Below are 70,837 nucleotides of genomic sequence, written 5' to 3'. Positions count from 1 at the left end.
AGGTCCTGGGGAGTGCGGCACAGGAGTCAGCAGCTGCCCTCTGTCAAATGTCTCTGTGTGGTCGCTTGGCTGGCTGGTTGGCAGCTGTGTTGGGACAGCAGAGGCCTGGGAGGGACAGTCCCAGGATGGGCAGGGGTCCGCTGTGCTCCTGTTGTCGGAGCCCGATCCCCCACCGCGGGGCTGGAACCAGAAGGAGAGGAGCCAGGCCAGCCCATGCAGGTACAGGGGGCCCTGGGTGTGGGTACGTGGGCTTGCTGGCCCACAGAGGGGCCCGAAGGTGGACCCTAGGATTACAGTAGAGTGCTTGGTGTGGGTGAGGGTCCCAGGGCAAGAGGAATGGGCATGGAGTGTGTCAGAGGTGGGTATGGAGAAGGCGGTTGAGGACATGGCCACAAGTAGCAGGAGAACCAGAAAGGCCATCTCTGCTATGACTCACCTTGGCAGCGGCGCTGGCTTTTATAACCGCCCATGGTCCATCATAATGCCTCCCTGTGACCCCTGCGGCCTCTCCGGCCAATCACCAGGCTGCTCTCAGCAGGCCACGCCTCCAGCCAATCCCCAGGAGGCTGTCACCATGTCCCTCTGTAATGGAAAAGAACAAATCGGACTCCGTGTTGGCTCTGCTCCTGTGGCTTTCACCACTGTGCCTTGTTTTCCAGGCTTAGTCTTGCTAGCTCTGCACCTTTTGTAAAACAGTGTTGCATTTAGCCTGCAATGCACAGGAGAGCTTGTTCTAGGATGTTAGCACTTGTACACTGATGCAGAGATGGCAGGTTGCAAAACAGAAAATAGCCTTTGTTTGTTGGAGGTTTACAGGGACACCAAGGCCTGACTCACATGGACAGCTGCAGGAACAAAGGCTTCCTGTGGCAAGAAGTTTGCAACAACCATCCACACCGCCTCGCATTTTCCTGTATAAAAGGAGACTGTTCTGACTGGAGTAGGATGGTTCTCCAAGACATTAGTCTGCCATCCTGTCAGTCAGCCAGCTTTCCGAATAAAGTCACTATCCTTGCCCAGCACCTCATCTCCCATTTTATTGGCCTGTTGTGCAGTGAGCAGAATGAGTTTGGACTCAGTAACAAGTGGGATTTCCCATCACCTAAGATGGGCACCACGGGAGGGGCAGGCTTTAGGGGCCGGAAAGCAAGGGCGAGCTTTACCTCGGGTGAGCGAGTTTTGAGGTGCTATGACACATCCAAACAGAGCTGTCAAATGCACAGTTGGGAGATACAGGTCTGAAGTTCAAGAAAGAACTTAAAAGGACAGAGATGGTAACTTGGAGGCTCCTGAATGTCCCTTCTACCACAGAGGCACTGAGCATATGGCTATTCATGGAGCAGTTGCCTCTGAGAGAAACCCACAGCCTGGCTGAGTGATTCCTACACATAGGGAAACAAAACACCCACATCAGAAGGGGTAGGAAAGGCACATCCCCACCATAAACCCCACCCCCAGCGCAGTGCTCTGCAATTGACTGGGCCCCCAACTCCCAGCTTCTCCCTTTGGAGTGAGGGGTCTAAACTGAACAACTCACACCCCCCCACCTTAACTAAGGCTTCCATCCAAGGGACAAGCTCCCACGTCACTGCGCTCTGAAAGTCAGCAGGGCCTGTGTCCACCAGTCCCACAGGAGTGTGGCAAATGGAACCAGTGGGAGCACCAGCACCTGCTGGGCTCCTCCCAGAGGCCCCAGCTCAGAGCTTGCAGGTAGAAATGTGATCTTCCTGCTTCCACTTGCCTGGAAGGGGTTTGGCTGCAGATTTTGCAAAGGGCCGCCTGGGGCCCTGCATCTAATTAGCACACACCCAGGTGCCAGCTGTGACCCTCCCCAGAGCCCTGCCTTCTCCCTCTGGCTCACTCCAACAGTAAAACCAAGCATCTCCCTGGAAGGAGTTTGCCCACACATCTAGTGCCCCAGCTTTTATAGCTGCCATTCGAGAGATGGGCCCCCAGTAACCCAGGTTTGGTAGCCTGTAGGACTTCCACTCCTGAGTCCCACAGGACTAAAAGAAAGGTGCGCTTTTTAAATGGACACAGGAATACCCCCCTCAGTTATACCCCACAGCTCAGCATGGGGTGAGCAAGTAAAACACTCATCTCCAAGTTTCTCTATAGAAAGGGCCGTATTACACACTTTCTCAGTCCTGTCTGAGGGTCCAGCTTCCAATCAACCCACATTTAGGCGCTGCGTGAGAGTTTCCCCTTTGGAAAACTGATGGGTCTAGGGAGCCGCTAAAAGAAAGATAGCAGTTTGGACAATCGCAGAGGTTAATGAAGATACAACCAGGAGCTCAGGGCTGGCTGACTGCCAGGGTTCAACTCCTCCAGGAGACCATTCCACCCAGACTGGGAGAGGTGGTGGTTTTATCTAATGTGCAGAAACCAACAGAGAGGGTCAAGGAAAATGAAGAAACAGAGGAATAGATTCCAAACAAAAGAACAAGCTAAATCTTCAGAAACTTACCATAATAAAATAGAAATGATTTATTCTGAGAGAGAGTTTAAAATAACTGTCATAAAAATGCTCAGTGATTCAGGAGAGCAATGCATGAACAAAGTGAAAACTTCAACAAGAGACAGAAAATATTGAAAAGTACAGAACAGCAATCATAGAACTGAAAAATAGAATAAAAATAATTGAACTGAAAAGTTCACCTGGGAAGTTCAATAGTAGACTAGACTGATCAACAGGAATGATCAACAAACTTGAAAGCAGGGCAGTAGAATTTATTCAAGCAGAGAGCAAGAAGGAAAAAGAATGAAGAGTGAAGATACTTAGGGGACTTTCAGGAACCTCCAAGCAGGCGAACATGTAGATTAAAGACATTCCAGAGAAGAGAGAGGAAAAGAGGCAGAACGCCTATTCAAGGAAATAATAGCTGAAAACTTCGCTAAACTGGGAAGAGAAACAGATGTCCTGACTCAGGAAGTCTCTCAGGATGATATATATTCAAAATGCTGAAAGAAGAAGCCATCAACCAACAGTCCTCTACCTGGCAAAGCTGTCCTTCAGAATTAAATGAGAGAGAAAGAGTTTTACAGACAAACAAAAGCTGAAGAAGTTCATCACCACTAACATTGCCTCACGAGAGATGCTAAAGGGAGTCCTTCAAGAGGAAATGAAGTGATGCAAATTAGTAACAGGAAAACATAGTAAAGCATAAAACTCACTGGTAAAATTAAAAATAGTTCCATTCAGAATACTCCCCTATTTTAATGCTGATGGTGGTGAAATCACTTATAAATCTAGTATGAAGGTTAAATAACAAACATTGAAGTAACTATAATTATGATGATTTGTTGATGGATACACAGGTAAAAATAGATAAATTGTGATATTAAAGACATAAAATGTGGGGGGGGGGTAAAAATGGAGAACTTTAATATGTGTGCAAAGTTACCAGCTTAAAACAGACTTATGTTTTCTGTAAGCCTCATGGTAAACTCAAAGCAAAAATATACAGTAGATACACAAAAGAAGAAGAGAAAGGAATTTAAGAATAGCACTACATAAAATTATCAAATCACAAGGACAGAGAGGAAGAGAGGAAGACAGGAACAGAGGAATTACAAAACAGCCAAGAAATAATCAACTAAATGGCAATAGTAAGTCCTTATCTATCAATTATTAGTTCAAGTGTAAATAGACTAAATTTTCTAATCAAAAGACACAGAGTAGCTAAATGGATTAAAAAAAATAAGACCCAACTATATGCTACCTACAAAAGATTCATCAGCTTTAAAGACACATGCAGACTGAAAGTGAAGGGATGGAAAAAGATACTCCACGCAAATCAAAAACAAAAGAAAGCAGAGGTAGCTGTACTTACATCAGAAAAAATAGACTTTAATCAAAATACTGTAATAAGAGACAGAGAAGGTCATTATATAACAATAAAGGGGTCAATTCAACAAGAGGCTATAACATTTGCAAATATTTCTGTGCCAAATATGGGAGCAGCTAAATATATGAAGCAAATACTAATAGGCCTAAAGGAGAATAGCAATACAAAATTATGGGAGGGGGGACTTTGATACCCAACTTTCATCAATGGATAGATCACCCAGACAGAAAATCAGTAAGGAAACACTGGCCTTAAAGAACACGTCAGAACATTTCATCCAATAGCAGCAGAATACACATTCTTCGCAAGTGAACATGGAACATTCTCCAGGATAGAGTCTATGTTAGGCACAAAATAGGTCTTAAGGAATTTAAGAAGACTGAAATCATATCAAGCATTTTTTTTTTTTGGCCACAATGGTATAAAACTAGAAATCAATTGTAAGAAGAAAACTGGAAAGTTCACAAATATGTGGAGATTAAACACCATGCTCATGTTTGACCAGCCCACAGCTAACATCATACTCTACAGTGACAATCTGAAAGCTTTCCCTCCAGGATCAGGAACAATCAGGACATCCATCCTCACCAGTTCTATTCAGCATTATACTGGAAGCCGTGGCCAGAGCAATTAGGCAAGAAAAAGATATAAAAGGCATTCAAACTGGAAAGGAGGAAGTAAGATTATCTCTGTTTACAGCTGACATGTTATTATATACAGAAAACCCTAAATGTTCATCAACAGATGAATGGATAAGGAAAAAATGATACATATATATATATAAACAAAGGAAGAAAATCTTGAAATTTGCAACAACATGGATGAAACTTGAGGGGATTATGTTAAATGAAATAAATCAGACAAAGACAAATAAATACTGTATGATCTCAAATGGGATACAAAAGAGCCAAACTCATAGAAAGAGACCAGATTGGTGTCGACCAGGGGTTGGGAGGTGGGTGAAATTAAGAGATGTTGATCAAAGGGTACAAACTTTCAGTTTGTAAGAGGAGTATGTTCTGGGGATCTAATGTACAGTGTGGTGACTACAATTATAATGTTGCATTCTATGACTGAAATTTGCTAGAGAGTAGAACTTAAGGGTTCTCATCAAATAAAAAAGTATGTGAGATTTTGGATGTGTTCATTAACTCAGTAGGAATCCTTTCACAACGTCCATGTAATTCAAATCACAGACACTTTAAAATTTTACAATTTTATTTATCAACTTTATGTTAATAAAACTGAAAAAAAGAATTTCGCTGTACAATCACGGAGGTGAGTTTTAACCTGCAGACCAAACACAGACCTCTGGTTACTTTACGAAACACGAACAGCATTTAAAAACATTTATTTAAGGACAACAGAACCATGTCAACATAAATTTATTCTACTGCTACAAATGAACATAACCTCACAAAGAAAAAAGTTAATAGATGTCATCTTCTTTTAATAATGGTTGAATTTGTTTGTGATAGCATGTTACATATGTGTACAAGAAACATATATATGTAATTTTTAAAGGTATAGAAATAATTTTAAGAATTAATATGCTAGTTAGTACCTACAACTCTAATTATTACTTAATACCAAGTTAGAATTCATGCCCCCATCCTTAAGCTTCCCAAATTAAAGCCATTACATACAAAAAGCCAAATCAAATGTTTACGGATGTTCGAAAATGAACACAAAAGAAATGTGACCATATAAATTGGAAGACATTAACTCTTAAATAGTATATGTAATAAAATTAGTGGAAAGTATTTAAAGATATGTAAGGTAAATATTTATATATAGAAGAACAAAATGTTTAACATACAGGGTAAAAGTTTATGGAATAAACAGAAGAGATTTTGAGCTTGTATTAAACATTGTTTAACTGGATAGAAAATCCTGTGAGTGTAGAAATAATTTTCTTGTAATTCTCAAAGAAGGAAATAATATAAACTTTAATTCATGGTAACAGAGTTGGCTGGAAAAAATGCCAGTTTGACCTCGGAGCTTTCCTTCCCACCGATCAAAATGTGAGTCTCTTTTTGATAAAACTGTGATTCCGTCTCCAGCTTGAAAATTCAAGTCCCCCGGCTGTTGTCCTTCAGAAGAATACAGTGCTGTCACTTCTGTAGGCTGGTTTCAATTGCCTAAAATAAGAAAAAGTATTTAAATTATTCACATTTTTATGAGGAAACTGGAAGCATGTGTCAGCAGGATATCCATTAACAACTCGGGGCTTGGTGTGTGGACGCCTTGGAAACACGTGGGCTGTGTGAGTTCACCACACTGAAGAGCACACGTTTGGTAATAACATTCCCTAAATCCACACGCGTCAAACTGCATTTGATTATGTACTTAAACATGTGTTTAGCAAACATTTGTGGTTATGAGTTTAAATTTTGAATAATCTATAACATTTCTCAGTTTTTCCTGTTTTAATAGAATAGTCAGGATAGTTTCCATGAACTATAGTTATCTGATGAAAGTCGAGCCTTGTGCTCCTGATTGGATCATTACAGCCTTAACGTGAACACCGAGCTGTGCAGTCACTGGCTTTGAGGACTCCGGCCCTGGTGCCCATGCCATTGCAGCTGCAGACACTTACCTCCCCCAGGCTTTTATGGCTGTTCTCCTGCTGTGCTTACTGGATCCCTTCTCTCAAAACAGACGAAATTCAAGTTTGCGCATCAAGAAGCACGTCTACATGTGTTTAACAGGAACTTCTACACTGCGTCTAGAATTGTGGATGTTGTAATGGGAAGAAATACCTGAGAATTGAGTGGGTAATGAGTAAAAGACATCAAATACCATAAGCTGTGTAGCATCACAAGAATTCTACAGAAACACACTTTCTGTGTCCTCAGCTACATGGAATCCAGCATTTCCAAGTTCTGCACAATTTTGTGCATACATTAGGCCGTTGGGTGCTTGCATCTAAGAGCAAACATACAGAAAATATAAATAACCAAATTCTAAAGCCAGTTACTTATTTGAGCCTATAATACTATAATAATAAAAATAAACTGAACTTGGCCTGTCAGTAAGAAATAAAAATAGTCATCACTTTAATTAAACTACCTTGACTGAAGCACTGAATTTGTATCTCACACAAGATGGTGCTATAGCTCTTTCTATAAAGCACGTGTCTTGTAGTTGAGTTCTCCCAGAGAAATAACCTTGATAATAACTAATCCCACTAGCAATATTACCAGAATAGTCCTTCCATAAAATGAAGTTCTTTATATTTTTATATTTTATACTGTATTTATTCTTAATCTATTAATTTTAAGACATAAAGCTAAAAGTATGTCACTAAAAGAATAAAACTTGACAGAGCCTGGATCAAATCAAAACCAGTTGAATGACTACCAATATACTGATAAACAGTCATTGCTGAGCACCAGGGAAAGTAGCTGTCACACTACGTTGAGACCAGTCCTCATGCCACGCCACATTGTCACCAGATCAGAAGAATGCAAGTTGATGTTGAAGAAAAATCATTCTGAACATTATTTTCTTATCAATAATTATACTCATGACCTCCCTATGGCGCTCAATCTCAAGTAACCGAACTTAACTAGTGAAAGCCCTCAAGTCACTCCTCCTCCCTCTTGTCCCCCAGACACGATGGACAACAGGAAGCAGCAAGTGAAAGGTGCTTGTGAGCATCGGGGAATATTCTGAAAGCCACAGCCGTCTTAGCTGCCGCACACATACCCTGTTTGGAGCACTAACTGCAAAATTAAAGATGCGTAGGAATGCTGCTGGCAGGGTAACAGGTGTCCCTCCCTGTGTGCGCGGTCAGTCTCTCCTGTCCACTGAGCCGGGCACTGTGGTGGGTGCTGCACATGCTCACGTGTCCCCACTGCACAGAATACGAACCGAGACTTGCCAACGTTAAGTGGTCTGTCCCAGGGGTGGGAGCTGACTCTGGGAGGTCTGTCTCCAGCGCTCTTAACCACTATAGAGATTACACCCCAGGGTCCTCAGCAACCACACACATCTTAAATTGCATTCAACAGACACAGCCGAGATTCAGCAGAGCATTTTGCTTCAGTGGAGCAAAATTTCAAGGGGAATTAGTCTATTCTCCTGCATCCCTGTGCTATCAAGACCGTGCGAATAGTAACAGCTGATGCTGATGCTCCTTGGTAATCACTGACACCTGGAGTGGTGCCTAGTGGCTGTAGGAATATATTTTATGCTGAATAATTAGAGGAAGAAAAGATATTAGGAACTGAAGAAGAGAAAAGGCAGAGGGGATCACAGACTTGATTGACTCCCTGCCCTCTAATTTGCTCTAACTGTCGTCTCCAGATGAGACAAGGGTAAAGCAGTAAAGAGATGGACGGGTGTGAGGAGGGGGCAGCGCTGCTGGGATGCAGGAGGCCCCTCTTTCCATCCAGGCTGGAGCCAAGCCGAGGCTGACGCGGGGGCTCATGCTGGCAGAGCTGGGGAGGGACGTGGCTAAGACAGGCAGACGTGGGTGTGCCAGATGCCTCACCCAGCTGACTCGTCAGGCAAAACCCCCATCTCCCAGGGGACGAGTCTAGGAGTCAGGAGTTTAGTCTGTTGGGAAAGTTCATCCACCTGGAAACAAAGCAGGGAGCCTGGCCTGAGTGAAGGCAGGTGCTCCCAGAAGGGGACAGCTCATGAGCCACTAGGTGCCAGGCCTGCTGCTAGCTTTGTCTTCAGTGAGCTGGGATGCTGTAAAGCTCCTCTTTACTGTGAATATTAGGGATAACTTCCATAGGAGATGTTTAACGTCCACAAAATGATTCATTAAGAACTGATGAGCCAAGGAGACATGTTCTTCCAGGAAGGGAGGCCACCCTGGAGGCCACGGAAGCCCAGCCCACAGGGTCACTGAGCAGCCCTCACGCACAGGTGCCTGCCCTCCTGAATGATGCGTGTTACTTCAAGTTTTGCATTCTTGCACTTAAAAAACCAAATCTGGGGATCTTTAAAGCAATTGATCATTTTTGTCATAATATTCAAGTTTAATTCAAATAGAGGTTATTTTTCTCTCCCAAATCAGGGCCACACTTAACAGGAGGCAGATCATAATCAGCCTCAGTGACTGGCAGCTACTTTAAGGCTTGCAACTAGGAAGGCTGGGTCCATGGGACTCCACTGCCTTTTTACTTCTTGGTGAAGCCTGCATAGTGTAACCCACATGCAGCCAACACATCTGGCCCCAGACTCAGAAGAAGGATCTCAGCCTTTCGAAGTTGCCCTTCAAGAAGCAGCCAGAAGTAAGAGAACACAGCTTTGGGGCTCTTTCACATTTACTGCAGTGATGAGCTGGGTAGGCAACTTGATCCCGGCACCAAGGTTCCACCCAGGCCACATGGGGCCACATCCTCTGTAGGACCATGAGTGTCATGTTTAGCGAGCCAGACAGGACACCTGGGGAGGCCACCAGATGTGGGGTTCTCAAAAGGCAAAGTCCGGGCCATTTGTGGTTGTCACAGCTGGGGAGGGGGCACTACTGGCTCCAGGTGGACTTAGTCCACAGGTGCTGCTCAGCCCCACACAGCCAGGACAGCCCCCAACACGGAGCTGCCGTGTTCCCACGGACGGTCACAGGGCAGGTGAGAGGCCGGGGCGGATGCTGACGGAGGAGGCACAGGCCCAGGTACCAAGCCCAGAGACCAGGGCTGCCAGCGCTTGCTGTGTCCCTCTGGGAGACCCGAGGACATGGTTCGAGCTTCCAAAAGTGCAAAGCAAATGTGTGCACATCTGGAGAATGATGGTCACACAACCTGTCTGCGGGCTCGGGGCAGGCTGGGGAGCTGGCCTGTGGGGGGCTGGGCATCCTGCACTGGGGGGTTTTCCCCTTGGGCCTCAGGCCCGTGGCTTGTGACTTCTCTCCACAAGGATGATGGAACAGGGTGTAAGGACATCCCTGGTAAGAGTTTTAACTGCTTTCACAGCTGCTTTTTTTTTTTTTTTAACACGGTAATGGAAAGTAAGATTTATCTTTTAAATAGACTTTAAATCTTCCCTTTAATTTTCTTCAAAATCCTTTGTATTTTGAGAAAGGACTAAAATTAATTAATATTAATATTAACCTCGTACCTACTGTTTGTACAACTTGTCCTAACCCTTCAAATATAGAAATAAAACCCAACCAACCGACCAACCATGGGAGGAAACATTATCCTCAGTGAGTGGAAGTACAGGGTGTGAGTGTGAGCCTCTGTCTCCAGAGCCCACTTAGGGTTTTGTTTCTTATTACTAAACATTTTCCCTGTTTGCCTTTAAAGAAATATTTCTAATATGTTTGAGACACCTGGACTGCAGGTGCAGACTTCAGACAAGTCTGAAGAAAGGAACTCCAGTTCCCAGGCCTTTGCAGGGGGTTCACAGCCTCTGCACACTGTGGCCAATGTCCCTGGGCCCTTGGGGCAGCGGGCACCTCCTAGCAAGTTCAGCCTGTCGACTCCTCAAGTTCAGCATCTAACTGCATAGCATGTTTTAAATGAAGTGCTTCTCAAAACAAGGTGGCTAGTCTATAAATCAAGCAAGGGGTGCTGAACAGTTGCCCAGATATTTCCACAACCTGCCAGATTAAGTAGGAATTTTGTGATTAGAAGATGGTTATGAATCATTTTCAAAACAGAGATATTCTTATTTACCGACTCTTTCATGACAGCTGGGAAGTTCAGGACAGAGCTTATTTTCGTTTCTGTTACCTGCAAAAATGAAACAGATAAGTATAAGGGGGAACATTTAGAAAACTTATTAGTATAGTATACAAAACACCCCAGAATGCCAAATCTTGTCTTGCTGAGCAAATATTTTAAGTTACTGTAACTGATAGAAATATCATTCATCACCTTTAAATCAAGAGGAGTACCTGAATAAACACAGGAAATAGACCAAACATAAGGCAGATAGTGAATGTCTGGTCTGCTGTCTGTGTGACCAGATGCATATAAATGGCAGCTCAGGGCCTTGCAGTTACATGTTTATGAAAAACATGCACATCTTTTTCCAGAAGTGATTATAAAATACCCAAATAAAAAACCCTGCAATCCCCAAGCCAGTGATTTTCAAACATCCTTTCTTGCTTAACACCTAAAATAATTTTTAAACAGCAAGTATTCACTAGTATATTTTTAATTGGTATCTAAAATTGTTGAATATAAGCTTAAGTGTATAATGTTCATCATATTTCACTATCAATTACTTAATCATATTTCTCCTTTTATGAATAAAAGGATCTTAAAGTGATAGTGATTTGAACTCACCATCATTCATTAAAGAAAATCAGTGAGATTTTTTTTTAATAGTCAGAGATTACATACGGTTCATTTTTAACCTTCAAATCATATATTCATTCCATTTGTCCCCAAAGTTTTACTCATGTATTAATATTATATTTTATGTAAGTTTCTACAACAAAAATGTGTACATAAATTTATTTTTAAATTTTAAGTAACACAATCCTCTATTAAATAATTTCTTAGATTGAGTTTCATTTTGGTACACATTGATCAAAATGTGAAATATATGATGAATTTGTTAATTTACTCAGTGTGAAAGTAAAATTTTATTTGAAATACATCCTAATATAGGGGCAAGACTTTTAAGAATTCACACACAGGATGACTATTTCTTGTTTCTGGAATGACGTAGTTCAACATCAAATTGTATTTCAGTGTTCCTTTTTAAAGATATAGGTGCTAAGAGAGCTGATTTTTATAAAAACTAGAGAGGGCAAGAAAGAGCTATTTTATAGCAATGTAACAGAACTCTTCTATATCCCCTCCAAGACAGGGGTGAAAAAAATCACACAGAGACCTATCGTCAAAAAAAAAACAACAATAATAAAGTATTATTTGTAAAGTAATAAACTATTACTATTATAACTTTTTATTTTGGTGATAGCTATGTGATTTTAAAAATAATTAATATATAATGATAATATTAATTACTACTCTTATTGTTAATTCAGATAACAATGTCATTAGGTCCGCCTTAAATTTTGCTGAAAGCAAAAAAATGGAAATCACCTAATCTACAGAAGTGTTTACTGCTCATCAGACTGACTACACCAATATCAACATCCATAATTCACATTGGATCATTATCCTTGCATTGTGGGGACAGCGTAATGCAGATGAAGATTTGGTGGTGCTTTTAATCGAGTGTGAAAAAGCTCCCATGAAAGGCTAGCAGACAGAGGACAGCCTCATGTCACGGGTGTGCTTTGAGGAGTAACACGTGGGAAATGGAGATCTGGAAATCTGTCTCCCATATTACCTGTGCCCACGTGCCCTGCGTAGTCTCTGTGTACCCCGAGGTGTGCTCCAACTTGAAGGCCACTGGCCTAAGAACTTTATGCGTAAGAAAATACAGAATTAAGCATTGAGGGGGCTGTGATGGGGAGGAGGGGAGGCAAGCACAGGGAGTGGGACTAAGGGGTGTGGTCTGGCCCGGGGTGGGTGGTGGTTCTAGTTGGGTACTGGGACAGGTCAGTGGCGGGGTGGGGCCGTTTTGGGGATGGGGACCCGGCTGGCCTGGGCCGGCGGTGGGTGGGCGGGGTGGGTCGGCCCCACCGCCCGGCCCCTCCCGGCCCCAGTGGCCAAGTCCGGTACAGCAGGAGCGCCAGCCCGAGGGTCCGCGCTACGGGCGGGAGGAGGAGGGGCGCGCACGCGCGGACGCCGGAACCGGCCCAGAGCGCATGGAGGCTGGGCCGGAGCCGGGTGCTCCTCGACCAGCTCCCGAGGAGGAACACGGCCTGGGGTCTGGGCCGCCGCTTGGCGTCGCTGAAGCTGCCGCCGCCAGGTAAGTAAGGAGGCGCTGATGGGGGCGCCCAGGTCGGGGAGCCGGGAGTGAGGCCTGGGCTGCGCAGGTGGGGAGGCGCACAGACAGGGAGGGGTGCGTAGGTGAGGCCCGGGCCTGGCGGCCTGTTAGGACCCTGAGGCTTGTCGGGGGTCCGCGATCCTAGTTCGTGGTGCCCCCCCCAACATTAGTAGTGACTGAACCCCGCATCTTCGCCGCCACTCATAAGCGGGTTTGGGAAAGCGGGTGCAGCCCCGGAAGGTGGGAGGGCGCAGGACGGGCCCTGGAGCACCACCTGCTGGCCCTTAGGCCATGGCCTTCCTGTGTAGGTGGGCCTGCCTGGCGAGTGAAGGCCGCCTGGGACCCTCCTGGGCACAGGCGACCTGGGGCGGAATAAGAGGCGAGGCCCAGGCCTTTGGGAGTTTGTTGGCCCTGGCCCGCCCCCCCATCAAAAGTTTTTGGCAAGTCTGTTTTTAGTCTTTTGAGGAGTCTCCCTACTGTTTTACACAGTGGCTGCACCAAACTGCATTCCCACCAACAGTGTAGAAGGGTTCCCTTTTCTCCACAGCCTCTCCAGCATTTATTTGTGGACTTTTGAATGATGGCCATTCTGACTGGTGTGAGGTGATACCTCAATGGAGTTTTGATTTGCATTTCTCTGATAATTAGTGATATTCAGCATTTTTTCATGTGCCTATTGGCTGTTTGTATGTCTTTACTGGAGAAATGCTTGTTGAGGTCTTCTGCCAATTTTTGAATTGGGTTGTTTGTTTTTTGGTCATTCAGTTGTATGAGCTGTTTATATATTCTGGAAATGAAGTCTTTGTCAGTCGAAACATTTGCAAATATTTTCTCCCATTTCGTAGGTTGTCTTTGTTTTGCTTATGGTTTCCTTTGCTGTGCAAAAGCTTTTAAGTTCAATTAGGTCTCATTTATTTACTTTTGCTTTTATTTCTGTTGCTTGGGTAGACTGCCCTAGGGGAACATTGCTGAGTTGTGTGTCAGATCATGTTTTGCCTATGTTTTCTTCTAAGAGGTCTCTGGTATCTTGTCTTATGTTTAAGTCTTCAAGCCATTTTCAATTTATTTTTGTGTATGGTGCGAAGGAGTAGTCTAACTTCATTGATTTACGCGCAGCAGTCCGGTTTTCCCTATACCATTTACTGAAGAGACTGTCTTTACTCCATTGTATGTTCTTGCCTCCTTTGTCAAAGATTAATTGACCAAAGGTTTGTGGGTTTATTTCTGGGCTCTCTGTTCTGTTCCATTGATCCATATGTCTGTTTTTGCACCAATACCATGGATGACTGTAGCTCTGTAGTATTGTCTGAAGTCTGGGAGGGTTATTCTTCCAGCTTTGGTCTTTTCTTCAGTAATGCTTTGGTAATTTCTGGGTCTTCTGTGATTCCATATAAATTTTAGGATGATTTCTTGCAATTTGTGAAAAATGCCCTGGGTGATATGATAGGATTTGCATTAAATCTGCAGACTGCTCTGGGCAGGACGACCATTTTGACAACATTAATTCTTCCAGTGCAAGAACCTGGGATATCTTTCCATTCTTTAAGTCCTCTTTAATTTCCTTAGTCAGTGTTTTGTAGTTCTCTGCATGTAAGTCTTTCACGTTCTTGGTCAGATTTATTCCTAAGTATTTTATTTTCTTGGATGCAATTTTAAAAGTGTTTATTACTTTCATGTGAAGCAAGGCCCCTGACATCTGTGTGTGGATGTTGTGTGCTGCTGCCTTGCCGGGTAGTAGCTCTAGTAGTTTTTGTGTACAGCCTTCAGGGTTTTCTCTATATAGTATCATGTCACCCACGTATAATGACACTTTTACATTTACTTTTCCAGTCTGGACCCTTTTGTTTCTTTTTCTCATTTAATTGCTGTGGCTAGGAACTCCAATACAATATTGAATAGAAGTGGTGACAGTGGGTATCCTTGCTTTGTTCCAGATTTTAGCAGAAAGGCTTTCCGCTCTCTTGGTAGGGTATTGTGACTGTAGGTTTGTCATAATAGCTTTTATTTTGTTGAGACATGTTCCCTCTATACCGACTTTAGAAAGACCACGGGCGCAGTGCGGCCAGGGGGCTAGGAAGATGGCAGAGGCCGTAGCCCTGGTGGTGGCGGTGTGGGGAGGGGGGCTGCCCTGTGGGAGCCAGTCATTTGCCCCCATCTCCCCCGTGGCCTGGTGGGGTGCGGTCTCTGCTGCCCCAGGTTTGTCTTTAGGTCAGACTGCGCCCTAGAGGCCTGTGTGGCCCAGTCAGGGAGCAGCGGGGACGATGGCAGGTGTGGCAGCTGTGGAGGTGGAATAAGGGGGGGCTGCCTTGTGAGAGCCAGGGGATTTGTTCCCACCTTCCCCGTGGCCTGGCCTGGGGGCGGTCTCTGCTGCCCCAGGTTCACTGGAGGCATATCCCCAGGTGGGCCAGCTCCTTGGGAGCCTTGTGCGGTGTGGTGGGTGGGCAATGGTGGCTGTGGCTGGAGGGGATGCTGCCCGGTGTGAATCCCTGGATTTGTCTCCATCTCCCCCGAGGCCTGGCTTAGGGGCAGCATCTGCTTCCCCAGGTTCGCAGGATGCATGTCTCCTGGTTAGCTTGCTCCCGGGAGGTCTGTGCAGTGAGCTCAGAGGTCTCGGGGAGCGGTGACCAAGGTGGGTGTCCGGGGCCTGCCCCGGATGCTCCGCTCCGGTCATCTTGCTCCCATCTCCCCCGCGGCCTGGCCTGGTGGTGGCCTCTACTGCCCCAGGTTCATGGGATGTAGGATACAGGGCAGCGTGCTGCTAGGAGGCAGGCGCGGTGCAGTCAGTGTTGTGGGTTGGCAGCAGTGAAAGCCGGAAGTGGGAGCAAATCCCAGGGCTTGCACCACCCGGCCAAATTCCTTGCCTCTGGGTGATCATTGCAGAGAGGAAGCACTTTAGGCACTTCCAGCGGCCTCCTAGGGAGCTTTGCTAATTTGGCTGGCTATGTGTGGTGAACGTGCAGTTCCCTCTCTGTCCTTTTGTGGTCAGGGAATGCAAACTCACTTAAGTCTTAACGTGAAGAATAAGCGCTGCTGGCCAAGGAAAAGGTAGATTATGTAACACCTTTCTGAACTACAGAGAGATGCCCTGAGATTAACCCCAACAAGAAGCAGTGATGAACGTTACAAATATTCACAATCTCTCTTGGTGCACGGTGCACTGACATGCTGGGTGACATCGGGCAAGTTGCTTACCCACTCTGGATTTTGGTTTTCTCCTAGTAAAATTAGGGGATTGGATTAAATCAGTGACTGTAAGCCATGGCTAAACATTAGAATCATTGGGGGAAGTTTTAAAAGAAATTCCTCGGCCTCAGACTAATTAATTAATTAAGCCTGTTTAGGTATTTAAAAAAAAGTTGTTCAGGTGATTCTAATGTGCACCTAAGGTGAGAATCACGGGGCTGAACCACATCTAAGGCCATTTCCAACTTTGGCATGCTCTCACTTGGTGATTCAGTGACATAGTTGAAAAGTGACTTCATTACATCTGCTTGTGGGGACTGGGGAAGAAATGGATACTGACTGAGTTAGAATAAAACATTCTTCATGAATTTCCTGAGTCCCAGTTGGAGATTAAGTCATTCAGCTCTTTGCAGAGTAGCACCTTAAGTCCTGGGAGATAAGCAGCTGTCAAAAGATTAGTGAGTGAAATGGTTAAGTGGGAACATAAAGCAGAACATTAAGTGCCAAAATAAAACTTCTGAATGAAAGTGTTGGATACCGTGTGTATGTGTCTGCGCTTAAATGTGTACTTTCTCCCCAACATTTCCTGAGTACCTACTGTGTGTCAAGCACTTTACATGTATTAATTCATTTAATCCCTAGAACAATCGTGTGAAGTGTAATAGTCGCCCCCAGTTTGCAGGGAAGCATCTGCGGTACAGGGCAGTGTAGTAATGAAGTAGAGCCAGGACACAGACGCAGGCCGTCTGATGCCAGATCCCCAGGGTAACCACTGCGCTGCTCTGCAGACTCCATGAGAGGGGCCCCAGGAGGGGGAGCCCAGAAGCACTTTTAGGGAGGGCTCGCTGTCTCCTGCCACTGTGCCCCTCTGTACTTGTGGGGCATCAGTTGAAGGGAATCCTGGCAGAGGAGGAGTGTTTGGGAAGAGGCTCTGCTCCAGAAAGTGGCTGGTCAATAGAAGCGGGAAGAGTGAGAGCATCGCAGGGCAGCCTGGCCCGGTCCTCGCCCCCTCTGGCTCTAGCTTCCAACTGCAGTAAGCAAGCAAAACAGAGGCAGATTGGAAAATGCCCAGTGCCTCACTCCCAAAGCTGGGAGAGACAGGCTGGGGTTGGAAGGGGTGCCAGAGAACGGTGACAAGGAGAATGTGAAACAGGGGGCAGGAGCTAATGAGGGGGTTGGTGTTGGGGGTTTTGGCTGAGAGTCTGTGACTTTTGGGAAGAGGATGACTCATGGAGAGTGCCAGGCCCATGCTGTATCCTCACCCACCTTGGCACAGCCTCCTGACATTTTCATAGTCAGTGTTGAGAGTGCCAGGACTCTGCAGACATCAGCCCCGCCCTCCTCTCCCATGCGCTGGCTGTTCCTTTGCCCTAGATCTGGGCAGAGGACATGGGTACCTGCATCTGGGGACCCCAGCTGATATCATCCTCCATCTGCTCTTGTTCTAGACCCTTGTTGCTCACTGTCTAACCTCAGTGTCCACCTGCCTTTGGTAGAGACAGACACTAGCTGCATACATAACCGGAGAATGACTCTTGAACTTTGAAATCTTTTTCTGCCCACCTCTGCTTACAATTTCCCACCCAGATTACTTTCTCTTAGAATGGGTGAACGCAACTCTGTAATTCTTTTCTCCACTCATTTCCCTGTTCTTTGGAGGTCTCCTTCAGAGTTAGCTTTAATTAGCGATCTCCAAGCTGACTGGCTGGGCTAAGCATTAGGGCCGGAAGCTGCTGAGTTGTTAGGGTTGGGTGAGGACTGAGGGAGGACATGGTGTGAGCGGAGAAGGCTTCTCATACTGGGAGATCTGGCTGGGCTTCAAGAGGGGGCCGTTGGTGGTGTGGCCAAGTTCCAAATGTTGGCATGAAGCCCACACTCAAAGAAAAAGGGCCCTCAAGACAGTCTGAATGGCTCCCTGTGGGAAGTGACCTCCCAGTCCTTCTCCCCAAGGCGCAAGGGGTTTTCCCTTGGATCCTCCAAGACCACAGTGGTCAAGCCACTTCTCAAAGGACTCCCCTCGATCACATTTCTATTCCTTCTCTCCCAGCCACTCCCAGAGTTCGAACTTTGGCTACAGCCAGAATTCAGAGGCCACAGAAGGCCTCTAGTGCTGGAGGGGTGGGGGCCGGTAAGAAAGTCCTGAGGCTGTGTGTGTTGGGGAGGAAGAGGCTGGCCCTGGGACATATGCTCCAAGGCTCTGCTGCCAGATGAGGTGGAGGGAGAAGTAAACCCTGCAGCGTGTTCTGAAAGTGTTTGCTCCTAAGCTAGACACAGCAGCTAGAAAATGTGTCATCTGGGGGAGCTGGAAAATAGGGGCTCCGGAGGGAGGGGAAGAGGGACAGAGGGGCTGGAGAAACCTCGGCTTCCACTCAGACAAGGGGCAAAGTCTTTGCTGGGTCCGGACATTTATCAATTTTTTAAAATATTTTGAAATTATTTTGAAATAATTACAGATGCAGAGGAAGTTGCAAAAACAGTACATTCCCTTGTGCCCTTCCCCCAGCTCCCCCAGTGGTGACACCATCTGTAACTGTGGCACGGTATCAGAACCAGGTTGCTGACTCAGGTACAATTCTGTTAACTAGCCTACAAGCTTTATTCCGTTTCCCCCAGTTTTTTATATGCATTCATTTGCATATGTGTGCGCCTGTGTGCGTAGTTGTATGCAATTTTATTTCCCATATAGGTTTGAATAACCACCACCGAAGTCAAGATACAGAACTCTTCATCCCCATGAAGGAACTCCCTGTGCTATCTTTGTATATTAACCCCCCCCCCCGCATCTCTGTCCCCTAGCGAGCAGCAATCTGTTCCTCATCTCTCCAGTTCTGTCATTTTGACAGTGTTATACGAGTGGAATCACACGGTATCAGCATTGGTTTTAATTGAATGAATTTCCAAACTCCAGACTCAAATACAAAAGTTCTCTGGCAGGTTATTTATTCTAATATCGAGCTGCCTCCATTATCTGGATTCCTCCAGCTTCTTCATTCCCCTCCTTGACCTCCAATATTCCTCTCCATTCCAACAACCTGGTCTCACTTCCCCTTTAGGGAAAACCTACATGTCTAAATGTACCAGGCTGGTCTGGGACTCCTGCATGCTCCCCCGCCCTCCCTCTCCCCACTATTTATAGCCAGGCTGATTTTGGGCGGCCTCTCTCTCTCCTTTCCTGCTCCTTCCTCCTGTGGCAGGTGAGGTGACTTCTCAAATATTTGGGCAGAGGAGGTCAGAAGCAGATTCTTGACATCTGATTTCAGGCTCCGATTTAGCAGGAGCTGCTGGAGTGGAGATGGAGGGAGGCAGAAGCTGCAGGTGCAGACAGAGAAGAAGGCAGCTGGGGCTCTGAAGGCATTTTGAGCCCGGTTGGATGTTTGGGCTGAGAGTCCAGAGTTTCGGGTTCTATCCTGATTTCGCTCCTCTGCATTATCATATCGGCTCTTCTGTGTTGTCTGGGCTCTGAGATAGGAAAGGGATGGAGAGGGCGTATCTGGATGATGATAAAAGTAGGATCTCGGGGTCAGCCTGCTGTATCACCTTCATAGCACCTTTGTAGAGGTGTGCCAGTCCCCTGGAGGCCTGCAGGGGGAGTGTTGCAAAAATGGAGACCCAAACCTTCAAATGTATAGTAACTTACCCAGGGCAAGGACTGTCCCAGGGCCAGCAGAGTGAGAGCCTATTTGTTTGTTTGTTTGTTATTTTAGTATAATCCTGGACAAAGAAGTAAGAGAGTCAAAGGGAATATGGAAAGAAGAATTAGGGAAAACACGTATGGGAGCTTTTAAGAAAGGGGGAAAAGAGAGAATCTTAAGAATATGAGAGTGTTTGAGGGGTGGAGAAAACATTAGAGACACTGGGAAATAGTCTAGAAAGATTCCAAGTGACACAGACGAGACAGGGGACAAAGACAGAGCTGGGGATGAGACAAAACCAGAGAGTGAGAGAGAGAAGGGAAAGATGGACAGATGGATATACTCAAGACCAACAGCTGGTAAGAAAGAGAACTAGGAAGGGGAGGAGGGAGCAAGTGAGGTTCCAGTTGTGCCAAGTTATTTCCTATCTCCCTTCCCGGCCCCATTTCTGGATTGGAGTTATAAATAGCAGAGTTGGAAAATGTCCTCTCTCCCTTTGCCTTTGTCTCAGCCTGGGGGGTGGGGGGAGGAGACGCAGAGGGACAGGTCTGCCGATCCCTGCAGACATCCCTGGAAAGCCCCAGCCAGCCCCTGCCCAGGACTCTTCCCCCTCCGATCCCTTCCCCTTTTGAGGGTGGGAAATGTACCCTGGGAAGGGTCTGGAATCTGGAGGCACCCTTCCCTGTCCTCCGTCTCTAGGGTCCAGTCTCTCATCTTCCCCCTTCTTTGACAGCCCCTCCTCCCCCCGACTTAATTTCCTCTTCCTGGATCAGTCTTTTCCTTGTTTTCTCCTTTCATTCTGCCCTTGTTGATCGAACTCTTGCCCTTCTTTCTCCATCTCTTTTCTCTTTCTGTTTTCTTTCTTGTTGCCTCCTTTGCTCCCCTCTCCAGGCCTGCTCAGTTTTACTCTTTTTGTGCCTGTCTTTTCCTCTGTTCCCCTGAAGCATCTCGACGTGGTTAGCACGGCCGTTGCCACCCACTGCCGGGCTCTGAGGGGTGGATGGAATGGGATGGGAGAGGGTGTGACTCGAACAGCAGAAGAGGTGCTCTGTGTGTCCACGGGGAGAAGGGAGCATTAAGGCACCACACCGGACTCAGGCCCGAGACCACCACCCTTTCATCACCTCTCTTTCTGTCTGCATCTGTCTTCCCACACTGGCCTTTAGCCTCATCCACTTCTCATCTCTCCCCTCTCTCTTTCTCTTTTTTGGCCCCTTTCTATCCAAATTTCTACGCCCCCCTCCACCCCCCGCCTCTTGCACCACTCGCAGGCTTGAGCAAGAGTGGGAGGAAGGGGAGACCGCTGACGCTGACGGGGGCGGTGCCGAAGCTGAGGTGGAGCTGGGGGGCGGGGGGAGCGAGGTCCCACCAAGAGCTGCCGTTCTGGGCATCCCTCAAGGGCTCCCGGCGGCCTCCACGTGCCGCGGCACCAAAGGGCGGGGTGAGGACGGCACTTGTGGGAGCGGAGGCGGGAGCCCGAGTGGACGCCGGGCTGCTGCTGCTGCAGCAGGCGTCTTGCCAGTGCTGGGGCTGCGGAGTGGCAGGAGCGGGGTGATGAGGCGATAGATTGGGAGACCCCCCCTGAAGGATTAGCGAGACTCGGAGACCAGAGACTCGCCCTGGAACACGTGGGGCTCTGGGCGAGAGCGCGCGGGGGTCGCACCATAGCCGGGACTCGCTCCATGGCCGGGACTCCGGGCCGCGATCCTTGGGGGGCCCCTAGAATTTGTTACCTTCTCGGCTCCCTGCTCGCTGGACTGCTCTCCCCAGGGGCTGTAGCTTTCAATCTGGACGTGATGGGCGCCCTGCGCAAGGAGGGCGGGCCGGGGAGCCTCTTCGGCTTCTCTGTGGCTCTGCGTGGGCAGTTGCAGCCCCGACCCCAGAGCTGGTGAGTCACCGCACCCGCCCAGAATACCCGTGCCCGAGCCACAGTCACCCCACCCCCCTGCCCCATCTCTCAATCTTCCAACCCCACCAAGACTCAGACTGACCACAGGTATCCGATACCCCAGCCTAGAGCTTTGTCTCGTCTGTCTTGGGTCTGAGACCCAGGGTCTTGCTTTGGGGATGGGTTTGAGAGCAAGGTTCTTGTCTTGGCCAGGAGCCACCTCCTTTTGCCTTTCACCCCACTTGCATCCTCCTTCCAGTCCCAGGGCCTGTGGCTCCCCTCCTTCAGGGGACTGAACTCCCCTAGGGAGGGAGATTGAGCGTTTTGCCTCTGCTTAGGGCAGAAGAGCGAAAGGACAGAGGTTGAAGGTGCCATGGGAGGGATGGAGGGTAGACTCCATAAATATCTTCTTGCCAGAGTAGTGCCATGGGGTGGGATGAGAGCAGCAGCACACTGGGAGGCCAGGGGAGACCTGCTGCTTCTGTGGCTCAAGACCACGGGGAAGGCTGGGAGGAGAGGCTCGGAAGACCTGGGGGCGGGGGTGGTCTGGCAATCTGTACTAGGTGGTTGGTGATCGAGAGTGGCAGAGAACAGAGCCCCCCAGAGCTGTAGCAGCAGCGGCAGCAGCAGTGAGGGGGACCCAGGAAGGATGCTGGCCAGGCGGTTCCCTCTTCTCCTCCTCAGGAAATTTCCAGTTCCAGGAATCTCAGCAGTGGGGGAAGGCGGGGAGGAGTGAGGGGCAGAGGACAATTCTGGTTAGTTTCTGATCAGTTTGGGACCCGGGGGAGGACACAGTTGTGTGTGGGGCCTGTGACTGTCATGCTTCTTGTGCAGTTGGCTCCTGCTCTGGTGTGCCATGTGAAAAAGAGGCAGGAAGGGGAAGAAAGCTTCCCACCCCTTCCCACCAGGGGCGGGGGGCTTTTCTCTCCTAGGTCAGACCCTAAGCCACACTAAGTGTCCATTACTGGGATCAGTGCTACCCACTGGGACTCTCTTCTCCCCACTGCTGTTGCCCTGGGGGCAGAGGGTAGGGCCCAGAGCTCATTTCCCTTGCCTTGTTCAGGGAGGAGGGGCTAGTTCTGATCTTTCTTCTTCCATTTCCTTTGTCATTAGGGAGCAGGGTCAGTGGTCCCCCAAACTTTGGGAGTGATAGAAAGCTACTGACTTCATCTCTTCTTCAGCCTTCTCTCTGCTTCCTCCCTCATCTCTGTCTCCCTCCCTTCACCTCTCTCCCCGCATCTGCCAGAGTTCCAGGACTGGAGGCCTTTGTAGGACATGCTGAACTCTGAGCTATTTCCAGGCAAATTCTAGGTTATTTTTAATAGCTTGGTCTCTTGTCATTTCCCCTTCATCTCTGAAGGTGGCCCCTGATTCTGTCTCCCAGAGCCAAGCCTGGGGCATTCCCAGAGGGGCCTGACCCCCTCACCCTGCTCTTGCTCCAGCAGGGGGCACTCCGCTATCTGGTGGCACATGAGAGGCCAGGTGGGTACCTTGCTAAGTCCCCCCGGCTTTGGAGTTGCAGTTCACCTGCCCCAGCATTTGCTGATTGAAAGACCTCACCTATTTTGATGTATTTCGATCTGGCCCCGAGATGAGACTTTGAAGTTTAACCTTCTTTGCGCTGTGGTTTCAGCCTCATTTATTTCCATCAACTGTAAAATGGAGATGAACAATAGTATGACCATATAGAGTTGTGGGCATTGAAAGAGTTCTTAATATATGGAAAATGCTGGGAATAGCACAGGCCTGTAGTGGGCGCTGTGACAGTGCTGGTACTTTTATTCTTGTGTAGTGATCCACGGAGCTGGAGAGTAGCTTTAGTGCCTTACAGAGAGCCCCGATCCAACGGCTTGGCTAGAGTACCCCCTGGGCTGAGCCAACCTTCCAGGCCGAGCACCCTCCCCAGAGGGCCACCTAGACTGAGAGCCAGAGAGGGCTGGATTGGATTGGAGGCTGGAGTGTGTGGGGAGGTGAGAGGTACCGAGGTAGTGGGCTACTCCTTCGCCTCCACTAAGCCAGGTTCCCAAGGAGTCCCTTGCTCCCAGCTTCCAGCATGTCTCTGTCTTTCTCTCTGCAGTGGCTGCAGCTGTGGCTACTGTTCTGTCCAGAGGCCTGGGGTGGCTGAGGACCATGGGATAAAGTCAGGAAGGAGTGTGTGGCAGGGGCAGAGGTGGAGGGACTGGAGTGGCTGCATGTGGGAACTCTTGTTCCAGGAGGCATGGTCTGTTCTCTTCTCCACTGCGTGGGGCTGGGCATAGCTATGCACTCAGCTTCTTTCCTCCAGGTGGATCCCCCAGCCCGACCCCAGCTCGTGATCTCCAGGGGAGTTGTGAGCACTGAGCACTGGTTGTTCGCTTCTCCTGGTACTTAGTTATGCACAGACCAGCTGAGGCATTGGTTGCCTCCGTGAGCCTACATAATGTGCGGGTTCAGTGAACACATCCGGACACCTCCTAGGGGGCAAGTGCAAAGATGAATAAGACAGCCCCGGTCCTCCAAGGGGTCACCATTCCTGTGTGTGGAGGTGAGGCACCGCAGACTTGTCCAAAGGTTGGCTATGCCACTCAGTTTGTTTTTCTGCTCAGGGTACCGTCCTCTCCCCATCTCCGTCTCCCTTTTCTGGAGGTGGCGAGTCATTGAGTGGTGGAAAAGACACGGGTATTGGAGTTAGGCAGATGTGGGTTTGAATTCTAGCATACTACTAATGTCTCTGGGCAAGTTTCCTCATCTGAAAGACAGGAGAAGAATCCTCACAGAGGACTGTTGTGAAGGTTAAATGAGCTGGTGAAGGTAACCTGCCTGGCCTGGTGCCCGGCACCCAGTAGAGAGTCTGTTTATTTTTTTAATCGAAGTATAGTCAGTTTACAATGTCGTGTCAATTTCTGGTCAGTAGAGAGTCTAATACGTTAGTTCCTCATATCCCTGGCATCTAGCCTAGGGCTGGGTCTGACCGTAGTACGTGCTGACTAAATATTACTTCCTTGTCTCATCAGTGCCTGACACAGGGCTCGGCAGGTGATAGATTCTCAATAAATTGTTGTTAATCAGTGCCCAGTGTCTGCTCTCTTCCCTTGCACTTCCCACCCCCTCCTCTCTCTTGACACTGGCTCTGACATGGGATGACAGCTGCGAAGAGAAAGGAGTTGTGGGAAGGGAGAATGGCTCTGTGCCCCATCAGAACTGGCATGGTGCCCTGCGAATGCCTGTCTGCAATATTGCCCTGCACAGCTTCAGGCCTTGGCCGTCAGCAAGGGAGACGGAGGAAAAGAGTGTAGGAGAGAGGCCTTGGGGTTTGCTCTGCTGCCGCTTTGAGTCTCTCCCTCTGCGAAGAGAGGATCCTTGTAGCCAGCTAGGTGCCTGTCACCTTGCCTCACTCTCTCCTTCACTCCTGGTCCAGGGGTTCAGCCCTAGGGGACCCAGGCAGCCTCCATTCCCAGCACAGTCCTTCCCTGGGGAAGAAGCCTTGGCTGTGATCATGGAAAATTGTCCTGCCAAGAAAGTTGTATCTGGGAAAGCATCCGAGGGGGAGGTAGGAGAGAAGACTGGGTGGGGGCAGGGTGGGTGGGAGAAGTGGGGAAAATCATGGACGTGGGGAGGAGAAGGGAGGATGGGGAAGGGGATTCAGGATGTGCGGGGAGAATGGGCAGGAATGGAGGCACTTGCCCCTACCTCCATACCAGCCGGAATGACCGACAGAATCCTGGGCCGGCAGGATTGCTGGTGGTGGGTGGGTCCTTGATGGGCCCCCGATGATGGGGTGGGGGAGGCAGAGCCATTTCTAGTCTCTTGCTTGGCTTCCAAAGCTGGTTCCTAGGCCACCTTATGGTGCCAGTCTGGGCTCCTGTTACTTTTGCTCCCAGCATTCTTGGCATTTCTGGGAAGGTTTCAACTGACCCATGGCTGAGGAGGAGGGCAGAGCTTGGGGATGGGGCCAGGGAGTGGGTAGGGAAGGCCTGGTCAGAATCAGGTGTTGGGAATAGGCGGTTCTTTCAAACTAGCAGTGCTGGCCAGGCTGCTTGAGTTGGGGGGTGTGTGTGTGTGCGCGTGTGTGTGCGCGTGTGTGTGTGCGCGCGCGCGCGCGCATGCGTGTGTATGAACTATGTATGTGGTCTCTCATCCAGGTAGTATGTGTGTACGGAAAGTGATGGTTGCATGGCCAAGTGTACTAATTTGCCCTTACCAGGACATGGGAAAACTGACTTTAGGCCCTTTTCCTGAGTCCTCCAACACTCTGGCTGGTACCAAGGAGCTGGGCCTGGGCAGCTCTGGGGAGGTGAAGGGCTCCAGCCACTAACTCCTGCCCCATCACGCAGGCTGCTGGCGGGCGCTCCCCAGGCTCTGGCTCTGCCTGGGCAGCAGGTGAATTGCACCAGAGGACTCTTTGCCTACCCCCTGAGCCTGGAAGAGACTGACTGCTCCAGGGTGGACATCGACCGGGGAGATGAGGGCCTTGTGGGGGTCGGGTGGGGGGAAGCACATGACGGGGGGAGGGGAGGCCCCTCCACTCCCTTCCCCTAATTCCCCGTGTCCTGCCTCTAGCGGATGTGCAGAAGGAGAGTAAGGAGAACCAGTGGTTGGGAGTCAGTGTTCAGAGCCAGGGGCCTGGGGGCAAGATTGTTGTGAGTACCACATTTTTTTTCACTTTTAATATTTACCATTTTTATTGAAAAAAGTCACAAAAGTTAATTTTTAAAAAGAGGGAAAAATAATTTGACTCTGTAATAGTAATATAATTGCGGTGAGTACATCTTCTGACTGTATGCAAGGGTGGTGTGTGTGTGTGAGTGTATATCTGTGTGTGTGTAGTGTGTATATACACAGATGTGCTTACAGAACTCAGGTTGGCCATATGGTGTGATGGTCTGGTTCCCAGGACCTCAGGGAGATATAAAAAAGCATAAGACACAGTTCCTGTCCTTAGAAATTTAAAAACATCTATCTGTTCATTCAGCCACTCATTTGTCAAACTCAGGTGTTGTGCTAGTTGCTGAGAGAGGACAGGTGAACACAGGGAAAAGCCTGGCCCGTGCCTCAGCTACCCTGCTGCCTAGCTGCAGAGATTCTCATTCTCTCTTTTTCTGTGTCTGTTTCTCTCTTTCTCTGTGTCATCGCTAACACGCACAAACACAGTAATACAAGTCACTGCGGGGCAGGATGTGGTTAACGTTAAGTGAGTGGTACAGTCCCCAGTCTATGAAAGTCTGAGGGAGGAGAGGAGAGAAAAGACTCCTGCAGGTGGGGGTGGTTTGAGCCAGGATTTCAAGAATAAGCAATGCTTGGAGAGTGGAGAGGGAAGGGAGCTCTTTGCAGATGAGGTGATGGCACTTGGGAAGGGGTAGAGGCAGGACCAAGCTGGGCACGTTGGGGATTGTCCCGTATGGCGGGATCAAGGAGGCACGAGTTCTGTGTGCTGGCTTCGCTGTGCTGTGGGCGCCCGGGCAGAACGTGGAGCAAGGGCTTCTCCCTCCAGGGCCGGGAAGCGGGTGCAGAGAGGGTAGGATGGGGGTTCTGTATATACCTGCCTAACACTGGCTGGGCAGTGGTACCCAAGTGATGCTGGCAGAGGAGTGTGTGGATGTGTGTGCACCTACGCAGATGCACGTGTGCACACAAACCAGTGTCTGCCAAACATGTACATGTATGCATGTGGGTCAAGTAGGTCCCCAGCCCATGCAGTAGAATGACGGCTCCTTTCCTCGCACAGACCTGTGCACACCGATACGAGTCGCGGCAGCGAGTGGACCAGATCCTGGAGACAAGGGATGTGATTGGTCGCTGCTTTGTGCTAAGCCAAGACCTGGCCATCCATGATGAGCTGGATGGTGGGGAGTGGAAGTTCTGTGAGGGGCGCCCGCAGGGCCACGAACAGTTTGGGTTCTGCCAGCAGGGCACGGCCGCTGCCTTCTCTGCAGACAGCCACTACCTCCTCTTTGGAGCCCCGGGAACTTATAACTGGAAGAGTGAGTCACACCTAGGGGAGGGGAGAAGGGAACCAAAATGTCCCAGTACCTCAGAGAGGGGACTGGGGGCAGCACGTGGCCAAGCATGCCCACAAGTTCACTGCCACGCCTCCCACCACCGTCATGCCAGTGTACACACATACACGAATGGGGCTATCTCCACTCCTTCGCATGGCTGAGTGTTCTGCAACAGGCTGGCACGAGTCCCCACATCCACCGCTGGGCACCTGCCCAGCCGGGGCGCGCATGCTCCAACACACCAGCCCACCCTTCATCACTCCCATTCCCATCTCTGCACGCTGCCGCTGGCCAGGCTGACACTCGGTGAGTGTGATGCCAAGTCTGGGGGACCCCAGGCAGCTTGGGCCGGGGAGGGGGTGGAGACAGGGCTGGAAAGGAGAGGAGGGGCTTCCCTGGGGGCCTGTCTAACAGCCGGCCTGGGGGTGCACCTCACTTCCTGCCCCGGGCACTAACAGATCTGTCCTTGCAGGCACGGCCAGGGTGGAGCTCTGTGCACAGGGCTCAGCGGACCTGGCACATCTGGACGACGGGCCCTACGAGGCGGGGGGTGAGAAGGAGCAGGACCCCCGCCTCATCCCGGTCCCTGCCAACAGCTACTTCGGTAGGGACCCCTCCCCGGCCCAGAGCTGCTCTAACCCTCTGTTCCTCTCTCTCTCATCCTCCCTCTCCACGCTCCCATCCTTCTGTCTCTGTCTCTGTCTCTCTGTCTGATTCTTATCTCTCTGGTCTCTTTGTCTCTCTCATGTTCTTTCTCCACTTCTTCCTCTTCTACCTCCTCCTCGCCTTTCCGTCTGCCTCGGTCTCTCCACTCTGTGGCCTCTTCCCCGGATGTCCCTCCCTGGTGTCTCCCCCCACCCCCCCACCCCATCCCCCGCAGGGTTGCTCTTTGTGACCAACATTGATAGCTCAGACCCTGACCAGCTGGTGTATAAAACTTTGGACCCTGCTGACCGGCTCCCAGGACCAGCCGGAGACTTGGCCCTGAATAGCTACTTAGGTTTGTAAGCGCCCCTCCACGTCCTCCTGGGCCCTGGGGGCTTGGCCTGGCCTCCCCTCCTCTCCTGCCCTGCCCCCCAACAGCACACTTTCAGGGAAATACCCAATGGGCCCAACTTACAGAGAAGAGCTGAGCCCAGTAACCAGGACGGAGGAGAAGAGGCCCCAGGGGTGACAGCCTAGGGGGCTGTGACCGGGGTCTCTGGAGGAAGGTCCAGGTGGGTGGGACTGTCCCGGGAAGGAAGGAAGCTAGACCTCTGGGGGCCTTCCTCTGAGGGAGGGATGGTGGGCACGTGTGGAGACAGGTCCAGCTGTGTTGGTAAGTCCCTCTCATTGTCTCATCTGCATCCCTCTGCAGAAGAGGAGGAAATGAGGCCCGGGAGATGTTTGGGTGAATCAAGTTCTCCCCTACTCCCCCATGTCTCCCCCCTCCCATCCATGTGAAGACTTTCTCTCCCTGCGTGGATGGTGGGAATTGGGGGCAAGGAAGGTGCATTGGATGGAATGGGGACCTCCTGGGTGTGCAGAGGGGAGAGCAGTTCCCTGGGAATCGTATGGGAGGCAACCTGCCCTAGCTCCTGCCAGTGCCACAGCCCCCCACCCAGCTCCTTGGCCTTCTCAGTGGCCTTTCTCCCTCCTCCCCAGTCCTTGAGGCCGACCTCACCGCAACCCTTGTGCCAGCCCCCAGTATCTGGGTGGGGAGGGCTGCCAGGCCTCCAGAAGGGAGGAGGAGTGGTGCAGCCGTGGTGGGGATACCTTGGCAGGTGCCTTCCACCTATTGGCTCCGACCTGCTCGGAGAGGGGCAGGGTAGGGGGGGCGCTTACTAGTGGGTCGCCCCCGCTCAGGTTTCTCCATTGACTCGGGGAAGGCGCTGATGCGAGCAGAGGAGCTGAGCTTTGTGGCAGCGGCCCCTCGTGCCAACCACAAGGGTGCTGTGGTCATTCTGCGCAAAGACAGTGCCAGCCGCCTGGTGCCCGAAGTTACACTGTCTGGGGAGCGCCTGGCCTCTGGCTTTGGCTACTCACTGGCTGTGGCTGATCTCAACAATGATGGGTGAGAGAGGGCCGAGGGAAGTGGAGCCTGGGGGAGGCTGGGTCCGGGAAGGGTGAGGGGCCTCTGGCCTTTCCTCCTGACTCCCCAGGCTGGGGAGGACTCCGCACTGGCTGTCTTCCTCTCTCCGTAGCTGGACAGACCTGGTAGTGGGTGCCCCCTACTTCTTTGAGCTCCAAGAAGAGTTGGGGGGTGCCGTGTATGTGTATATGAACCAGGGGGGGTCACTGGGCTGGGGTCTCCCCTCTCCGGCTCTGCGGCTCCCCCGACTCCATGTTTGGGATCAGCCTGGCTGTCTTGGGGGACCTCAACCAAGACGGCTTCCCAGGTGTGACTGGGACCGGGAGAGGCTCAGGGGAGGGAGGGGGCAGGGCAGGGGTGGGGAAGTACCTCTGAGGTCAAGAGGAAGGTCCTCTGAGGGCCCAGGGAGGGGAGCAGCCTAGGCTCACACCTGGGCAGCTTTGTGACCTTGGGCAGGTGCCCTTTCTGAGCTAGCGTTACCTGCAGAGAGTAGCTGAGAGGACTGAACGTGATGCGTGTAAGGCGCCCAGGACTTGGTAGCCGCTCAGCAAGATAGGGAAGACAGGACATGGAGCTGAGTGACTGAGGGAAAGCTGGGGCTGGACCTTGTGCCTCTCCGCCCCCTGCCCCCCCAGGTCTGATTGCCTTTCTCCTGCTCCCGCAGACATCGCCGTGGGGGCTCCCTTCGATGGGGATGGGAAAGTCTTCATCTACCACGGGAGCAGCCTGGGGCTTGTCGTCACAGCTTCCCAGGTGAGGGCAGTGGCGGGACCAGGAACGGGCGTGGGTGGGACGGGCGACGGGGCAGCAGCGGCAGGGGAGGCAGAGGCCCGGGGGTGGTGGGTGGGAGGCCGACGGTCTGGCCCCGCAGGTGCTGGAGGGCGAGGCCGTGGGCATAAAGAGCTTTGGCTACTCCCTGTCGGGCGGCCTGGACGTGGATGGGAACCATTACCCGGACCTGCTGGTGGGCTCCCTGGCCGACACGGCCGTGCTCTTCAGGTGAGCCCTCCTTCTGCTCTGCCCTCTTTCTCCCCGAGGCCCGGAGCACCCCCCCCCCATCCTCCCCGCCCCGGGCCAGCTCTGCTGCTGGAGAGTCCACCGGCTCCCCGCTTTCCCAGCCTCAAGTTCTCATGCCTCCTGTGCCCTCCACTCCCCATTCCCCAGGGCCAGGCCCGTCATCCGTGTCTCCCACGAGGTTTCTATCCTTCCGAGAACCATCGACCTAGAACAGCCCAACTGTGCCGGCGGCCACTCAGTCTGGTGAGGTGGGATCCCAGGGGAGGGCGGAGGGGAGCACCCAGGGCCCAGTCCTGCACCTCTAGCTCCCTTTCTCTGCCCAGCTTGGGGCTGGGGCTGGGGCAGGAGTGTGCAGGGTCGGGGTGGGACCTTGGCCTGTCAGCCTCGCCTTTGTCCCCGCAGCATGGACCTAAGGGTCTGTTTCAGCTACGTCGCATCGCCCAGCAGCTACAGCCCTGTTGTGGGTGAGTGAGGCCCCTCCACCCCCACCCCAGTGGGTTTCCCGGTGCGTCCCCCGAGGTGGAGGAAGGGCCGACTGGAGCCGTTCCCCAGCCTCACTGGCTCCTCCTCTCCCACCTGCCACAGCCCTGGATTACACGTTAGATGGGGACACAGACCGCAGGCTCCGGGGCCAGGTCCCCCTTGTGATCTTCCTGAGCCGTGGCCCGGATGACCCTAAGCACCAGGCCTCAGGCACCATGTGGCTGAAACGCCAGCGTGACGGAGTCTGTGGTGACACCACGCTCCAGCTTCAGGTGCATGCTGCCCCCTTGGCCCCTGAGGGTCACTCTCACATCCTTTTTCTTCCTGCTTTCCTCTCAGCTTCTTCCCTAACACACGCACACCTCATTCTAAGATCTCGACCTTGGGGAAGGCTCCCTTTTGGGCTGACCACCCCCACCCCCCAACCGCTGCCTTCTTGCGTCTCCTGTTAAGCTCTGTCCTCCCTGGAGATGGTGACAGCAGGTTGTGTCTTCACGTCTGGTTCTCAAAGCCCTGCTCTCCTCCCTTCACCCCAGTCGCTCTCCCTCCTCCTTGCCCAGTTCTCCACCTCTCTCCTTCACCTCCCTGAGCCTCTTTCCGAATTTCCGGATCTGTCTCAGGTCTGGCTGGGGCTTTGGGCAGGGCTGGGGCTGGGGGTTGTTCTTGTATCCACGTCCGTCTTTTCTCTTCCCAGGAGAATGTCAAAGACAAGCTTCGGGCCATTGCGGTGACCCTGTCCTATAGTCTCCCGACCCCCCGGCTCCGGCGACAGGCTCCTGGCCAGGGGCTGCCCCCAGCGGCCCCCATCCTCAATGCCTACCCGCCCAGCACCCAGTGGACGGAGGTGAGCCTGGGTTCCAGCTTAGCCCAGGAAGAGGAGCCGTGGCCCCTCGCCAGTGACACGCACTCACAGCGCGTGAGACCCTTTCACCGGTTACCCCGGTATCTCCTCCTGTTTCTAGATGCTGTAACAGGGGGGACCCCAGATGAAACCTGGCCCATGTGACCATGAGTTGCTAGTCGGAGGGGCAGGCAGGCACTCAGGGGCGCAGGGGTGTGGGGCTCTGCCGTCTTCAGATGTGGTCTCCAAGGCCACCTCTATCCCAGCCTGCTGGAGGGGAGCGTGGAGCTCCTTGCATGGGTTTCACGGCCGGTCTGGCAGTGGCGCTCTTCGCTTCGCGTTCTAAGTCTGGGGCTCAGTTACACAGGAGAAAGGCCGAGGAAATATGGCCTTGCTCTGGACTAGCCTGCTAGCCTCTACTGCGACATCGTAATTCTCCCATCATTTTGCTGATGAGGCCCCAGCTCAGAGTGGTTGAGTGACCAGCTCGATATCACACAGCTGGGAAGCCACAGGTCTTCGAGTTGAACACAGGCTATTTACCCCTGTGATCCTCTACCCCACCTAGGCAAGGCACATTCACCCCCTAGTAATGACCCTCCTCGAATCTCTCCTCAGATCCACTTCCTGAAGCAAGGCTGTGGGGAAGATAAGATCTGTCAGAGCAACCTGCGGCTGGTCCACGCCCGTTTCTGCACCCTGCATCAGTGACACCGAGTTTCAGCCTCTGCCCATGTGAGGCGGAGCAAGGGAGCAGGCGGGGTGGGAAGGCAAGAGCTCCAGGATCGGAAGGAAGTCCCCTCAGGAGCGCCAGTCTGCAGGGAGAAAGCGGAAGGCTGGGGGGGACCTGCTGATAATTCAGAAGTTTGCAGATGGGGGCAGTGGTGGACCCACAGGGGCTCCCCTGGCAAGGAATGACAGGCCTTCACTATATATATACATATATATATATATACAAACATACAGTTCACATATCATATATCTCTCTTTTTAGTCTTCACGACCCTGTGAGATAGGAATTCTTGTAAGTCCCACTTTATAAATGGAAAATGGAGGCCTAGAGAGGTTAGGTTACTTGCCCAAGGTCAGTTAGTGGTGGAGCTGGGACCAGAATGGAGGTCCCCTGACTCCAAGTCGTGATTCGCCTAAGTCTGAGATTTGGGAGACCCAGGCGGGAGGAGAGGGGGCATGCCCTGGGGGAAGGAGGCAGGAGAGGGGGAGGCCGGGGGAGGTGTTCAGATCTTAGAGTGAGTGGGATCTGACCCTCCAGGGACTGCGGATGGGACGACAGCCCTGTTTGCACTGAGTGGGCAGCCAGTCATCGGCCTGGAGCTGAAGGTCACCAATCTGCCCTCGGACCCAGCCCAGCCCCAGGCCGATGGGGATGACGCTCACGAGGCCCAGCTCCTTGTCACCCTCCCTGCCTCTCTGCACTACTCAGGAGTCCGGGCCCTGGACTCTGTGGTGAGGACCTGGGCAGGGTAGGCGTGGGGTGTTCAGGGGCTCCAGCAACCCAAGCTGACCTCTCCTTCTCTCCCCACTCCAGGAGAAGCCACTGTGCCTGTCCAATGGCAATGCCTCCCACGTTGAGTGTGAGCTTGGGGAACCCCATGAAGAGAGGCGCCCAGGTTGGCACATCTGCCCTTGTCCCTATCAAAGGGGCTCTCTATCCCCCGATCCTTCCTCAAGCCCCTCGCCCTTCTGGACTCTCATCCTGCTCCTGTCCTTGGTCCAGGTCACCTTCTACCTCATCCTTATAGCACCTCAGGGATCACCATTGAGACCGCAGAGCTAGAGGTGGAGCTGCTGTTAGCCACGTAAGGCTGGTGGGGCCAGGGTAGGGTGATGGTGGGGGAAGTTGGCTGGAAGTCCACCTAGAAGGGGCTTCACTGTCCTCATCTGACCCCTTGGGGTGGTGTCTGTGCCTGCTGCCCACGCCCGCCCTGCCACACGCCAGGATCAGCGAGCAGGAGCTGCGTCCAGTCTCTGCCCGAGCTCGTGCTTCATCGAGCTGTCGCTGTCCATCACGGGGTAAGCCCTGCCCAGGGGGGCACCGCCGCCAGAGGGGTGGGCACTGCTACTCCCAAACCCAAGCCTGGGCTCTCCCTCACCCTCCATCAGGCCCCAGGCCTCCTGAGCCCCCGTTTTGACCCCTCCTCACCAGGGTGGCCATTCCCCAGCAGCTCTTCTTCTCTGGCGTGGTGCGGGGTGAGAGTGCCATGCGGTCTGAGCGGGATGTGGGCAGCAAGGTCAAGTACGAGGTCACGGTGAGTGTCCTGGTGAGGCCCCTCCTTGGCACAGAGGAGGGGCTGAGGTCTGCCCCAGGAGCTGTGGCTCTTCTCCCATATGGCCGCATGGTGGTCTAGCGAGTTCGAGGCCTCGCTCAGCTCCTGGGCCTTGGCTGTGGGCAGGTGTTTGTGCTGGGGCCTCAGTTGGCCATTTCCTGCTCAGCCCTGGCCGGCCGTCTCACCTGCTGGTCTGGGGGGCCCATGAGGGCCCAGGGCAGCTGCTCTGCCTAGGGCCTCAGCTGGGGGCTGGGGACTCGGGGGCAGGGCTGCTGTCTCTCTCTCGGACTCTGCCCTGGTGCGGCTGGGGCCTTCCCACACCCCTAGTGGCATCTCTAGGTTTTCCTGGGCTTGGGGCGGGCAGAGACTGGCGCCTGGATCTAGGATCCTGAGTCTTTGTCAAGACTCTGCTCTCTGAGGCCTCCCCACAGCCTGCGTGCTCTCCATCCCCAGGGATTTAGTGGCCTTCATGCTCGCCTGTGCCCACAGGTCTCCAACCACGGCCAGTCACTCAACACCCTGGGCTCTGCCTTCCTCAACATCATGTGGCCCCATGAGATTGCCAATGGGAAATGGCTGCTGTACCCCATGCGGGTGGAGCTGGAGGGCGGGCAGGGGCCCGGGCAGAAGGGGCTCTGTTCCCCCAGGCCCAACGCCCTCTACCTGGTGAGGCTTAGGCTGGGTGGGCGGGGCTGCTGAATTGGGGTGGGGGGTAGACTTGGGGAAGGACGCTGTGGGCTGGGGGTGTGTGGATAGGTGGGGGGCCAGGAGGAAGGTGGTGGGTAGGAGATGCCATCTCAGGACTGCTGCATTTGGAGGGACCCTCACTGGGCCCCCTCCCCACCTCAGGATGTGGACAGCAGGGACAGGAGGCGGCGGGAGCTGGGGCAGCCGGAGCAGCCCGAGCCTCGTGAGCAGCCGGAGCCCAGCACGTCCTGGTGGCCAGTGTCCTCTGCTGAGAAGAAAAACGTCATCCTGGTGTGGGCAGGGCAAACTTGGTGCAGCCAGGATGGGGGAGGGGGCGCGTGGTATGATAGAGGAAGCGGGTGGTGGGGAGGGAATGGTGCGTCAGGACGGTGGGTGGCGCGTGGGGAGGTGCGATGGTCTGACAGCTGGGCAAGTTGACAGGACAGTGCACAACACGCCTGTGAGGCAGCTGCGGACGCCAAAGTCCCACCCCTCCACGCTCGCCAGGTGCTTACTCCAGGGCAGGCGCTTACCTATAGCCTTTTCATCTTGTGGATGAAAGATCACGGTTTATAGAGGTGGGATGGTCTTAGCCACCTCTGAGATCTGTTTATTGTTCTTTTGAATTCTTTTTCGACAAAAAGTCAATTTGCATAAGGAAACCTGCTTGATTTTCACAATGTCAAGGACGCTTTAGGTTTTTGACAGTTCTAGTAATTAAACTGATGGTATATTCACGTGATTTATTGTCTCTCCTTTTTGAGCAGTGTTGCCCCCCTTCTCCTACTTGTGTCACCTAGCTTTGTTCCACAGGCAGACTTACTGAGCAGATTAGCGCATGCTCTGTGCTGTCCCTTGTAGGGCGATGCTGGCAGGGAGAGTGAGCAGGGGACACAGGTCAGCGGGGTACTTGGTCTGGTGGCAAGGGGGTGAATCCCAGGTGCGGAAGGAAGGGCAATAGAGACAAGAAGAGTCAAAGAGGCCTTTGCAGGGGGAGGTAAGCGGCAGGGCCAGCTCTGGTGTCAGCTGTCTGGGAGGGAGTTCCACTGCCACACCCCATCCCTCTCGGGGCTTCCTCAGCGTCCCTGCTCCCCTGAGAGCATGACCTGAAGCAAACGAAGGCACCTCAGGGATAGTAAGAGCTTGTGTCATCGCTGTTTCCCTGATATGTGGCTAGTCCTGGCCTTCCCCATGTGACTGGTTTCCTCGGAAAGCCCTCCCTTTCTGATAAGAACTTTGAAATGGATTCTTTTACTAAAAATGGCATTTAGACAAATTGACCAAGGATTCTTGAATTGCTCAAAAGTGGCAAAATAAAGGATGACGTAAAGAATTCAAACACTGTCAAAGCCAGTCTTCTGTATACGAAGTGTGATAAATAGAACATTAATCTTAGAAAAATGGGCCATTAGGTGGGATTGGGCCAAATGGATTTAAGTCAGGCCTGGAAGGAGCAGGGCCTAAGTCCGCTGCCCCCCAGCGGCTCTGGGGCAGCCTCATCCTCCTTCAGTGAGTTTGGGCTTAGCAGAGGAATGCGGCTTTGCCCACTCTGGACCTGGGTTCAAATATCTGCTCCACCTCTTAGCAGCTTTGTTAGCTGTGTGACCTGAGGGAGGTCACCTGGCTTCTTTGAACTTGAATTTCCTAGTTTGAAAGATGGAGATGATGGTAATATGCACATTGCAGGACAGTAGCACATTTAAATGGGGCAAGTACCTCGCAGATAGTAGATGCTCAGTAAATGGGACCGTCATTAGGTAGCAGAAGCGGCACCTGGGGAAGCTACTCTGCCTGTTGCTGTCCTCCCTGCTCCCCATGCATCTTAATGCCGAATAGCCCAGATTTGGGGTAGGCTGCTGTTTTGGACCAAGGGTTAATTTGGGAAGACTTCCTGGAGGAAGGGGGTTTGAAGCCAAGTAAGGAAAATGGGATAGATATTGAATGAGGAGCCAAGGGAAAGGGGGGCTCAGGGAGGGATGGAGGGAAGGCTCTGGGCAGACTCAGTGTCTGTGTGAGCATGACTGTGAGGGTGCTGGGCCCTGAGCAGCTCAGTGGGGTGGGGCCACGCGGCTCAGAGCCTCGCCTGTCCTTGTCCCCAGGACTGCACCCGGGGCACGGCCAACTGCATGGTGTTCAGCTGCCCTCTCTACAGTTTTGACCGCGCTGCTGTGCTGCACGTCTGGGGCCACCTCTGGAACAGCACCTTCCTAGGAGGTGAGAGCACGGCCGGGGCACCGGGCTGGGCGTCCTCTTCCCCAACAGCCCCTTGGGGACTCACTTCTCCTCCCATCTCCTCTGTGTCCAAATGCAGCACACTCAGCCCAAGACAGGCGGAAACACCCTCTTCCATTTACAGCTTCAGAAGCTGGGGGAGGGGGGACCTTAGGCATTTAGGAGGAGGATCTCCTTCCCTGCTCCCTTAGGAGTACTCAGCTGTGAAGTCCCTGGAGGTGATCGTTCGAGCCAACATCACCGTGAAGTCCTCCATCAAGAACCTGCTGCTCAGAGACGTCTCCACGGTGGTGAGCTGCAGGGCTGGGGAGGAGGGGCCGGGGCATCTCTTCTCTCCTGATGCTCCAGCCCTCGTTCTGCGAACCCCTCCCTCCCCAGATCCCAGTGATGGTATACTTGGACCCCGTGGCGGTGGTGGCAGAAGGAGTCCCCTGGTGGGTCATCCTCCTGGCTTCCTGGCCGGGCTGCTGGTGTTGGCGCTACTGGTGTTGCTCATGTGGAAGGTGAGGCTTGGGGAGGGGGAGGCCGGCGGGGGCTGGGCTCCTTGTCAGGCAGGTGGCCTCTCCAGGTGTGGTTCTCTCACCCACACTCCCATTTCTTCAGCAGATCTGCACTGAGCCCTTACCCTGCACGTACCAGGGACCCTGTCGGGACCTGGACGGTTCGGAGATAAGGCAGGTGCAGACCTCGTTGTCAAGAGGTTTTATAGTCTCGTGGGGGAGGGGAGCCTGTGGTCAAGGACAAGGTAGAGGTACTAAGTCAGGAGAGTGCAGGGGGAGTTCAAAGGGGGAGAGCTTGAGAGCCGGGGGCCCGGAGCTGGGCCTTAGCAGGTGGGGTAGCAGGGTCTGGATGTGGGGAGGTGAATGGGTGGGTCTGTGCCTTTCAAAAGGACCATGGGAGGCAAAGCCATGGAGGCAGGGAAATGTGGGCTGATTTTACTAGAGCATGGCAAGTAAGGCTGGGAAGGAAGCTGTGGCCAAGGGAGCCAACCAGTGTGGAGAACTGCCTCCAGGGAACTGTCTCCAGGACCGAACTCGGAACCTGCGCATACCAGGCTCCACCGGGAACCGTGCTTGTACACAGAGTGTAGCCAGAACCACGTTTGCATCTGGGGCTCCACTGAGAGCACATACGAGCACATGTCCGTACAGTCACACCCGTCACCTGCGGTCATCCCCTGAACCATATGCTACATTTGCGGAACCATGCGCGCCCTTGGGCTTTATGGGGAACTGCCCCTCCCCTCCTCCCTGGGACCATAGACCAAGCACACGCTCTGGCAAATGTGAGTCATCAGTGGACCAGGCCTCTGGGCGTCCAGGCTGTTGGGAACCTTGCCAGCTCTTTTTAGGGGAGATTGATGCCTGGGAGAAACTGGCTCTCTGCTCCCTGCTTGCATGGAAGGGGGACCAAGCAGAAATGGGGGCCCCCATCTTTCTCCAGTCTTCCCATCCTCCTCCTCTTCTGCTCCCCTCCTCCCTTACATCCCAGTGTGGCTTCTTCCATCGGAGCAGCCAGAGCTCATCTTTTCCCATCATCACCGGGCCCGTCTGGCTGTGCAGCCCTCGGCCATGGAAGCCGGGGGTCCGGGGACTGTGGGGTAATTGTGTGTGAGCATGTGTGTGTGTAGATATGTGTGTGCGTGTGTGGGGATGTATGTGTGTGAGTGTGAGAAACTCCCAGTAGTCACGGGACCAGGAATGTGCAGGGTGAAGAAATGAGATTGCACAGGGGCGTGAGTTCTAGGAGCTGGGGTGGGAGGGACTTACCAGGGTGAGGTCATGAGGGGGCGTATACACAGCCGGGGGCACGCACCAGGGTTGGGTGGGCTCCTGGGCTGTGAGCATGTGGGAGTACAGGGAGGTGCCGTGCTTGTCCTCTGGGGGCATGAGTGTGCAGGCCGTCGTGCAAGGAGGTGCCGTGCAGTCTGAGCATGTAGGAGTCTTGGGCCGTCCTGAGTGTGAGCAGTCCTGAGCGTGAGTGTGCAAGGGGCACGTTTCCATCTTGGTGTGGAAGGGCCAGCATGTTCATGACTCAGGGAGGGGCCAGCCCGAGGGGGGTGCTCCCAGCGCACGAGCACACAGGCTTGAAGAGGAATTATTCCGGAGCTTCCACGGGTCTTGGAAGCCATGTTTTCCCTCCGAACTCGTTTGTGTTCCTGGGGATGCTATTGGGCCTCTTAAAAGCTTGGGAGGGCGTGGGAACCTTTGGGGTCAGCAGTCCTGATGTTCTACCTTCAAGCCCCTCTTGCAGGTGCCAAGGGAGATGTCCTTGGTCCTGCACCTCAGGTCCCCTCCTGGTCTTTCTCTTGCTGTGAATGAGGACCTGGGGACCCAGCATGGATGGTGGCTCTTGTGGGGGCTGCTTGCTGCGCTGGCTGCCGCCCAGCCTGTCTCCTTCCTGCTGCCGTTGGTCCTTTCTGTCCCAGGGACCTTGGAGGCAGGCAGCTGGCTGTACTGAGCACCTGCCCCAGGGACCTCAGCCCCGCAGGCTCCTCACGTCTGGCCTGGTGTCCTTCCAGATGGGATTCTTCAAGCGAGTGCGGTACCCTGAAGCCGCCGTGCCCCAGTACCACGCGGTGAAGATCCTGCGGGAAGACCGGCAGCAGTTCAAGGAGGAGAAGACGGGCACGATCCTGAGGAACAACTGGGGCAGCCCCTGGCGGGAGGGCCCCGACGCGCACCCCATTCTGGCTGGGGATGGGCAGCCCGAGCTGGGCCCCGATGGCCACCCTGTGCCAAGCACTGCCTAGCCTCCTTTGTCCCAGCTGGCCCGTGGGCCCCCGCCACCCCTTCCCCAGAGACGGCTCCTGCAGGTGAAGAGGCGGGACCCGGTTGCTGGTGTCCCATCAGGATTTGGCAGGATCTGTTTCCACAGGGCACAGACCTCTCCCCCCATGAGGACCACCCCCCAAACTTCCCCTTAGGATGCTGTTAGGTGAGAGGGGAAATCAGGGATGGGTCATGGGGGGTGAGGAGGGCAGCGATGTTCTGATGCAAAAGTGGGGAAGGGGACCCTACTCCTTCCCTCTCCCATTCACCCTGTATAACGGAACCCCAAGTACCTGACTCCCCAAAAGTGCCTTAAGCCCAGAGGGTGGGGAGGAGGTTATGTCGCTGACTCAGGGGCTCTTCCCTCCCTAGCTTCCCCTCTCCTCTGACCTTAGTTTGTCACATCAATCTAGCAGATTTTGTCTGTATATTAAAAAATATTTGAGTACAAAACCTGGCTCCTTTACTGAGTCCGGCCACCTCCTGCCCAGGGTCTGCAGGAGAGGGCAGATTTTCTCTGCACGCACACAGCTCAGGACAAAGGTGGTGATGGGAGGGAGTGCTGGGGGCCTGGCACAGACACATGTATCATGACTTGTGTGACCAGGTCCTGGGGCACTTGAGTGTGGTCTCAGAAAGAGGAAAGGGCAGCTGTCCTGGGGTGGTTGGGCAAAAACTGGGAGACCCAATCCAGGAATTTGCAGCTAGGGGTACGGCAGGGTGTAACTGCTCCCTCCCCGCGGTCAGGGGAGCAATAGCGCTTTTCCACTGAAGAGGGAAGGGTTGGAGAGTCCCCTGGCAGAGGTGGGGGGGGAGGGGTGGGGTGGGGGAGGGGTGGTGGGGGGATGGCTTCTCTCTGCCCAGATCCTCTCAGGAGAAGGCAGACTCAGCAGATGGGTGGGATCATTCCGACCGCAGGCAGGATTTGGGGAAGGCTTACTTCACAGCCTTCCCCGTGATGTGCGGCCCAACAGGCAACCACTTTAAGGGAGGGGGCTGGCGTTCCATTTGGAGTTCGGAGAACTGGGCACTTTCCAGATCCTTCCAGGTCTCTGGTGAGGCAGCAGCCATCCCCGATGTGTTTCCAGGTGGGCTTTGCAACTTGCTGCCACAGGAAGGCCCAGCTCCCACGCGGCTCAGCCACGTGCTCCCAGAAAAAGAACAATCCTCCCTGGGAGAGAAGAGCGTGTCACTCACCTGCTCCACCCACCGCCTGCCTCTAACCTCACCTCCGTCCTGCCGGCCACGCCTGCCCGAAACCTCTTGGTGAAGAGGGAGGTGCTGGTCTTCAAGTTCGGGGAGCAAACCGTCCTGCTCCGTGACACCTCCTGCGCCCCGGCTCCGGCTGCCCGCCCAGAGCGTGTGACGAGCCTCCCGTGACTGACTGGGGACGACTGGTGAGACATTCTCAAAGGACGGCCAGAAGGACAGCATAACCGTGGGCAGACAGACGGGCAGGCGGAGAACCAGACAGAAGGGCAGGCGTAGAACCAGTATCCAGAGATCTCACTGGATACAGAGATGCTCGCCCAGAGCCCCCTCCCGAGAGCCAGACACACGTGTCCTGGACATCTCAGCCAGCATTTCGGGGAAAACTTGCACTGGGCTTCTGATTAAACTGGGGTTCCTCCAGCTCTTCGCTCCTCGCTGTGCCTTCCCTAGGTGATCTCATACTCCTCTGTGCTTGGAATTTACCAGCTAAAGCTGGTGACTTCCAAATCTGTATCTCCAGGCTCACTCTTTTTCTGACTTCCAAATCTGGACTTCCAACTACCTCTGGGTTCTCTCTGCCTCCATGGCACCTCAGACCTAAAGAGTTCAAAGCAGGTTTCTCCTATCTTGCAAAAGGCATTTCCCTCTACCTTCCCTCACTCCCTCCATCAGCTGCTCATGCCAAAAACCTGGAAACCGTCCTAAACTCCTTTCTCTCCACACCCAGTTCCCAATCTTACTGGGATTCTACTGCCCCTAATATCTCTACCTGGAACATTGTCAGTTGCCCCACTCCCTCCAGCCCCTGCTTAATCCCTGGGATCTCAATGTAAACATCCCACCCCTAGGTGTCCTCCCCTCTTCCCCGACTTCCCTGGGTGGCTCTCTTGTGGGCTTCCACATCCAGCCCTGGTCATGTTTCCTGCTCACCAGCAGATGGGGATGGACGGGTGTCAGATGCACTAGTTCACGAGATTCCCTGTCCTGGGTGCCCCGGACACTGGGGTGGCCAATGCTACGTTTGCTGCCCCTCACCCATACCCTTCCCTGCTGACCGGCCTCAGCACTCTGTGGACCTCCTGCAGGACCTTCCTTGGGCTCTGCACTGAGCAGAGCACCAAGGTGCAGACCACCACATCCGTGGAGCCATCGGCCAGCTGCTTCATGTCCTTCCTGAAAGCCACTACAAACCGTTCATACTCGAGATGTCTATTCTCGTCCATACTTTTTGTCAGGAACTTCTCAAAGTTGGGGTTCGGGTCCAGGCAGGTGATCCTGCAGCCAGATGGGTAGAACTGGAAGTTGGCACCAGTGCCGCAGCCCAGCTCCAGCAGGGCCACCTTGCCCGAGGCCCCCGCAAGCCCCTTTATCTGGCTGAAGAGCTCCCGCTTCTTGCCCTCCATCTTCCGGTTGGTCTTGGCCGCCAGCACGGCCATCAGGTAGGGGAAATAGCTCTTGCACAGGGGCTCCCAGAAGCCCAGCAGAGCCATGATGTGCAGGGGCAGGGTCAAGAGCAGCACCAGCATCTGCAGGAGCCGGACCAGGGTGTCCATGGCAGCCTGGCTGGGAGCGGCGCTTCCCTGGCGCCCGGCCTTTCCGCGCTGCCCGGCCACTGCAGATGCGCGTCTCTTCTTGCCCCGCGGTAGGACTTTGCTCCCTGTCTCCTACTTGGCAGTTTCCTCCTCGCCGGGTGGAGTGGATCTGTGAAATCCCTCCAGAGGGCACAGGTCCCAAGCCCCCACAAGCTCTTCAGCAGATTTTATGGGAGGCGAAGGAACAGGTGGCGCCAGTGTGTCCTGAGTTCGGGGCGCTCTGCCCAGTTGAAGAGGATGGTGTGTGCTGACCATCTCAGAAGGGAGAGAAGGGGGAGGGGGGCTATGTCTCTGATCACAGTTTGCAGGGGCCAAATGCCCAGCAGAGCTGACTCACGCCAGCCCGCCCTGGCCTGATTCGGTCCTCAGGTTCTGCTCGGTTTATGCAAGCTGGAAGTTCTGGTTGGGTGCCACTGGCACCCCCAGGGCTTTGTAAACGGTAGCCTGCCTCTGCCCCAGATACAAGCCAAACACAGAGAAGAATGTGTCTTAACCAGGGGGTGGGGGTGGGAAGGGTAGGGGTGTGGGGGTGGGAGGGTTGTCACAGGACTTTTCTGCTGGGCAGCGGCACAGGGGCCACTCGGGCTCCAGCAGCACAGTGCAGGAGACGCCTTCCTGAAATAGTTCATCCCCGCCTGACTCAGGGTTTGTCCCCAGACCTCTTCTCTGAGGCCCCCAGTGGCCAGGATGGTGACGTCAGTGGGTTTGACCGGTAGGACAGAGGCAGTGGACTTTGAGCTCCCGTCCCAATCAGGGACTTTGTTTAAACTCAGTCCTTCCCCAGAGGTCATCAGTGGCCCTGGAAAATGGTCCCTGTGAGATTTTAGATTGTTATAATCCCCCTCTTGCATAATGCTAATGCATAATGGTGAAGGAAATTTTACTTAAAGAAATCAACAACTTGGCATTCATTTTATTGCTGGATAATATCCCATTTTGTGGATATACCACAAATTATATATCCATTCAGTTGCGGATGGGCCTTTGGGTTGTGTCCAGTTTTTGTCTATTACAAACAAAGCTGCTACGGACATTTACATACGTGTCTTTGTGTGGACAAATGTTTGCATCACCTGCTTGTGGAATGGATATTTATTCATTTATTTAAAATGTGTAACTATTCTTTTGTTTTAACTGTGTAATTGAATTTTGTTGTGGTGGTGGTTAGAGACACATAACATAAAACTTACCATCTTCACCATTTTAAGTGTACAATTCAGAGATACTAAAAACATTCATACTGTTGTGCAGCCACCACCACCATCCATCCCCATAACTCTTTTTATCTTGTAAAATGGAAACTCTGTGAAACAGTAACTCTCTATCCTCTCCTCCCAAGCCCCTGGCAGCCACCATTATACTTTCCATCTTTGTGATTCTGACTGCTCGAAGTACCTCATTTAAGTGGAATGATGCTGTGTTTATCTTCTCGTGACTGGCTTATTTCACTTAGCATAACGTCCTCAAGCATTGCAGCATATTGAAGAATTTCTTCCTTTTTAAGGCTGAATAATGTTTTGTTATGTATATACACCACTTTTGCTCACTCATTCATCTATCAGTGGACACTTGGGTCGCGTCCATGCTTTAGCTACCGTCAGTCATGCCGCTCTGCACGTGGGTGTACAAATGTCTCTTTGAGACACTTCTTTCAATTCTTTTAAAGGGCATGTACCTAGAAGTGGAATTGTTGGATCATATGGCTTTTTTTTTTTTGGTATTCTATTTTTGATTTTTCTGAGGACCCACCATACTGCCTTCCACAGTGGCTGTACCATTTTATATTCCCACCAACAGTGAACAAGAATTCTGATTTCTCCACATCTTTGTTGTTTCCTATTTTTTTTTTGATAGCAGACACCTTGATGGGTTTGAAGTGATATTTCATTGTAGTTTTTAAAAATTTATTTGTTTATTTATTAGTGGGGGAGGTAATTAGGTTTGTTTGTTTATTTATTTGGTGGAGGTACTGGGGATTGAACCTGGGATGCTAAGCAGGCACTCTTACCACTGAGCTATACCCTCCCCTCTCATTGTGGTTTTGATTAGCATTTCCTTAATGATTACTAATGTTGAGCATCTAGTATCTTTTCATATGCTTATTGGCCATTCGTATACCTTCTCTGGAGAAACATCTATTCAGGTCTTTTCCCAATTTTCGAATTGGGTTGTTTGTTTTTGTTTTTGAGTTTTAGGAGTTTTCCATATATTCTGGATAATAAGCTGGTAACATTTATGATTTGCCTTTTTACTCTGTGAATAGTGTCATTTGATGTACAAAATTTAAAAGATTTCACAAAGTCCAATTTGTCTATTTTTTCTTTTGTTACCTGTGCCTTTAGTGTCTTCCCCAAGAAATCATTGCCAAATCCAATGTCCTGAAGATTTTGTCTTGTTTTTTCCTAAGTTTTATTGAGTTAGGCCTTACATTTAGGTCCTTGATCCATTCTGAGTTAATTTTGTGTGTGTGTGTGTGGAGTTAGGTAAGGGTCTAACTTCATTCTTTTGCCTGTGGATATCCAATTTTCCCAGCACCATTGGTTGTAAAGACCGCCCTTTCCACATTGAATGGTCTTGGCACCCGTGTCAAAAATCATTTGACTATACAATTGAGGGTATATTTTGGGGCTCTCTACTCTATTCCATTGGTCTATACATCTGTCTTTATTCCAATATTATAGTATTTTTTCTTTCTTTTAATTGAAGTATATAGTTGATTTACAATGTGTTAGTTTCCAGTGTACAGCAAAGTGATTCAGTTATACATTATATATATAGCTACCTACATATCTATTTCTCTGTCTGTCTATTCTTTTTCAGATTCTTTTCCATTACCTGTTATCACAAGGTAATGAATATAGTTCTCTGTGCTATACACTAGGTCCTTGCTGTTTATCTGTCTGATACATAGTAGTGTGTATATGTAAATCCCAAACTCCTAATTTATCCTCCCTCTCCCCTACCCCCCATGGAGTTTTGATTACTGTAGCTTTATGGTAGATTTTGAAATCAGGAGGTGTGAGTGTTCCATTTTCAGTTTTTTTTTTTTTCAAGATCGTTTTTGCTATTTGGGGTCCTTTGAGATCCCATATGAATTTTAGGTGAGTTTTTCTATTTCTGCAAAAAGTATCATTGGGATTTTGCATTGAATCTATAGATCACTTTAGGTTGTGTTATTGACATTTGAACTATATTGTCTTCTAATCCATCAATATGGGATGTATTTCCATTTATTTATGTCTAATTTCTTTTGACAATGTTTTATAGTTTCATTGTACAAGTCTTTCACCTCCCTGGTTAAATTAATTCTTAAGTATTTTATTCTTTTTGATACTGTTGTAAATGGAATTGTTTTCAGATTGCTCATTGTTGTTGTATAGAAATGCAACTGACTTTTGTCACTGCCATTTTGCTGAATTTATTTATTAGTTGTAACAGTTTTTTCCTGGAAGAATCTTTAGGGTTTTCTACGTGTAAGGTCAGATCATCTGCAAACAGAGATAATTTTACTTCTTCCTTTCCAATGCGGATGTTTTTAAAGCAGGCTTCCTCCTCTTGTTCCTTATCTTCAAGGAAAAGGTTTCTTTCTTTTACCATTGAGTATGATGCTTGTTGTGAGCATTTTATTAGGACTGTATTAAATATAGTTTAGAGAGAACTGACATAGCTTTTCTTTTTTATTTGTGACATCTTTTTATGCAAGTGTATATTATGTCTTTCCAAGTATTCACATCTTTTGTCCCCTCAGCAGCATTTCAAAGACATCGAACATGTCTTAGTTTATTTCTAGTTATTTTACTTTTTTGGTTACTATAAGAGGGAGCCTGTATCCTCTAATTGGTTGCTATTTGCATATGTGTAACATCCTTTTTGATTTCTGTATATCCATTTTGTACCAAGTCATCTTACTGAATTCTCTCATTGTTTACAATAATTGTTTCCATTTAATTCTTTGGATTTTCTGGGTATAAAATAATCTGTGCAAATAAAGATAATTTCACTTCTTCCTTTCTAATTTTTATTTCTTTTCTTTCTTTTGCTTATTTGCTTTAACTAATGCCTTCAGAACAATGTTAAATAGTAGTATGGATACTAAATTCTTTTTCTTGCTCTTGAGATTAATGGGAATACGTCAGTGCTTTCCCCAGATTATAACTATTTTCTCTTAGCCTTTCACCCGCCTTTTTATACTTTGCACTATATTGCTGGGACTAGGAGTCTGCAAACTACATTTACTTGGCTTTCGTCCTTGTGAGTCCTGCCAGTGGTAAGCATTTGAGGGAGATCAGACTGTGGGAGGCACAGGGCATCTTCCCGCTTCCAGCTGGACAGTGTGGCAGTTGCTGGTAGTGGCGGTTCTGTAGCAGCAGTGAAGGTGGGTGAGTCAAGGCTCCATCAGCCTGACCCAAAGGCTGCAGTTTTTCAGCAATTCCAGCTCTGCCCTCTTTGGCAGATGGAGAACATGTGACAGTGTTGACGACAGGACAGCAGCGGGGGTTTGTGGGATCCAGCTCAGGGCTGTATGCAGCTTGTGATCTATATTTCGTTTATGCAGCAGTCAGTTGATGTTCATTTGGGTTGTTACCACTTTTTGGGTATTATGAACAGTGCTGCTATGAATTCTAATCTTAGTTTTATCTTCTCTCTCTCCTAAGTCATTAATCTCTACCTCTTCATGGATCTTTCAGCATACTAATATGCTCTCACATATGTCAGGTTAACAAAAACTCAACTCTCGGGGTGGGGTACAGCTCAGTGGTAGAGCACATGCTTAGGGTGCACCAGGTCCTGGGTTCAGTCCCCAGTACCTCCATTAAAAACAAACAAACAAACAAACAAACCTAATTACCTCCCCACCCCCACCAAATTGAAGTTAACTCACTTAAAAAAAACTTCCACTCTCTCTTGACTCCACATCTCCCTTTGGCTACCAGCTCGTTTTTTAGGTTGACGTCGGAGTCATACTTGCTGAGTCTCTCCTGATGTTATCTCAGTTTCCTCCCCTCCCATGTACTTTTCCTCTGCCCGCAATCCATTGCTCTAATTAAAACTGTTCTCATCAAGACCGTCAGTGATCTCCACATCGCCAGACGTAGTGGCTGTTTCCTGTTCTTATTTTATTTGACCCCTTAACAGCTTCAGAAACAGCTGGCTAATACTTCCCCCTTGGAAGTCCCATCTAGGCTACCCCAACAACACAATCTTCTTTCCACACCATTCCCCTGGCATTCCCTCTCAGACTCCCCACCACCCCTCCCTTTAAAGGTCTTTCTCATCTACTCAATCCTCTAAATTTTGTTTCTTTGCATTTAACAATTTGTCTGTGTTTTAAAATCTGCTGTTTTTGCTAGTGAGTTCGCTCCACGATGCCAGGGAGCACATGTTCCTCCTCGTTGCTGTGTCCTTGGGGCCATTTCCAGTTTCTGTCTCAGGGACCACTCAAAATAGCTTTATTGGCTGGATGAATAAAAAGTCCATATTGTTGAGGGCCTGATATGCCGACCCAATGGATTTGGATCTTATCCTACAGGCGATGGGAACCAGTCATATGGTCTGATTGGCTTGTTGGAAACATCTGACAACTGATTTAAGGAAAAAAGACTGGAGGTTGGGACACCAGTTGAGAGATGATTTGTAATGGTCTGATGAAGGATGGAACAGCTATGGAACAATGGTGGTGGGGACAGAGAGGAAGAGATTTATCTCAGAGGTGTTAAGAAGGTAGCACTGATAATTACTTTTTTCATTAAAAATTTTTTGGTAAAATATGCATAACACAAAAGTAACCATTTAAACCATTTTTAAGTGTATAGTTCAGTGGCATTAAGTTCATTCCCGTTGTGCAACCATCACCGTCATCCACCTCCAGAGCTTCGTGCTCTTCCCACCTGAAAGTCTGTACCTATTAAACATTAACTCCCCAGTAGCCTTCGGCAACCACCAAGCGTTTATAATTCTTAGCAGATTACCTTAAGGCTTCTGACTTGGGTCACTGGATTCAATTTACCAGAATAAGAGATTATTTTATTTTTGAAAGATGGTGAATTTGGTTTTGGCATGCTGGAGGTGATCTGTCCAGTGAACAGTTAAATATAGGAATTTGGAACTTTGAAGAACATTTTAGGCTGGAGATTTGAGACCCATTAGCATAGAGGTTGGGTTTGGTCCTGAACTCCGAACAGGCAAGGCTTCTTGTCCTCTCTGATTTGGGTGGAAACATAGAAAATGCCCCAAGCCAAGCACTGGGAGCCCTTTGCCCTGTGCTTATCCCCCACTGTTGCCATGCAATAAAGCACTAGATCTTGCCATGCATTTCCAAATGCCTTCTAAATAGATCTTGAATCTGTCTCTTTCCTTTTTTTTGTGGAGGTACTGGGGATTGAACCCAGGCCTCGTGCATGCTAAGCACCCGCTCTGCCATTAGGCTATATCCTCCCCCGTCTCATCTTTCTCAGCCCAGACCACCAGTGCTTTAGTTCAGGCCCAGGTCATCTGGTTTCTGGACCCTGAAAAAAGCTTCCTAAAGGGTCCCCTTGTTTCTAGTTTTGGCACCTTGAAGTCCATTCTCCACACAGTCCCCAAACATGCTTTACCTAAAACCCAAACATGATCATGCCACACCTTTATTTAAAAATCGGAGTTGTTTCCTCGTTGTCCACAGGATGAAGCCCAAGCTCCTTAGCGTGGCCGACAAGGCCCTGTGTGACTGGCTCCCGGTGGAAACCTCAGCCTCTCCTCCGAGGCTTCCCCACTCGCTGACTGCGGTCCGCCAGCCCGCAGCGTGCGCGGCTCCGTCCTCCCCGGCTGTTTCACGCCGGAGCCTGTGCCAGGCGGGGCCCCTGCACCTCACTTGGCTCACTCCTGGCCTTTGTTAGATTCAGCTCAGGCTCTTCGGTGCCCAGAAAGGCTTTCCTGATGACTCCCTGACCTGATGGGCTCTAGGCCTCTTCTCCCTCACACTATATACAGGCACTATATTCACACTCACTACATTGTGCGGAAATACCTGTTTACGTATCTGTCTCCCTTAATGGCCCATTGAGCACAGGGACCATGTCTTCTATCTTCCTCTAGCCCCAACACAAGAATACTCGATAATGTCTGCAGAATGGATGAATGCTGTAAAGGAACCAGGTGCCTGAGCAGTAAACGAAACACCCCTGTAGGAAACTATTAAGCGAAATGCAAAGCAGAATTGCATGTGATTAGCGCCTAGTATGCAGGGACAGGCTCCAGACTCTGTGGGCGGGAGCGTTCTGTGAGGGAATGACTCCCTCCCCTTGGTGGAGATTAGGGCTCTTACTACTGTGAAGTGGGTTTTTTTTTCTTTCAATTTTGCAAAACTGTAGTGATTAGTATTCTGAAATCTTTCTCCTCAAAGTGTGTTCCCTGGACCAGTGATGTTGGCTTCGCCTGGGCATTTGTTAGAAATGCAGGGTCTTGGGTCCCACCCTAGAGCTGCTGAATCTGAATCTGCATTTTGAGCAAGACCCCAGGTCATTCATATGTGCAGCCATGTCTGAGATGCTCTCTCTGGAGAAACCATTTTGTTGGCTGGAGCTCCACTAGATGGAGTTGTGAGCTCAGGGTCCTTGGTCCCTCTCGTTCCTCTGGGAGGCAGTGCTCTGTGGGGCTGGCTGGAGGTTCCAGGGCCTGACTTCAAGGGGTGGGTGGTGGCAAAGGACTCAATCTAGCAGCTGTGCCCAGGTGGGCAGTTCTGCAGATGCAGCCCCTCACAGGCAGGGTCAAACAGGAGCTGCCGGGGCTGGGACTGGCTTCGGCTGTATCGGCCCAAACAGAGTCCAGCAGGATCAGGCGGGGGCGGTGCAGCAGGAGGTGGACCTGGATGGAACTGGTAGGCGAGACAGGCAGAGGGCTGGTCAGTGAGCGTGGGTCAAGGCTGGAGGATCAGATGAGACAGTTCCTGGGACTGGGGCAGGGGCTGGGGTCGGGCCCTCAGCTTCAGGAATGGGGCGAGGCTCAGGGCTGGGGTAAAGGTCAGAATGTCTGGTGTGAACATCATTCCTGGTGATCCGAGGCAGCCTTTTCACCGTCTGAAGGAGCAGCTGCGCTGAAACGCCTGCTCTTGCGCCGCAGCTGGCCGGCTTTCACCTTAGGCCTCCTCCGGTCCAAAGGACACTTGCAAGGAGCAGGGAGGGGAGGGAAAGAAGAGCGTGTGTCCTCCAGTGACCCATCGTGCCCTTCCTGATCCGTAGGTTTGTTGTGTGACCTCTGCATGCACCCTCTTATGTTCAGATGCGGTGTTTGGTATTTCACAGCAAAAGTAATGGAAGCCACTGGATATGAGTTAGAATGCCAGCTATGACATGTGTTAAAATGTACTGAGATCTCTTTTTCCCTTCTGTCAGGGAGGAGTGTTGTGGATTGAAATTTGAAGCTGGCACCTGACCTGGGAGGGGCTGAGGAGCCCAGCAGAGTGAATGTAGGCTTGGGAAGAAGGCACGTGTTCCTTAGGACAGTTATGTTAGGGTTATCATTTTTCAAGGAATAGCATCAAAATCTTAATATTAGGGACAATACGTATTTTTTTAGGAAAAAATTTTACTTTTTATTAAAATATAATCTTTAAAAATTTTTTATTATAGTATAATTGATTTACAAATAATACTGTGTTTTAGGTGTATAGCAAAGTGATTCAGTTATATGTATATTTATGTATATATGTACATTTTTTCAGATTATTTTCCATCATATGTTATTATAAGATATTGAATATAGTTCCCTGGGCTGTACAGTAAATCTTTGTTGCTTATCTATTTTATGCATAATTTGATCTATTAATCCCATACTATTAATTTATCCCTCCCCTTTCCCTTTCACCTTTGGCAACCATGTTTGTTTTCTATGTCTGTGAGTCTCTGTTTTGTATATAGATTTGTTTGTATAATTTTTTTAGAGGCCACATGTAAGTGATATATAATATTTATCTTTCTCTGTTTGACTTATTTCACTTAGTATGATAATCTCTAGGTCTATCAATGTTGATGCAAATGGCAATATTTCATTTTTTATGGCTGAGTAGTATTCCATTATATATATAATGAACATTAGGGTGCATGCATCTTTTTGAATTAGAGTTTTTGTCCTTTCCAGATTCATGCCCAGGAATGGGATTGCTAGATCACATGGTAGCTCTATTTTTATTTTTTTAAAGAAAGCTCCATACTGTTTCCTATAGTGGCTGCACCAATTTACATTCCCACCAACAGTGTAGGAATCTCCACACCCTCTCCAGCATTTATTATTTGTAAAAATTTTAATGATGGCCATTCTGACAGGTGTGAGGGGTGATACTTCATTATAGTTTTTGTTTGCATTTCTCTAGTAATTATTGATTTTAAGCATCTTTTCATGTTCCTGTTGGCCATGTATATATCTTCTTTGGAGAAATGTCTATTTAGGTCTTCTGCTTGTGTTTTAATTGGGTTGGTCTTTTGAAATTGAGTTGTATGAACTGTTTGTATATTTAAGCCTTTGTGGGTCACATCTGTTTGGGTTTTTGTTGTTGTTGTTGGTGGGGGACGTAATTAGGTTTATTTATTTATTTATTTTTAGAGGAGGTACTGGGGATTGAACCCAGGACCTCATGTGTGTTAAGCATGTGCTCTACACTTGAGCTACACCCTCTCCCCCTGGGTCGCATTGTTTGCAAATATTTTCTCCCATTCCATAGGTTGTCTTTTCATTTTGTGGATGGTTTCTTTGCTGTGCAAAAGCTTTTAAGTTTGATTAAATCCATTTGTTTGATCTAAGAAAATACTGCTACGATTTACTGTCTCAGAATGTTTTGCCTACGTTCTCTTTTAGGAGTTTTATGGTGTCATGTCAGATTTAAGTCTTCAGTCCATTTTGAGTTTATCTTTGTATATGGGGTGAGGGAGTGTTCCAACTTCACTGATTTACATGCGACCGTCCAGCTTTCCCTACGCCACTTGCTGAAGAGACTGTCTTTTTTCCATTGCAGTATATGTTTTCTCAATATGAAATCAGAATTTATGGACTTGGGAGAAAAATTAATCCCTGCTATGGTGAGACGTACTGGCTTTTTAGATAACTTGTGGGGAAGCTGGCTACAGCACACAGCATCTACTCCGTTTATGAAATCAGAGAGCTCCTCTCCACTTTGGATCTGGTAAAATCTGGACAGAGGAAAACTTCTATTAGCTTTTGGCTAAAATCTGAAGCTTGAACATGGGTTGAGAAAGAAGGCTCCACAAGAAACCCTTTCTATCTTAAGATCTAGGTCTACAAGGGCTCCTTTGCTCGTGTGATACAGGGAAATGAGTTATTTAGATAAAGCAGCACGTCTAGTCCTTTTATTCTCGACTGCTCTGTCATAGTTCCCCGGCCAGACAGCAAGGAATGGTGCAGATCTCCGCTGTGACACCGGGAGTGACTTTTTCCCCTGGGGAGGCCTGGGGGAGGGCAGGAGGATGCTGGCAGGGGCTGAGATACGGCCGTGGGTGGGGAGGACGCACTTGTCCCCACCTCCTTGGGTTTGCTGGGAGGAGCCACCACTCTGATCTACTGAGCTGCAGGTGCTCTCCTGGCAAGAGAGAACTTGAGGTTGATCTATCCGAATTCTCATTCCCTTCTTCCCATGGGAGCAGAGAAATCCCCAGCAGGACAGAAAAGAAGGGTCGTATCACTCCGGCAACTGGGAGAGCTTTTTGACCTGGGCTTTGCATTCGTGACGGGCTCAGTTGTAGACTGCTGTTACTGCTAAACAAGGTCGCCGTGTCTTTGTATCTACTGGCTATATTCAAAGTTTGGGTTGGTTGAAAAAATACCTAAAATATAAGAACATTTTAGTAGCTCTGTTCTGGCATTTCTTCATTTCCTAATATACCCACAGTCTGAAAAATGGGAGAAGACTAGTCCTCTGTCACCTGCGGGGTGGCCTTGCCTGCCACACGCAGGTTGTAGACAGAAAGTGCAATCAGTTGTGACAATTGTAGAACGTTAACTTCTGGTTCTGTATGTTCTGAACCACTTTGAAAATTGCATTTCCTTTTTCAAGAAAGGCACTAAAAACAATGGAAAAACGTATTCATATCACAAAAACTTGTGACCTCACTCCTCACCCAAGCAGCGCCAGTCCTGCTTGGCTCCTGAGGCGGCCCCAGAGAGCTGACCCCCAGAGAGCTGTCACGGGTTGACCTTTCTGGGAGATCCCCGGAAAAGCCCACTCGCAGGGCCTGTCCTCATTTGGTCAGTGAGGAGAGCCCTATCCTCAGGGCACTGGTCAGTCAGCGACATTCGTGCTCAGGGCTGCACACCCCTCACTTCCGGGGGAACTGAGGCTGCGCGTGAGCAGAAGGGAGGGTTAAGGCAGAGCTGGAAGCTGCTCCAGCCCACGGAACAGCCCCTCGGAAGGGCTGGGACACGTAATGGTCAGAGGCATGTAAGGAAATCGCTCTTCAATTATTAGCTGACTCCTAAGCTAGCCAAGTGGCCTCACATGGCACAGAATACAGACTTTATAGAATTACTTCTGGAAAGTCACAAACAAACAAACAGCAGCAGCAGCAGCAACAAACGGCAACACTAATCCTTGAGGGGATGACACCCTGAGTTCCAGGGCTGCTGTGTATATTATTTAAAATGTCGAGTTTAACAAAATATTGTGAGACATGCAAAAAAAAGGCCCATATGCAGGGAAAAAAAAGTGATCAAAGGGTGTTCCCCCAGGAAGGCCAAACGTTGGAATTTCTAGACAGAGAGCACTCCCTTACAATCCTTTTTCCCCCTGTAAGTTGGTGGTGATGTCCCATCTTTCACTCCTCATTTTAATACTTTGATTCTATCTTGTTCAATCTAGCTAGAAGTCTGTCGATTTTGTGGACCTTTTCAAAGACAACTTTTTGTCGTGATCTTCTCAATCGTTTTTTTCACTCTCTATTTCATTTATTTCCAGTTAATGTCTATGATTTCCTTCATGATACATTGAATCTCTCATCATTATAAGAGCCTTCTTTATCTCTAGTATTAACTTGCGTCTTAAACCCTTTTGTCTGATGTTAGTACAGCCATCCAACAACAGAGCCTCAAAACACAGGAGACAAATCCAGACAGAACTGAAGGGAGAAACAGCCAATCAGCAGTGACAGCTGGAGGCTCTGACACTCTGCTCTCATTACTGGAAGATCAACAAGAAAACAGGAGAGAGGCCAGAGCAACACTGTAAACTGACAAGACCTAACAGACGCCTGCAGACCGCGTCCCCCAGCAGCAGAACACATTCTTCTCAAGTGCACATGAAACAGCCTCCAGAACAGACCACATAGTAAGCCAGAAATAAGGTTCAATCAATTTAAAAGGATTAAAATTACACAAAGTGTCTTCTCTGACCACAATGGAATTAAATAAATCTATAACAGAAGGAAATTTGGGAAATTCACAAATATGTGGAAATTAAACAATATGTTCCTAAATAACCAATGCACCAAAGAAGGGAATTTATAGATGTAAACATCTGTACATTGAACTTCATCAAAATGAAAACCTTTTGTGCTTCTAGGGGCACCATCAATGAAGTGAAAAGACAACCTATATAATAGGAGGAAATATTTGCAAGCCATTATCTGATAAGAGACTTGTATTGCAGATTTATAAAGAAGTCTTATAATTGAACAATAAAAAAGCTAAATAACCCAATTGAAAAATGGGAAAAAGATTTAAAGACATTTCTCCAAAGAAGATAAACAAATGGTTAATAACACACGAAACGTCGTTAGTCACTAGGGAAATGAAAATCAAAACCACGAGATACCACTTCACACCCACTGGGATGACTGAAATAAAAAGAAGACAATACTGAGTTGGATGTGGAGAAATTAGAGCTATCATTCATTGGTGCAGGTGTTTTGGAAAACTGGCAAGTTGGTCAAAATATTAATCTACCACACCAACAATTCCATTCCCAGATATATGCCCAAGAGAACTGAAAACACATCTCCACTCAAAAATTTGTGCATGAACGTTTATGGCAGGGTTATTCACAGTAGTCCCAAAGTAAACAACCCAAACCCCCTAAAACTGATGAATGGATAAATAAAATAGGATACATCCATACAGTGGAGCATTATGTGCCAATAAAAAGGATATAAATACTGATACATCTACAATGTGGATGAACCTGGAAAACGTCAGGCTACGTGGAAGAAGTCAGGCCCAGAAGACCACATATTGCATGACTCTATTCATATGAAATGTCCAGGAGAGGCAAATCCATGGACGAGACACTAGGGGGAGGGACGAATGGGAAGTGACTGCTAAGGGGTAAGGAGTTACTTTTTGAAGTGATAAAATTGTTCTAAAATTAGATAGTGGTGACAGTTACACAGTCCTGTGAATATTCTAAAACCCACTGAACTGCGTAATTTACCTGAGTGGATTTTAAGGGAAGGGTGTAGCTCAGTGGTAGTGTGTGCTCAGCATGCACGAAGTTCTGGGTTCTATCCCCAGTACCTCCTCTTAAAATAAATAAATAAACCTAATTACTAACCCCCCAAAAAACCCTAAAAAATGAGAGGATTTTAGGGTACATAGATTATACTCATAAAGCTGTAAAAAATAATAAAAATGCAACCAAGTTCCTCTTTGCCGCTCCATATTAAAAAGGAAATAAAAGGAATGATTTCTACCCTTGGATCAGTGGTTCTCAACTGGGGGTGATCTTGTCGCCTGAGGGACGTCTGGATACTGCTGACTGTCCTGCAAGGCAAGAACAGCCCCCGTAACAAAGGATGATCTGGCTCCAAACGTCAGTCACACCGAGACGGGGCGCTCCTGCACAGATGAGGCTCCGGCAGGACAGAGCAGGGCGCGCGCTGCCTCCCGTCTCCCCCACAGCTGCTGAGGTCCTTTGGTGTGACGGCATCCCCTGGGTCGAGGGCCGTTATTAGAAACCATCCCAAGAAACTCACTTCTAAGGCAAGGGTAAGGACGTGAAGCACAGTCATCTCTCTAGGGGTGTCCTTGGGAGAACCTTCTGTCTGGTCTTGGCTCCGAGAATGGTTGTCCTGCCCTGAGCAGCCTGTCTCTGCTTTGTCGCACGGACACTGTGAACTCTGGGACTGACCGCACTCTCCTTTTTGGGTTCGCTGTTGAGCCAAGCTTGTAGCCCACCCTTAGGATGGGCGTAGGCCTTATATTTTGCCTTTTTAAGTTTTATTTCTGGTTCCATTTTATATCCCTAATTTCTTTTTCCTTTTTTAACATTTATTTTCTTTCTCTTTATTTCCTCTAGTTCCTACTTTTAATTTTTACCATCTTTTTGTTTTGTCTCGTTGACATGTCTTGGGTTAGCTATTTACGCTGTTCAGCGAAAAACAAGGCACGACTTCGACACGTGTAAACTGGCGAGTCTCTCAGCTCTGGGAGGGGAGTGGGAGGCAAGAGAGGCCGTTTATCGGGCAGAGTTGGGGGGGGTGTGACGGAGGCAGTGAGGGAGCCCAGTGACCTCCCCATGGGGTGCCCTGGTTCCTGCTCCAGAAGCCCGGCTGGGGAGTGCAGGGGGGCAGGGGGTGATGGAGTCGGGGGACCCTCAGGGGAGGCCGGCTGTTCCTGGGCTGCTGTGTAGGACACTGTGGCCTCTTGGTGTTGGAAGGAGCTGGGCTTTCAGAGGGTAAGTCACAGACGTGGGGACAGAGCTGGTAGGAGAGGGGCCCCCAAGACGGGCAGGACTGGGTGGTGTATCAGGGTGTCCTGGACCGGGAGCCAGGAATTAGGCTTCTTGGTTTGAAGTCCCGGCTCCACCCTCAGTTGGCCAAGGGGCTTTGCAGCCACGTGGCTCCTTAGTTTTCCTGCCACTGAAACACAGGTGGTCACCCCTGCAGGGCCTGTCTCTAGGGCTGATGTGAAGGCCCAAGTGAGATGATGAAAGGAAATTGCTGAAGTGCTCTATTCATTGCTAGGCTGAAAACTTTTTCTTTTCTTCTTTTTTTTAGTGTTGTGGGATGAAAATAATGGAGGCGTTACTGTGGCTGTGATCACCGCTGCACTTGGGGAGACGTGTCATTGGGAGGTCATTACTGTCGCAGGCGCGCTGGGGGCTTACAGCTCCACGGAGCAGGCCTGGGGCGAAGACCTGGCTGACCCTGGGGAGCTAGGACTTACTCAGCAACCCTGGGGAGAAAGTTTCTGTTAGTCATTAAGTTGCGTGTGGATGTCTGCAAGAGAGTGCCGAGACTTTCAGAGCCGACAGGATCTCAGGGGCTTGGAGAGGCCGGCCTCCTGCCCAAGCTCTCTCTCAGGAGCTCTGGGCACCCCGAGAGCTGCGCCCTGTGTTCTCCACGGAGGGAGCTCGGCCCGCGAGAGTCAAGAAGGGCTGGGGTTCGGGTACACGAATTTCCTAGCCTCACGTGGTTTTTGTTGTTGTTGTTGTTGTTGTTGTTGTTGTCATGATCTCTAGGGTGGAGGCTGCTACAATTCTAGTTTCCTGGGTCTAATCCTGACTGTTTTCAGCTACAACATGGGACCAGCTTCATCTTTGGGGTTGGCTGACAGCCACGAGTCCCCTTTCTCTCATTTTCATGTTATTCTTCAGTTCGTTTTCCCTCTCCTCGGCTCTCCACAGGTTCCCCCATCAACACACACCCCAGATACTGCAGCCAACCAACTTCTGTTTTCACCTGAGTAAAAATATTCTTCCGAGGAAGGTTGCAGGACGTGACCAAGGAAGACGGCTCCTTGCCCTCGAGGCTGGGTTGGGGAGGGCCTCCTAAACCTTCTCTCCACTCAAAGTAGTAACTTTCAAGGTACTTTTCCTTCAATCCTCTACTTTCTTCGACCTTGGTATCCTTTGGGTAATTTTCTTTGGCTTTGAAATCTTGCCGTCTTCCCAGACCAGGGTGGACACGGGCTGGTGAGCTCGCCTCCTCCGTCTCCCCCGAGCCACGTGACGCGATGCACCGCTGACCTTCGTCACACCCCTTGACGTCGTGCTGGGCGCTCCTCCTACACTGTGTTACTTAATTCCTACAACAACCCAAGGAGGCAGGAATTATCTTCGTTTTGCAGGTGAGAAGACCAAGTGTCTGAGAGCTTAAACCACATGCCCACAGGTCACACACTTGTCCGTGGTGAAGCCCGGAGGCTAGCCGGGGAAGGGGTCAACGGCAGACAGCTGAGGTAGAAGCGGCACTGGCCTTGGGGTCAGAGGCTTGGGTTCGCATCCTGGCTCGATCCTGACCAGCGGGATCTCGGCAAGTCACACCCATCGCATCCCTTGGCCTCAGCCTTCTCATCTGCAAAGAGCTAATTAATTGGCTCACTAACTAGGTGGAGGATGAGAATTAGCCGCAGTGATTACCCAGCCTAGGGCTGGACTCAGTATATGCTCCGGCCACGTCTGCGTCACAGGGCTGCGCACGTGTGGCAGGCAGCCCCGCAGCCGGCCCCCAGCCACACTGCCTCCTGATGCTCTGGCCCTCGTGCAATGCCCTTCCGTTGAGTAAATGGATACGTCACTTCTGTCATGTGGGGCTCACAACATGACAGGTGCCTTCCCTCTGTGTAAGTGAGGGGGAGAGAGAGAGCCTTTTTTTAACCTGGACCTTCTGGGGCTAGAATTAGGGACTCGCTTCTAACCGATTGTGCAGGGCCGATCCACGTAGAGGCCCAGACAGTGAGTTCTGCTGCTGCGCGGGGGCATGGAGAAGGCTTCTTGGTTGAGGCAGGTCCTTTTTTGTGTCCCTGGGCTTCTTGTCCTGGGGGCAGCAGGGGGTGTGTGGCTTGAGCTCTGACTATTAATAGGATGCCTGACCGTCTAGCGGCTTCTTGTGTCCCTCCAAGTCTCGCACACTGGCCTTTTTGGCAGTAGGTCCCTGACACTACAGCCACTGAAGCACCCTCCGTCCCTCAGGGCCCCAGCTGTGGAACCTTGCCCCACCCACGGCCCCTTTCTTCCTTTAAGCTCATCTCGGACTCGGACCTCAAGGCTCTGCAAAGGGGTAGGTGCTGATCTGAGAACTTCCTGGTACTGGTGGGGATTACCCTGGGGCTTTCTTGGCTACCCTTCCCACTGTAGCATGGTCCCTGCACACACACGTATGTAACACACAGGGACACATGCACACACATGCAGGCACACGTGTGTGTGCAGAGCTGCAGTAGGACAGAGGCCCAGGGGCAGCACTGGACGAGGAGCCTGGAGACGGGGGCTCTAGCCCGGGCTCTGACCCTTGGTGACTGTGGAACAGCACATCTCCCTTCCATCTCTGTTTCCTCTTTTGTAACATGAAGGAATTAGAGCTGGTATTTCCAAGGCATCTTTTTCTGTGATTTAGATGAAGACATGTTACAGGGACACTCAGGGTGGGTATTGGGTTTGGAGGCTGGGAGGGGGGTTTATACTGTTCAGTTACACTGGCCCTGGGGACAGACAGACTGAGTTCTGGCTCTGCTGCTGTCGGGCTGTGTGACTTTGGACAAGACACTTCACCTCTCCCGTTTCATCAGTAGGGTGGGGTTAATTAAACCTCATTGTGTCAGGATCAGGTGAAGTGATTTATGCCACAGAGCCATGCATGTGAGTGACGCGTGTTATTACTGGGCTCAGCTCCGCCTTAAAGTCACTGAGCGATCTTGGGGAAACCGAATGAGATTTTCTAGACCTCAGTTTCCTCCTCTGTAGACTGGAGTTTGGACAAGTAGAAGATCTTCAAGGCCCCTTCCTTTTACCATCTTCTCACCCAGAGCTCAAATAGAGGGGACGACATTGAAAGTGGCTATTTGGAGACTCACCACACGGGGGCGATGAGATCCTATTTTGAACAAACCCAGAACTAACACTGCTCTTCAGGAAAAAGGTCTGCTTTTTTCGGATCCATTTCCCAAACTTTCTTCCACCTACTTCTTGTTTTTCATTTATATTTTTAAAGTGGAAATTGCAGAAGTGCTCAACACTGTACATCTGGAAACAACCTAAGTGCTACTCACAGCTTCTTCCTGCCCTGTGCAGTGTGATTACACTCACAGCTTTTCTATGACGTATATGTTTGACAGATGTGTGCTGACAATTGGAAACATTCACTACTGACCCAACCGCAAAATTAAACTGTGGATAAAGACATTTCCAAAGGCATAAGTAGGCATAATTGGTTGAAAATAAATCAGATATTTAAAAACACCAAAATATGTTAAAACAAGTTCCATCTTTTTCTTTAAATGTTTCATGTATGATTTTTCCTATTGTGTGATCAATGGATCAAACACATATTAACCAAAAACACAAAACGAAAAGAACGCAACGCACACGCCAAGCCCATCCCATCCAGAGCGTATTATTCCTGATACTTTGGTGTATGTCTAATGTTGTCTGCCTGTCTGTCCAGCCACCTGTTTATCTGAATGTATGTTTTATACTGAGAATTGTTTTCTACGTTGCTTTTATCCCTTAATAATACATTGTGAACATCTTCCCACATCAATTAACTTTTAAAAATAAACATTTTCTTTTAGAATAGTTTCAGATTTACAGAAAAACTGCGAAGATGACACACCGAGTTCTCATTCTCCCCACCTCCGGTTTTCTGTATTAGTCACACCTTAAAGTACATTTGATACGTTTGTCCCAGTTAGTGAACCAATACTGACACATTATTGTTACCTACAATCCACACTTACTCAGATTTCCTCAGTTTCCTCCTAATGACCTTTCTTCTCTTGCAGGACACTCGGCTCGTTTAGTTGTTACGTCTCCTTCGTTTCTCAGGCGCTCCTCGTTTTGGAGGACCTTGACGTGTGCGAGGAGTCCTGGTCAGATATTTCGTAGCCAGTTCCTGTCTTGGAATTTGCCTGCTGTGTTTTCTTATGATCAGACCAAAATTAGGGGGTTTTAGGAGGAAGACCACACAGGTGACGTGCCGTTCTCATCACGTCAGATCAAAGGCACGCACTGTCACCTGGTTTGCCACGGCTGATGTGCACTTTAATCCCCTGGTTGAGGAGGTGTTTGTCAGGCTGCTTCTCTGTCAAGTTACTCATTTTCCCCCTTCTTTCCAGAAAGTTATATGCAGAGCCCACAGTTAAGGAGTGGGGAGTTATGCTTCCTTTCCTTGAGAGTGGGCTGTCTACATAAGTTGTTTGAAATTTTTACTAAATAAACTTACTGCAATCTAAAAAAGAAAATAACCCAAATGAACAAGAGACTTCCTTGAATTAGGAGGGTCTCCGCAGAACTCTAAACAGGGGGTGAACCTGTGGCAAAGAAGGCTTCTTTCCAGCAGACTCACAGACACAGATGACAGACTAGTGGTTACGGGGAGGGGGAGGAGGAGGGGCAGGAGGGGAGTGGGGAGGGGCAACACAGGGGTAGGGGATTAAGAGGTACAAACTGTTGCGTATAGAATAAGCCACAAGGATATATTGCACAGCTCAGGGAATATAGCCAATATTTTATAATAACTATAAATAGAGTATAACTTTAAAAATTGTGAATCACTATATATACCTGTAACATAATATTGTATGTCAACTATAACTCAATAAAAAATAATTAAAAAGAGAAAGAAACTATGACACAAGTGCTTTGAGGATGCAAAACCTGGGGTTCGCACAGGCCTTTGCTTAGACAGATTAAAAAGGTTAGGAAATATTTACATATCAGATACAAAATTTAAGTTAAATTCATACTTTTTCTGTATCTTGTCATCATAAAGTTGAGATAGGAGGGCTGCCTTTTCATCCCATAATGTGATCTGAAATTCTGCCAATTAAAAAAGAAAGGGAATGAAGGAGGTGCCAGTACAGCCTGTTACAAGATTTCATCCAACTACTGAGTGTAACAGACGATTTGTTTCCGGACTCCGTTTACTCATGGAGCCGCCCTCAGTCATAGCAAGAAGGACATTTTACTGAATTAAATTAGAGCGAATTTCTGGATATAAGTGAGACACTTGACTCTCCTTGATGGTGTGGAAGGCTCCGAGCTTTAGGACCTATTTGGAAATTCTGAATGGTGATCTTGGACTCCGCAGGCTCTGTAGAAAGATAAACAGCCATCTTAGATGAAGGTCGCTTATTGTGGAAACCCTATTCCTAACGCTTTGTTTTTTATCCATAGGAAGCCTGTCTCTGCGTGTTTGTCCTTTAATGTCACTCTGAATAGGCTCTGTCAGAGTCATTTCTTTCATGTGAGATTCTGAAATGTAGATACAAATCCATCCCGGAGGCTGTCCCCGGAGGAGACGAGGCAGGTGGCAGAGTGGGAACAGTGGTGTTAAGTTAAGCGAGTCAAACACTCGTTTATTTTGATTACTCCAGGCTGAGATTTTCCAGGGCTCCTTCAGAGATCCCTGCTAAAGGGCGCATGAACTGCGCATGTTGATAGGAAACCATGTGTCACCAAGGAGGACCGTGGCTCTGGCTGGCCATACAAAAGACCTAGCAGGCTGCCTCGGTGCTGCGGGCTGCGGGACAGCCTTGGTATCGACAGTGTCCTTTTCCTGTTTGCTTTGCTAAACATGCATCCAGTTTTAAACCCCACTTATTCCTGGTATCTTCCTTCTCCATTTGCCTTTTCTTCCGACAAACACACAATGGCTTAACAAGCAGCCCAGCAGGCCCTGTGCTGACTGTGTGGTTCCTAAGATCAGCAGAGCCCGCTCTCCACCAGCAGGGGCTGCAGGAGAAGGGAGGGGAATGGGGGTTCACTTCGGCACTGTTGGCTTGGGGTGCGCCAGTGGTAACACTGATGCCAAGACAGAGGAGTGTGTGTTGGAGGCACCGAAGGAGCCTCCCTGGTCTTTCCCGGAAGGGATTCCATTCTCTTGTGATTCAAAGACACTAATGAGTGATTTAAAAATAGATAATAGTGGGGCGGGCAGAGCTCAGTGGTGGGAAGGGCGCTTAGCTTGCACGAGGTCTTGGGTTCATCTCCAGTCCCTCTATTAAAAAAGAAATGAGCTAGAATAGATTCCATAATACTAACAACAACAACAAAAATTATTGAAAACAGATAATAGTGGGAAAGGTGGTAAATGTCCTTTCCTCCCTTGGCCAGAGGCACGTCTCCTGCACTGCTGTCCTCTCTTCATCACAAAGAAAGCGAATCGAGGAGGAGTCACTCCAGCAGCCCCCCACTGCAGGCGGTTCTGCTCGTGGCCTGGGGGGCTCACCTGTGCAGTCCTGAGAGCAAGGGGGCTGGACCTAAGGGTCCATCCTGCCAGCTCCACTCAGCATCAGGTTAAAAGTCTTTCAGGTTAAAGCCCTTGAGAAATGGTGGGCAGTTCCTAGTCTTTGCCGTCTCCTCAAACTTAGTTACCTTGTAATACCCTGCCATCAAGTACTTCCACTCTGTAATTTCATGTCTGATGGGGTGATGCATTTCCAAGGAAGAATATTTCATCTTAAGTCAATTAGATTGTATTTGTAACCTTACGTTTCCAAGTGATGGACCAAAATGTCTGTTTTCGATCCTGAAAATGTTCATCCCATGCTTTGCACCGACAGGTAGACACTAGACAGGAAGCTAGAACACTCGATTTCTGAGCCCAGCTTCACTCAGGCCTTGCTGAGGGACCTGGGTACATCCCAGACCCCTCTGCATTGTGGTCTTTCTGTTGTCCTTGGGGTGCAGACTCCAGACCCCAGGCCGGACAGCAGGGAGCTCAGAGAGGCTCAGTTACTTCAGTTACTACTTCCTTCTCCCAGGCAACACTCCCTTCCCCCTCCTTCAGCCCCCCTCCCCTTTTCCTTCCCCATCCTCTGCTTTGAGAATCAGGCTCTTGGGGGCACTGAGCTTCCCTCGTGTGCTGCTGGGAGGGGCATTCTGGCGGGCGTGGGGACCCATGTACAGGTACAAGCCCCATCTGCCTTCTCTCTGAAGCCTTTAATACTGCATCTTCTTTTTCCCTCTCTGGCTTTTGCTCTCACTCCAGCTCTTCTGCCTCATGCTGGATCCGTTTTTCTTCCAGTCTCCCCCTGCCAGTTTTATTTATTCTGTCTGTGCATCCCCTTTTCTGCCCATGTCCTCCACCAGTTTCTCAAAGGGAACTGTTCTGCCTGTCCCAGCTCATCGCCCCCAAAACCCAGAACTTGGGTGAGGGGGTGAACCATCCTGGTGTCTTGCAAGTTCCCAGCTTCCAGGAAGGTCTGCCATTGGCCTCTGTCCCTCCCCGCCTTCACTTACCTTCTTTCCGCCCAGAGGGGTTTTCTGGGAGGGACTTGCCAGCAGCCAGGGTGCTGGCCCGTCCCACTCCTGATCACTGGGATGTTCCTGTGGACCATTCCCGCCTTTCCTGCTGCCTCCGGAGCCTCCGTCTTTGCCCGAGCCCTCTGTCTGAGCCCTCTCCCGACTCCCTCTTCCAGCCTGACGTTGGGGACATGGCGGGTGGCAGTGGCACAGCAGTGACGGAGTTTGTTCTGCTAGGGTTCTCAGGTGCCGGTTGCCTTCGGGGCCCTCTGTTCTGGGGGGTGCTCTGGGTCTACCTGTCACTCTGCTGGGCAACTTGCTGATCATCCTCCTCACGCTGGCGGACGCCGCCCTGCGCTCGCCCCTGTACTTCTTCCTTCGCCACTTCTCGGTGGTGGAGATCCTCTGCACCACGACCATCGTGCCCAGGGTGCCGGCCGGTCTCCTCTGCCCCTGCCCCACCATCCCGCCTGCCAGTGCTTCACCCAGCTGCGCTTCTTCGCCCTCTTTGGCGTCGCCGAGCGCTGCCTGCTCACGGCCATGGCCCGTGGCCGCTAAGCTGCCACCTGCCGGCCGCCGCGCTGCTCCACGCTGATGAGCCCGCGAGCGTGCGCCGGCGAGGCGGGCGCCTCCTACCTCATGGCATCGTCTCCGGCACCATTCACTCCTGCTGCATCTTCGCTTTGCCCTTCCACGGTGCCAACACGATCCAGCACTTCCTGTGTGACACCCTGCCCGTGCTGAGGCTGCCTAGCGCCAGCACCTTCTGGGGCGAAGTGGGCAGTCTTGTCGTCACCATAGCCTTTATCCTTGACGCCCTTCTCACTGACGGTAGCCTCCTATGCCTGTATCCTTGCCACCATCCTTGGCGTCGCGACATCCCAGGGACGTCGGAAAATCTTCTCTACCTGTTCCTCCCACCTATTTGTGGTCGTGCTCTTTTTTGGGACGGGGACAATTGCCTATACGAGGCCAGGGCAGGCTCCTCTCAGGACAGGGACCAGATTCTTGCCCTCTTCTACACGGTTGTCACTCCCATGTTCAACCCTTTCATCTACACTCTGAGGAACAAGGAGGTCACAGTGGCAGTGAGGCGGCTCACGAAGAGATACCTTTGGAGCCCTTGACCCCTCAGGTTCTTGGAGATAAGGGTTTGATTCTTGGGGATTCTCAAGGAGGAGGGAGCAGCTGGGGGCTGCAGCCCTGGGGGTCTGGCCCACTCTGTGTGGTCTGTGTAGGGGCTTCCGGGGCCTGCCCAGCTCAAGGACCCTGGGCTCTTACATGCTGCTCAGAAATCAGCCTCTGGGGCCTGTTCTTACGGCCTTGACCTGACTTGTTTGCAGGTACAAAGCTGGAGAGACAGGCACTTGAAGGGCGATTGAGAAGGGAAGGTGCTGTGCCCGTCTTGTGTGATGACTGAGCAATTCCTGGTCTTTCCTGCGGCTTGGGGCGCCTTCCTGGGCCTAAGATTACTGGAGACATTGCTCTCCCTCCTTCTCCCACAATCCTCACTGCAAACGTTTCTCTTTTGCATAAGTCACCCCTGATAGGACATGAGTGCCTTTGCTCCAGGTGGGAGGTCTGACTGGGGTAGGAACGGGGCAGGGAATAGGTGGTCTGGCTTTGGCCGTTCAGGTGCTGAGTCTTGCCCGGTGCTGCTTTAGTTCTGGAAGCATCTGTCTAGTCACCTTTCTCCTGACTTATAGCTTCTCTCCTGGGATCCCTGAGATGCTGATATTCTCTCCTTAGCTTCTTTCTCACCTGCAGCCTGACTCGCTGGTCATCTTCTCATCTGGTCCTAGGGTAGAAATGCACCTTTATCTCTCGCCTCTGACTCTGATCAATCAGAAGGGCTGATCTGGCCCCTGGACTCCCAAGATGATGCTTTTGTTTCTTGCAAACTGTCCACTCTTTCTACTTGGAGCCACCTTCATTCGCCTGCCAGAAGAACCTAGCACCATTTTACTTTCCCTGGGAAGCCCATTCTTGCTTGTTCATAAACTCTCCCTTAGCAATAAGCTGCCTGAGGGAGAGGATAAGCAGGGAAATCACTCTAAAGGCACAATAAATGAGGGCCTTGAAAATCGCATTGATTTTCTTTTCCAGTTTACAAAAGTAACACTGTTAATTGCAGAGAATTTTGCATCCAGAAGAAATGAAAATAACTATTAACATTTTGGTGTTAATTATGTCTGGTTTCCCTCTATGTGTGCGTGTGCGTGTGCGTGTGCGTGTACGCAGATATATATACATATTTTTAAAAACTAAAAATGGGACGATATTGTCTAAATTGCTCATAACTTTTGTTTTCCACTTTATTAAACTATATTGTAACATTAATTAGGCTTCTAAAGCGTTATTTTAATATCCATATAGTATCCTACTATAGGAATGTACTAATTTTAAACAATCTTAACAGACTCACAGACATAGAAAACAAACTTATGGTTACTAAGGGGGAAAGGAATTGGGGGGGATAAAAAGGGAGTTGGGGATTCACAGATACCAACTACTATATACAAAACAGATAAACAACAAGGTCCTACTGTACAGCACAGGGAACTGTATTCAATATCTTCTAATAGCCTATAATGAAAGAGAATATGAAAAGGAACATATACATATGTATAACTGAATCACTATGCTGTACACCAGAAACTAACACAACATTGTAAATTGACTATAGTTCAATAAAAAAAAAAACAAAACTAAAGACGAACCCCACAATCTTCTATTATTGGAATTACAATTTTTTGTTATAAATATTGCAGAGACAGATATCATTGCGCTCATATCTTTGTATGTTTCTGCTTTTCTGAGCACCATCCTCTAGGAATGGAATTGTTGAGTGAAAACATATGCACAGTTTTAGAGCTTTTGAAACATATTACCAAACTGTCCTCCAAAAGAGTTTTTATAGCTTTACAGTCCAATTGAGGGCAGTCCCATTTGCAGGGGAAGGAAATGGATGAAGAGTCAGGAAGGAGTTAGGGTTAGGGAGCCCAGGGAAGAGCAGGACGGGATATTTAATATTCTTGTAGTGCAGAAAAGACCTTACAAGGAGGACATGATCTCATCTACCCTCAGTCCACCAAGGACTGTGTGAGACATACTTGGACTGAGAGTGCAACATGAGGCATCAAAGTTAGACTCAGGCAATGACTTCCTATAGAGTTGGTATCTGAACAAGACAGGGGGAGAGGCTTTTTCCTCATTGTTGTGAGCTGAGGGCGGAGGCAGGAGGAGGACATGAAATTCGACTGGCTCGTCCCTAAGTGGTTTTGTGCTTCTCTCACCTGAGATGGTGATCATCAGTTCTGGAGGCTGAGGCTTCCTATTTACAGGGTCCCCAGACAGAATTGCCAGGAAAATACTGGATGTTCAGTTAAATTTGAATTTCTGATAAACTACAAGTAATTATTTGGTATAAGTGTGTCCCATGAAATATTTGGGCAGAAGGATTTTGCACTGCTTTATCTTTCTGGGGAAAGAAATGTTTGAAACACAGGTACATTAAAAATTATTCATTATTCATGAGAAAATAAAATTTAACTATATGTCTTGTATTTTTATTTGCTAAATCTGGCAACTGTAACCCCAGGTGCTATTCAAGCAGGGCTGGAACTACAGTTGGATGTGAGGATCTAAGCCGAAAGCTCTGATCACCTCCATTCAGGAAGAAGGAAACTACTTGGGAAATAGAGTAATTTCCCCTGATATGAGTCCTTTGTTGGACCAGAGACTCACTCTTGTTACTTGTGTGAATGTTGGCCATCCTATAAGTGCAAAAGTGGATATGGGAGGCTAGGGATGGAGGAGTCCGTGTCTATCCTTGGGAATAAGGGGCATTAAAGAGTGGAATAGTGTCCCTTATTGTATTGGAAATTCTAGGAGTGGAGAATATGGAGCTGCCTAAGAAAGGCTGACCAGAGGACTGGATACAGATGGCACTATGACAGTGGTTTAGAGCACGGCTGTGGTGCTAGGGGGCTCCAAGATCGAATCCTTGGAGGTTTCTTAACATTTTTCCTATCTTGGGAGTTTCTTACCATTTTTATGCCTGAATTTCCCAATCTGTAGAACAGCATTTACAATAGTTTCTATGCTTCACAGAATAGTTGTGAGAATTTAATGTAGAACCTCTCCAGGCATTCTTTATTGCAGTCACTTAACATTATCGGAAATCAACTTGTTAACGGTTTCTCATCTCTCACTACATGTCCCGTAAAGGCAGGGTTGCTGCTTGTCTTGTTTACCAGTGTTTTCCTAGTGCCTGACACATAGTAGATGCTCAAGAAATATTTGTCGGATAGATTAAAAAAAAACTGCTTGGCAGTGCATGGCAAGTAGTGAAGCGTTAGTTACTTTTGATTAATAGCAGGAGTGCTACTGCTATCATTTGCGTTTCTATGAACTTCAGTGACAACTTTCATTGAGGTTTTTAGATGTCTTAAACATTTCGGGGAAGCGTAGGCCTGATGCCGTTGGCGTAGACGCCTCTTCCCGGGACCCGGACCCGCGGCGGCCGGGTGAGCAGCTGAGCGGGAGGGCCCGCGCGCGGGGTGGGGGCGGGAGGCCGGCCTCGGGGCGGGTGGAGGGGGTGCTGGGCCGCGCGGGGTCGGGGTCGGGGAGGGGCGGGGAGGGGCGGGGCCGCGCGGGGTCGGGGGCGGGGGTCCGGCCTCGGGGCGCACGGGCCGCGGCCGCGGGCGCCGGCGCGGAGGCTCCGGGCGGGGCGGGGCGGGGCGGGCGGGAGGGGTGAGCGCAGAGCCCGGGGGCCGGGGGTGCGCGCCCCGCGCCCTCCCGTCTTCGTGCCGCCGCCGCTTCCTCGCAGGCTCTCCCGGAACGCGCGGGTCGCGACCCTCGGCGGCGGTGGCGGCGTCAGGGCTGCGGCGCCGCCGAGCCCGGCCTCCTCCGCGCGTCTCCAGCGCTTTAAACGGCACATCTTCTGCGAGCGGGAAGCGTCGTCCGGACAAGAAAGCGTCGCCGCTGTTAAGGCCTCCTGCGGGCCTCGGAGGTAAGCACGGACGTGGTTGGGGTTTCGGTGGTGAGAAGAAAGCCCCGCGACTCTCGACGGGCCCGGCCGCCGCGGGGGGACGAGGGTTGGTCCCACTGTCCCCGCGCCTTCCCTCGCCCGCAGCCGCGCTGTGGGGGGTGGACTCGCCTTGGGACTTGTGTACCGCCCGTGTGAGTGGGCCGAGGATTAACTTGACGAAAATATTGGGACCTTTTCCGCTAAAGGATTCTCCCAAAGTTGCAGGAAAGCCGAAAATGTGTTATGTCAGGGAGAAGCTGTGTGTAGACTTTTCAGAGAGGCGATTCGGAAATGCGGAAATCCTGGTGCAGGCTGAGTGCAGGCAACTCAGCAGGGGGCATGTGGGCCCCTTCCTCTGGGCCTTGGGAGGAAGGGAAAGGGGTAGCAAGTGAACAGTTCTGGGAGGAGAAAAAGTGACTCCGCTGGTCGCAGAGCTAATAGGAATCCTGGAGGACCAGGCTTAGGGAACCATCTGGAACCAAGACACCCAGAGACCAGAGCCAAGTCAAGTTTTTACCACAGGGGTGGTCTGGCTAGGATGCTGCTGGCACGGCCACCATTGGTTCTTGGTGCTTCTTTGGCATGTGTGGTGCTGCCTCCTCTAGGTCCTGGGTGCCCCCACTGCCGTCACCAAGATGAACTGTAAACTTTACTCTCTGCATCACTTGCCCCTGATTTAAAGTCTGAGGCAAATACATCCACGGGGACTAGCTAAGGTCACAGGCCTGTGTCTTGGCTGCCAGAATTTAGGGAAAGCCAGTATTTTGGCCTTATTGGCTTCTGTAGAGGATGGGGGAGTTCTGTCTTCTCGCAAAGCTCTTAACTACCAAATAAAAGTAAATGTCAGAGAAAGAAATATTATATGATATCACTTGTATGTGGAATCTAAAAAAAATACAAATCAATTTATTTACAGAAAGACTCATGGATGTAGAAAACAAACTTATGTTTACCAAAGGGGGAAGGGGAGGGGGAGGGGTAAATTAGGAGTGTGGGATTAACAGATAAACACCACTATATACAAAATTGATAAACAAGTTTTACTGTATAGCTCAGGGAGCTATATTCAATGTCTTGTGACAACTTATAATAATAATGGAAAAGAATCTGAAGCTGTA

The 70,837-nt window shown here is 50.2% G+C and overlaps 1 protein-coding gene and 1 pseudogene across 1 annotated transcript; one reads left to right on the top strand and one right to left on the bottom strand.

The window, feature by feature from the left end:
* The first annotated feature begins 18,899 nt into the window (after positions 1–18,899).
* LOC102524098 (integrin alpha-7) lies at positions 18,900–40,177 on the top strand. The gene is given in 32 exon segments (XM_032493138.1): positions 18,900–21,359; positions 25,673–25,800; positions 25,899–25,978; positions 27,064–27,319; positions 27,810–27,941; positions 28,218–28,337; positions 29,183–29,390; positions 29,521–29,605; positions 29,607–29,715; positions 30,073–30,161; positions 30,280–30,407; positions 30,573–30,668; positions 30,828–30,889; positions 31,011–31,180; positions 31,603–31,752; positions 32,368–32,451; positions 32,453–32,489; positions 33,020–33,213; positions 33,296–33,346; positions 33,348–33,377; positions 33,485–33,505; positions 33,508–33,566; positions 33,707–33,747; positions 33,750–33,780; positions 33,914–34,016; positions 34,524–34,700; positions 34,884–35,012; positions 36,821–36,932; positions 37,143–37,243; positions 37,332–37,404; positions 37,407–37,456; positions 39,475–40,177. Coding segments are annotated over 32 exon segments (3,543 nt in total). The 5' UTR covers positions 18,900–21,153; the 3' UTR covers positions 39,706–40,177.
* A 69-nt stretch (positions 40,178–40,246) lies between these two features.
* LOC116656619 lies at positions 40,247–42,910 on the bottom strand (annotated as a pseudogene).
* Positions 42,911–70,837: the final 27,927 nt, after the last annotated feature.

Source organism: Camelus ferus, chromosome 12 (assembly GCF_009834535.1).
Source record: "Camelus ferus isolate YT-003-E chromosome 12, BCGSAC_Cfer_1.0, whole genome shotgun sequence".
In the NCBI taxonomy this organism is placed as follows: Eukaryota; Metazoa; Chordata; class Mammalia; order Artiodactyla; family Camelidae; genus Camelus; species Camelus ferus.
The sequence above is the reverse complement of the archived record's forward strand: the minus strand, read 5'-3'. Positions and strand labels throughout refer to the sequence as shown.